This window comes from Nycticebus coucang, chromosome 13 (assembly GCF_027406575.1).
Source record: "Nycticebus coucang isolate mNycCou1 chromosome 13, mNycCou1.pri, whole genome shotgun sequence".
Lineage (NCBI taxonomy): Eukaryota > Metazoa > Chordata > Mammalia > Primates > Lorisidae > Nycticebus > Nycticebus coucang.
The window spans coordinates 1,236,406-1,308,494 of NC_069792.1; the positions used below are offsets into that span (position 1 = coordinate 1,236,406).

General features: G+C 42.7%; 1 protein-coding gene and 1 non-coding gene across 5 annotated transcripts; one reads left to right on the top strand and one right to left on the bottom strand.

Moving 5' to 3' along the window:
* Positions 1-11,979: 11,979 nt before the first annotated feature.
* CLXN (calaxin) lies at positions 11,980-21,609 on the bottom strand. Of its 4 annotated transcripts, none has more exons than XM_053559464.1 (6): positions 21,452-21,609; positions 17,318-17,419; positions 16,506-16,610; positions 15,733-15,884; positions 15,369-15,473; positions 11,980-12,444 (listed from the first exon to the last, which is right to left on the bottom strand). In XM_053559464.1, the coding sequence occupies exons 1-6, from the start codon at positions 21,516-21,518 to the stop codon at positions 12,385-12,387; spliced, it is 591 nt and encodes a 196-aa protein (XP_053415439.1). In that variant the 5' UTR covers positions 21,519-21,609; the 3' UTR covers positions 11,980-12,384. The 4 variants fall into 4 exon arrangements, 3 of the variants coding, with proteins under 3 accessions (XP_053415439.1, XP_053415438.1, XP_053415440.1); XM_053559463.1 differs by having other exon boundaries at positions 17,318-17,476; XR_008373928.1 differs by having other exon boundaries at positions 12,344-12,444; positions 15,369-15,550; positions 17,318-17,476.
* A 31,808-nt stretch (positions 21,610-53,417) lies between these two features.
* On the top strand, positions 53,418-53,524 carry LOC128564077 (U6 spliceosomal RNA). Its single transcript, XR_008373965.1, has one exon. It is a non-coding gene; the product is annotated as a U6 spliceosomal RNA (small nuclear RNA).
* The last annotated feature ends 18,565 nt before the right edge of the window (positions 53,525-72,089 follow it).

A 72,089-nucleotide genomic window follows, 5' to 3' on the forward strand; every position in this document is an offset into this window, starting at 1 on the left:
GCCCGGTGGGGTGGTGCACATGCCTGTGGTCCCAACTACTTGGGAGGCTGAGGGAGGATGATCGCGTGAGCCCAGGAGTCTGAAGTTGCTGTGAGGTACAATGTCGCAGCGCTCAACCCAGGCGAGAAAATGAGACTCTGTCTCAAAACAAAAACAACCAAAACAAAAACCAAAAACAAATAGAAGCTCTCTGTTTCTCTGTGTCTCTGAGCCCCTTGCAGCACGGGGAAGGATCTCACACTCTTGCACTGCTCCTCCCAAGTAACCGGCACCCATCAAGCGGATGGGGGGCCTGGGGGTGGGGTGTGAGAAGCCAAAGCCATGGCCCCAGAAAGCAGGGACTCACCTGGCATAATCTGGGCTTGCTCGCCTAGATGCAGCTGCTCCTGCCTCTCTGCCCCCTCTGCCAAGATGCTGAGTGCCACCGGAAGCTCCAGGCCTGTGTGTGTCTGGGGCGGGGGAGGGGAGGTGTCCCACCAGTGTGCAGGGCCTGCCTAGCAAGTGCTTGCAGGACATCTGCTCCAACCTAGCCACAAGCTTGGGTCCTGCCCCCTCTTGTCCTGTGGTTCCCCTCTCCTCCCCCACCCCTGCAGCCCCCCTCTATCCACCCTCCCGTTTTGTCCTCTCCAACTGCATACCCCACACTGCTCCTTCCATCACTATTTTCAAGGGACCAGCCTGTGCCTTGATATCTTCTCTCACTTTGATCTGGGGCCTTCCTCTAGCCCCAACACCCCCCACATCCTGTCTAGGTCAGCGTCGGGGTCAGCGTTCAGGTGGAGCAGAGCCTTTCCCTCCACCGCCCCCTTGTTCCTTTGCTGTCAGCCACAGCTGACTCATACTGAGTCAGCTCCAATAAGGCAAAATGCCCTCATAATTCCTACTGCCCAGAAATCCCCTCAAATCCCTGCGAGCCCTTTCTGAACGGGGTGGGGTTCCTCCACCAAGCATTCAGAGCTGGGACAAGGTACCCAGCATCCTCCTGTCCCAGCTAGATGCTGTATTGCTTATCTGCAAACTGCCTCTGATCACAGGTCGCAGGGCTGAGAGGTAATTTAGCAGAGAAGCACCAGGCCCCAGGAAGTGCTCCCAGCCATGCTGGCTCCTGGGATGTGCCCCAGGGTGGGAGTCAGGAAGAGAGTCCCAGGTGTCCAGAGACGTGGGCAAAGCCAGGTGGGGACATACATGTGGGCACCACCCTCCAGCCAGCAGGCTCCCTGTGTCACCACAACCTGGGGACAGGGGAGGGCAGAGCAGGGCACTTTCCTGGGCACGAAAGGTTGCCCTGGGCCTGGCAGGGGGAACCACTGCCACTTCTCCTCTGGCCCAGGCCCAGCCAGCCTGCTCCCCCTCTAACCACCCCTTCCGCCTCTAAGCAGCCCTCCCTGGGATGCCCCTGCTGCCCTCAAAGCCCCAGGACAGGAGACCCCACAGGCCACTCCCTCCCGGCGGCAGCCCCTCCCCTGCAAGCCATAACCTCACAGGTAGACAATGAGGGCAGGACAAGCATTCAGAAAAACGCGTGGCTTGGGAGGCTCAGGACATGTCCCGACGGCACCTGCAGGTTTTCCTTTCCTGGGGCCGCGGGCACTGGCGGTGCTGCACCTGCCGCGGGCCAGCGCCCTGCCTCTCAGCCACATACCTGGGCTCTGGGTGCAGGCCCCGGCCTGCTGCACATCCTGCCCTGCCGCAGGCCTGTCTCCCACCTCTCAGGTGGCTGTGTGCACCAGCCCGTGCCTCTCACAGCCGCCACTGCGTCCTCTAGATAGTCCTCAGTTCTCCATGTGCCTGTATTTTGTTCAAGAAAAATAAACAACAAACAAAAAATCATGGCATGAAAACCTTTTCCCTCACTTTTTCTTTTCCACTTCCTCGTCTCTCTTCTTCCCTGAGTTCCCAGTCTGTGTACTCCTTGAATGTAGGGACAGGGGTCCCTGTTGTTGCCGGGTATACAGTCTGTATGGGACACAGGGCCCTATCTATGCACATAGTGCATGAACCCTAACAGGAGAGGTTCAGGGGCCTCAGAAGTGAGGAGAGGATCCCCACTTTCTACTCAGAGACTGACTATAGTTCTTAAGGCTGCCGTGCTATTTTTGAGTTTACATGAATCAACATACAGGACAAAGTAATTGGGAATTCAACAAAGAAAGCAGCTTGCCTTGCACTAGCCAAATTTACACTGTCCAAATTAAGAACACAGCAAGGAGACTGCAGTATGGATATGACTAGTTGGGACTCAGCATAACTTGGATGCAAGTCCATGTTTACTCAATAGGATTTCAGACTTTTATACTTTCATTAAAATTATGCATACCATTAATTTCAGTTTAATATATGAGCACTTTAGAGCCTGTGGGACAAACACATTAAAATCTTGAATATGTTTAATCAGAAGAACAGTAGAGACTAGTAGTGGTATTTTGATGGGATGAGAGAGAAATTCAAGGAATTTGTGTCCATGAAATGTGATCAACTATTGAATATGCCTTTGTGATGAGGGAGATGGGGGCAGGCAGTTTCGGGAATGCTGACTTTGAGAGGCTAACATTCATAAAAATTTCAGTGATGTTTCCATGTGAGTTGCATTGCCATTTCATAGGATTCATTTTTCTAAATTAATTTAGATATTAAAGACATTTTGGAAATATCCTTCAACTTCCTTATACTGGCTAAAAGACTTAAGCAGTGACATGCATGTAGCTTGAGGCAGAACGCAGACACCAGAGTTTTCCATTTTCAGGCCATGCCCAAGCCTGCTGTCATGTGGAATACATATACCATTGTCCAATGTATACCTATAGTAATCTATGAAGTCGTAGCATACTCTACAGCTTACAATACAATCAATTGTATTGATTCATTCAATCTTTTGTTATAAAACCCCTGCAGGACACAGGTAGAGAGAGGGTGACCACACCTCCTGCTTTGCCTGGGACAACTCTAGCTTACCTTATCCTGATGTAACTATGAACATGTCCTTTCATTCTCCTTTTTTTTGAGACAGAGTCTCCCTTTGTTGCCCCTGGTAGAGTGCCATGGTGTCACAGCTCACAACCACCTTAAACTCTTGGGCTCAAGCAATTCTCTTGCCTCAGCCTCCTGAGTAGCTGGGACTACAGGCACCCGCCACAATGCCCAGCTATTTTTAGAGATGAGGTCTTGCTCTGGCTCAGGCTGGTGTCAAACCTGCAAGCTCAGGCAGTCCACCCTCCTCGGCCTCCCAGAGTGCTGGGATTACAGGCATGAGCCACTGTGCCTGGCCCTCATTTTCAATATCATTGCAGTTTGAATGATAAATACTATGGTCCCGACTGATCCAATTCTTCACTGTTCACTTATACGGGGCTGTCAAATTTGAACGCCACGTGGTTTCATGTGACTGTCAGTGGTAGTCACGGTTAGAACATGGCTAAGGGCTACAGATTCAGACCTTCTGCACATCCGAGCTCTTCAGGTACCAGTTGTATTTGGGCCAGTTATGGGCACCTGGTAAGTGCCGCATCCTAATGTCTTGTCTTTGCCTCTCATCATTAGCGCCTTCTTCAGATGGAAGGTTTTCCCTGAACTCCCAAGACGGCCCAAAAAACACTCCTTGTCCTTCTCCATTTGAGCAGCTTCTGCCGTTCTCCTCACCAGCCAGCAGCAGAGCCTTCTCCCTCTCTCCAGTCCGGTGACACTCCTGTCACTTGTGCCTCCCTTCACTTAGAACCACGAGAGTGTGGCAGCCTGGCCACCAGTCCACGCTCACCACATCTGGACTCCTGGGACAGGAGTAAGTCCCCAGCCTAACGCCCAGATTCCTGGTAGTACAAAACCTGAAACCTTTACAACCAAACTAGACACTTGGACTAAAGAAAGCAACCCTCAAGGTGCGTGCAGATGCGGACAGAGGAGGAGGGGGAGGGGTCGGTGACTTCACAATCAAGGTACGTTACACGGCAACCATCACCTGCAGCCTTGAGGATGACTGGAAGATTCTTCAGGAAGCCAGAGGCACTTCAGTCACGTCAAGGCTTGGGACATGGGGCAAGAAGAACAGATTTTGCTTGGATGGAAATCTTACTGTTAGAACTAGATAAGGTCTGAATCTTGGTTTTGCTTTTTAACCACTTTGGGATATGAAGTTTCATGACTCTCCTAAGCCCAATTTCCTCAATCTGTAGGATAAAAATAGTAAAGCTTATGTTTACCTCTTAGGATAGGTGAGAAATTAGTTGGATAATTAATACAAAATACTCAGCACAATACCTGGAACAAAAGTGCTCATTGGATTTTGGTACAATGTATTATTGAGATTATGGGAATTGTTTCATTCCATTTTCTGACTTTAACATATTTCCAAAGGATTCATTAAGGAAGACTTGACCAAATGGTTTTGATTAATCTTCTAGACTGCCCTGTGCAGGCTAATCCTGCCCACTCGGAGGAAATGATTCGAGTTCTAAATGTCACTCACAGAAAGGACATCTGAACTCCTCTGCTGCCCTCCACTCTGGTCCCTGCCTGCAGGGCCAGTGTTATGTGGCTCCGAGCTGGAGGGTGTCAGGGTCCCTTTCATCTACACATCACTTTGGAGATGTAGACAGGAGGTGGAAAGGTGTGCCTCAGAGTAAGGGGAGGACAATTGCACTATTTCACCCAATGTATTAAAATTTCCATTAAGCTGACAAGCTCTGACCCCAGGAAACTCTGTGAGCCTGGCAAGTGCCACATAATGGCCCAGTGTGGAGCAAAACAAGCAGGAGGGAGGTAAAGATAAACAGGAGGATGTGTGTTTTAGGGGGAGAAATATTTTCTTGATGGATTAGGGAGGAGGCGGGAGGTATACAGAAAGCCACAAATTACCAATGACAGAACTCTGAGCAGTTACCTGCTGCTCAGGGTAATGACACCCTGATTAAGACGTTTCGAATGCAGAAGCAAACCTGTCTTTGCTGAGCACATTTCACTTCTAGATTTCCTTCCTTTTTCACTCGCATGAAATCAAGAAAGTTTACTTGAGAAGCATCTATGAGAAGGGGGCTTTGATTTCCTTGATGTGTATTTGGGTTGGCTTGTCCTCTAAAGGAAACTTAGACTGGAAAACACTTCAAGATATCATCTGCTTGACCTTCTAATAGAGCGAGCAGTCACTAAATCAGAAAAAACAGATGTATTGCTTTGCTTCTTTTTGACATATTACCAAACCATCCTCAAAATTTATAAAACTGTAATTAATAGGTACATGGGTTAAATTTCTATTTTTATTATATGTCTTTTATAGTCTATGTCTAATGCAATTCCCAATGTTCTCTTGGCCACCCCTGAGAGAATTAACCACTGCTATGGGTGTCTGCACAAGCAATGGGGCTAACTCCACGGTGAGACAGAGCCTGGTTAGATAAACTGCAGGATCAGGAAAAATGGAGGCTCTACAGAGCAGCTCACAGGGACTTTCCCCAGATGGCTGTCTTCAGCATTTCAGAGTAATTCATTCCAATCCTCTCTCACAATCTTCTTTAACAAAAACAATGTAACTTTGTCGGAGAGAAGGGGAGGGGCAAGGGAGGGGTTGTCCCTATGAATCCAAGCAGTGACAGGTGGTTACACAAGCAGCATGCAGCCTAGAACTGCCATCTTACACCACTAGTGGGGTGAGGGCAGGGGCAACTGACTTTGGAAGGTATAAACCCTCACGGTGTTGCACAAAGTGGGAACTTAGCAAATGTTTTGGATGATTTTATGGTGCAAGCAATTGCAGGCCTGGTTTCCTACAAGTGCAGTCTTGTACACAGACATATTTGCAGGTTAAGAATGCAGGACTACCAGTTTTCAGTGGTGGTTTTAGAATCCTATAGTTAAAAAAGAATACTTGATTGTTTCCAAATAGAATCTCTCCATGCTGATTGTGGGGTGATGTGTTCCTCTCCTCAAAGGGCCCAGATTGGCTCTCTGCTGGTATAGCCAGAGCCCTGGGAGGAGAAGGGGAAGCCAATGTATTGAGGAGCTAGGGGGAAGAAGTCTGTCTTTCATCCTCCAAAGTACACCTGCTCCTCCATAATACTAGGCCGGCTGCCCCAAAGGCAGGCAAAGACCAGAATCAGTCAAGCTGGCTGCACTTAAAGAGGAGAAAGATCAGGCCATGCCTAGCAATAGGGAGGTGAGGACCCAGAGTGAGCAAGAAGGAAGGAGAGCTCTTCCTCAAACCTATTTCAATAGTACTTAGACTAGAAAACACTAGGTCATACAACTTGTGTTTGTATGACACACCACAAGAGAGGAGAAGGCTGCACAGAGAGAAGACCTCAGTGAGCTGCCAGGGTCCTTCTTGGATAGCCAATAAGGCACTGATCAGTGCGTGTGTGTGGCCAGGAAAGGAATCATCTGAAATGATAAGGGGAAATGGTGCCTGTTGCTCAGACAGGACTGGGAATAGTGACTTTTCTGTGATAAAATCATTTATGAATTGCTGCAGTAGTGGAATTAAGAGGACATACCAGTATATACATAGTAGCAGAAGGAAATGATTTGGGCAGACTGATGAGGAAGAGCAGAAGAAGTGTGTTCTACATACATGTACTGGGAAGCTCTTGAGCATAATTCATGAGTTCTGACAGTTGAGCACCAGCATCATCTTAAGTTGGGCTAAAATTATTTGGAGATTTTTGTTCATTTTTTTTTGGCCTCAATAATGTCAAGTAATGAAAGAGAGTGATTCATATGGAGGTCAATATATACCTGACCTACAGTAGGTACAGATAAAATTAGTTCTTAGAATGATTAATTAAAATCAAGCACAGGACAGCCCATGACACTGACAAGAGAATTGAAAGAAGGTATATTGTGGGGAAGAGGTGGCCTTCTCATATAGTGGACGTGGCCATTTGATTGGAATTCCTAATGGTAATCTGACAGTATGTGCCAGAAAACTCAGAATTATGCAGAGCCTCTGAACCAATGATTCTACTCTCATAAACTTACTCCAATCTGAAATTAAGCATTGATGCATGTGAAAAGATTTATCTATAGTAATGTTAACCTTTGAAACGTCAATGATAAGAAAGTGGTTTAATAAAGTCTGTCATGATGGAGTCTGAGGCAGCTATTATAAATCAGGCTACAGACAAATGTTGAAAGACCTGAAAAGAAATGCTCATGAGATAGTAGTACATTTAAAAAGCAGCTTGCTTTCAGTTTTATCATCTGAAAAATACAACATCTTCTTTGCAAGAATATATGTACTCTTACGAAGGCCTTAAAGACATTTGGAAGAATTTGTACCAGAATATTAATTAATATTTTATTTTTTAAAAATATTCTAAAATTCCCAATATTCATCGGTGAGCCTCAATTACTTTTTAATCAGGATATCAATCACCTACCCATAAGTGAAAGTCTTTCCCCACCAAAGCCAGTCCAAAAACTTTAAACGAAGCATCTGCTCCTTCAAATGCACAGACATCAATACAAGGGTACAAGAAACATGTAAAACCAAGAGAACATGACATTGTAAAAATAACACAATAAATTGGAGGAACCAACCCCAAAGAAATGAAGATCCTTGAATGGCCTGAGGAAAAAAACCTTCCAAAAGTATTGGTTTAAAGAAGCTCAGAAGGTAAAAGAAAAACACAGATGACTCAGTCTAATCAGGGGAAGAACACGTGAGCAAAACTAGAAGGTCAACAAAAAGAAGTCAGTCATAAAAAAGAACCAAACGGAATTTCTAGAGCTGCAGAATGGAAAATGTAATAGAGAGCTTCGACAGCAGACTCAATTAAGCAAAAGATGGAATCTGCTAACTTGAAAATAGGTCATTTGAGACAATCCAGGTGGAGGATAAAAGGGAAAAAAGAAAGTGAAGAAGCATGTAGTATTTATAGGACATTATCAAGTGAACCATTAAGTACATCATGGAAATACCATGAGGAGACAGAGAAAGGGGTAGAAAACTTATTTATATAAAAAATGGCTGAAAACTTCCAAAATCTTGGGAGAAAAATGGAGAGTCAGATTCATGAAGCTCAAAGGACCTAAAATAGGATCAACCCAAAAGAAAGGACAATAAGATCCATTATAACCAAATTATTAAAACTCAAGAACAAAGATAATTTTGGAAGCAGGAAGAGAGCAGCGACTTATCACCTACAAAGCAGCCTGGATAAGACTGTCAGTGAGGTTTTCAGCAGAAACCTTGCAGGCCAGGAGGGAATGGGATGATACAATTCAAAATATTGAAAGAAAAAAAAACAAAAACCCTACCACTTAAAAACACTGTTTCTGGTAAAATCATCCTTTAAAAATGAAGAGAAAACAGTTTTTCCATGTAACAAAAAACTGAGGGAATTCATCCATCATGCTGAGACCTGACTTATAAAAAACTATAAAGGAGAGTCTTCAAATTAAAACAAAAATGGTAAATAGCAATGTGAAAGCATAAATCTCATTGGTAAAGATGAATGATAGCAAATACAGAATAATGTCATGCTGAAATGGCAGTATAATGCTAACATAAATGTTATTAATAAAATAAAAATTTATTAAGAGACACACAATATGAAAAAGCAAACTCTGGGTACAACTATAATTTTCGTATGTGATTGAAAATATTATCAACTTAAAATAGACAAGATGTTTACAAACCCTCCCCATAATAAACATATATTCACACATACACACAATCAAAGCAAATCATTACAAACCAAATAACATACAAAGGCAGCAATAGGGGAAGAAAGGGGAAAACAATTGCAAAACAGGCAGAAAACAATGACTATAATGACAGCGTAAGTCCATTGACTGTGTTAAATGCAAATGAATTAAACCATTTGTGTTAAATGCAAATGAATTAAACCATTCCACCAAAAACCTATAGTTAATATCATACTGGAAATAGAAAACCTTCCCTCTAAGATCTGGTAGGCAAATTTTCTCATTATTGTCACTTCTATTCAACACAGTACTGAAGTTTCTGCCAGAGCAATTAGATAAGAAAAATAAACAAAAGTGTTCAAATGGCAGAGGAAGAAGGAAAACTATGTCTGTTTGCAAACAGCATCATTACATTTGTAGAAAACTCTAAAGAATCAACAGCAACAAAGACTTACTACTAGTAAGTGAATTTAGTAAAGCTGCAGAATGCAAAATCAACTTATGAAAATCCCATTTCTGCAAAAAAAAAAAAAAAAAACCCAGAAAAAACAAGCCCCCCCCCCCACACACAATAGGAGAGGCTCCTTAATGAATGGAGTTGGGGAAACTAGATAACTATTTACTCAGAAGAATGAAATTAAATGCTTATCTCGTACTATACAAAATATCAATCAAAATTGATTAAAGACATGGCTGAAATGATTCTAATATATTTACATTAGAATAAAACATAGGGCCGGGTGCAGTGGCTCACAAAGTGGGTGGGTTGTCTAAGCTCAGGAGTTTGAGACCAGCCTGAGCAAGAGTGATGAGACCCCATCTCTATTAAAAATAGAAAAACTAGCCAGCATTGTGGTGGGTACCTGTTGACCTGGCTACTTGGGAGGTGGAGGCAGGAGGATGGCTTGAGCCCAAGAGTTTGAGGCTGCTGGTGATCTGTGATGCCATAGCACTCTACTCAGGGTGATAGAGTGAGACTCTGTCTCAAATAAAACAAAACAAAACCCCAAAACAAACCCAGAATATAACAAAACAGAAGGGAAAAGCTCCATGACCTTGGTCTGGCAGTAGTTTTTTGGATATGATGTCAAAAGCAGAGACAACAAAAGTAAGGATAAACGGTCGCATTGAATCAAACTGGACAGCAGGAACAGAAAGCAAAGGAAATCACCAGTGAAGGGGCGACCGTCGGAGAAAATATGTGAAAGCCTGTGTCTGGTAAGAGGTTAATGCCTAAAATATGTAAGGAACTCACACAACTCAACAGGAAAAAAAGAAAAACCTGATTAAAAACAAGCACCACCTGTACTCACTATTAATCTCAGACTAATCAACCAATGCCCATGTGCACATTTGGTAGTAAAACTCAACGGAAAGCCAGCAGGTGGGAGGGGGTGGGAAGGGTAAATTCACACCTGACAGGCACAACGCACACTATTCAGACGAGGGGCACGCTAATAGCTTCGACTCAAACGGTACAAGAGCAATCCATGTTACCAAAACATGTGCACCTTCGTACTATTCAAAAATTAAAAAAAAAAAAATAGGCAAAGGACCAGACTACACATTTTTCAGAGATGATACCAACAGCCAACAGGTACACGAAAAGTGGTTGTTATCAATAATCACCAGGAAAATAAAATCAAAACCACAATAAGATAATAACCTCTTAGAACAGCTATTACCAAAAAGACAAAAGGTTGTGGAGAAAAGGGAACTCTGAACATTGCTGGTGGGAGTGCGAATGAGTGTGGCTAATATGGAAAACAGCGTAGACGTTCCTCAAAGTTAAAACCACAACTACCATAGGGTCCAGTAATCCCACTTCTGTAACAGGTACACATCTCGAGGAAATGCACCCCTGTGTTCATTTCAGCATTATTCCTAGTAGCCACGATAAGGAAATAACATGAACATCTGTGAATGGATGAGTGGGTAAAGCGTGTACTATACTATATACACACAGACGCACACATCTGTGTGTCTATGTGTAGATGTGCACAGTGGAATATTATTCAGCCTTTAAAAAGAGGAAAATCACGCCATTTCTGACAACATGGATGAAACTGGAGGATATTATGCTAAGTAGCATAAGCCAGACAGAAAAAACAATCCTGCATAATCTCACTCATGCGAGGGAATCCAAAATGGTGAAGCCTACAGCAATAGGGAGTAGAATGCTGGTTGTCAGGGAAAATTGGGAGAAGTTGGCAAAGTCAATGTTTCAGTCATTCAAGGTGAATAATTTCTGAAGATGTCAGGAACAGCAGTGTGACTATAATACTAATAAGGTAGATCACACTCATAAAAATGATAACTGCATAAAAATGATAATGCATGTGTTAATTGACTTGATTGTATTGATTATTTCACAGTATATATGTATATCAAAACATCAAGTCATACACCTTAAATGGGTACAAATTCAAGCTGTTAATTACTCGCTAATAAAGAGTAAAAAATTGAAGTCATTTTGTGTTGCATTATTTATACCTATTGCAGATAGAAAAATGGTGTCAAAGTCGACCTCTACAAGAATCTAAAGTTTTAAGGAGATACCTACACAGTAAAATATTTTTGTTTTATGGAATTATGTACTTCATTTTTTAGTAACGCTCCGTTTTTTACACAATGTACTCTTTTACTTAAATTTGACAGCACACATGTACTCTTCCTAGCAGCCTCTGAGCATGTTTATGTATGAATAGAATCAATATCGTAAACACTTCTCTCAGGCGTTTGCCTCGTATACTGAGCAGGCAGGCAGTAGTGCACGTAAGCCTAACTGGGCCCCAGCTTTCTCACGCTTCCTACGATGCCTGCAAGCATCTGCTGGGAGGTGGATACAGGCAGAAGCCAGGTCTGTCCTTCCTGACAAGGCCGTGTGCAAGGAGAATCCCCGTTGGGCACTGGAGGGAATGGTGGTGCATTCAGGGGCAGATGGAGGGACACAGGGAGCCAGGAGGGCTCTGCAATGCAGAGGGCCAGGACTGTCTGGATAGAATGGCTGCAGAGATGAGCTGAAAGCTAAAAAACAGAGCACAGCCTGCTTCCTTTGCTTGCCTGGCATCCATTTGTATTTATCCTGTGGTACTTGTCAGGTTTCGATCCAGTCCACAGTATGTATGGAGGGCCTGTTACATGCAGAATACTAACTGCTATGGCAGATGTGAAGGTGCCTGCAGGTAACACCCTGCTGACAGATGCTTACAACCTAGTAAGGTTGTTAAGGCAAAGACTCAAGCAATAACATACATCATATTAAAATCAGTTCCATGCATCTTTCACCTCTCTGTCTCTCTCTCAATGCCTAGCAGAAAGGTGTTTTGATGTTAAACACCAATATTCTTTTGGTGACATCATAATTATTTATTATTTCACAGAAATTTAGTAGTTTTGATGATTTTTCCATGTACACCCAGCTTCCTCTTGACATGAAGAACATTTGCCTTAATAATGCATGATTATATAATTCTTCCAATTACCTAACGACTGTGATGGGATCCAAGAGATAATCTATGGTAAAATATCTCTAACAATGTCTTGCCAAACCCAACATCTAATAAGGAACTTCTTGTCTTCCATCTGTTTTACCCACGCACTTTCCACTAGAGTTAATGAACATATGTAAGTGAATTTCACCCCTACCCAATGTATGCAATTCACCATCCTCTTTCAGGGCTAAATAGAAAAAATAAACAATAACATATGTGCCTCCTGTTTTCTTCACTTGAGACAATACAGACATGATCATATATCAGTGAATTCAGTTGGATCTTTGAATACTTGGGCTTCGAATTCCATTTGGCTCTGTAAAATAAAAGTGTTCAGTTTAGTATAGATTTCCACAAAAGGCAGAACAAAACAACATGTTCTCCTATTTCTTGAGTCTGTGCAGAGACAGGAAAACCAAGGGGGACAGGTGTGGAGAACTCCAGGTGCTCACGAGTTGCTCCGTTCACAGATCCTGCCAGTGCTGACAACATGCCAAGCACAGTGCTGCTTCTGGGGCTGCAAATGGACAAGACCCCTCAGCTCCACATGTTTTCCGCCTGGTGGTGGAGACCAGCCAGGAACTGGTGAGCATGAGTCAGGGTCCTGAGGGCTACAGCAGGGAAGACTCATGTGGACACAGAAACCTGGGGTGGGGGCGGTCAGGTCACAGCCAGGCCTTGGCAGGGGAGGACATGCTTCCCATAGCAGGAGAGGCCAGACTGAAATCCAGGGATGAGGAAGGCGTGTGGTCCAGGAAGACAGCTCGTGGGATTTATTAGCAAGGAAAGCAGGGTGACCTTGGCAATAGCAGATTCAAGCATGGACAGAAAGAATTGATGGCAGGGTAGGTTTTTAACCTGGATGATTCTTTCAAAAAATTCATCTATGAGAAGGAAAACCATTGGACAGGAGATACAAGTAGGGGTGGACCTTCTATGAAGCAAATATTACCACCCTGATCCCCAAACCAGGAAAGGACCCAACAAAGAAAGGAAACTATAGAGCACTATCACTAATGAATATTGATGCAAAAATATTCAATAAGATCCTAGCAAACAGAATTCAACAACACATCAAAAAAATTATACTCTGGTTTTTCTTCTGATTGGAGAAGTCTTTCATGGAGAGAAACAGATCTGAGTTTTAGACCAATGTTTGAAAGCCTTGTTTTGGTAAGGCTTAAAAAAGTTATACACCATGATCAAGTTGGTTTTATCCCAGGGTGTAACGAGGTTGGTTCAATATATGTAAATCTATAATACATCACATAAATAAAACAAAAAAAACAAAGGTGTGGAATTGAGGTCAGTTCTCTCCTTCTCTCTCTCTCCCTCCCTCCTTTCATTCTTTCCTTTCTTTTCTTCTTTCTTTCCCCTTCCCTGCCCTTCCCTCCTCTCTTTTCTCCTCCCTGCCCCTCCTTTCTTCCTTCCATTTTATTTTTCAGATGAAACCATTCTGAGACCCATCCCTCTATTTATCCTTCATCCATCAATCTTTTCTTCCTTCTCCACCCATCCATCTCCCTCCCTCCCTCCCTCCCTTCCTTCCCTCTAGCCATCCATCCACCATTTACTAGGCACCTACCATGCTCAGATGAGCTTACGTCTGTGTGGTAAGAAAGACAATAAGTAAATGAACACATATACTTTAGATAATAAAAAGATCTGCTAAGAAAAAAATAGCAGAGTTGAGGGAGAGAGGGGGAGACTAGTTAAGATGGTCGAGACGAGGGTCTGTGAGGAAATGGCACTTGAGCAGAGGGAGGTGAAGTGAGAAACTGAGGCACATGAAGGTCTGGGGAAAAGACCTCTGGACAGAGGCAACGGCGGGCACAGAGGCATGGGGTGGTCTGGCGGGGGGACTGCAGGCGGCTGCTGTGAGAAAGGCCGATGGTAGGCGGCATAGCTGCAGACAGAGGATGGGCCTGCTGCTCCAGCTTCAGAAGCCACAGGAGGCTGGGAGCAGGGAGAGGCATGGCAGAACTTGCATTTTACGTGTCCTGGATATGTAGAGAAAAGCCAGGAAGGGACAGCAGTGGATGCGAGAAAGCTCATGATCTAGGCTGGGTGAGCAATGATAGTGGCTTGATTTAGGGTGATGGCCAACAGATGTGCAGGGAAGAGGTTACATTCAAAGATACATTTTGGAGAAGCAGCTACAGGTGCTGCAACAGAGAAATGACAGACAGCTTCTAGCTTTTGACAGAACAACAATGTAAATATGGCTGCCATTTATTGAGACAGGGAAGAATGAGGTAGAGGCAAGTTTTGGGGGGAAAATCAAGAGTTTGTTGAGAACATCTGTGTGGACCTGTTGAGCAGGAAGCCAGAAACACAACTAGACCCTGGGGGAAAGGTAATATTTATATGTCCCATCACTGCACCTGCTCAGACCGTCCAGGGAAGTCTTGAGAGGAAACCCAGCTCAGAGCTGCAAGCACTTGGCCCTCCTGTGTGTCCACAGCTCATTTCCAGCCTCAGACCCCAATGAGGACTCTTCCAGGCCAACTCATTTGCACCTCTGGCCACATCTCTTTTTCTCTCCCTCTTTTTGTCTTTTGTACACATGTCATTCCTTTTGCTAGGATTATTTTTCCCAATCTGACCTGGCTATTTTGTCCTTTGATATCAAGTTCATCTGATAAGCTCAGATGCCCTTCAGCCTGACAACTATCGCTACACTCACCTCTGACGCAGGCACCAGGGCACTCAGGGCACTAATTACTGAGTGAACTTGGACGGGTTGCCTAAACTTTCCAAGCCCCAGTTTCCTCATCTTTAAAATGAAGATAATTACACTATCTACTTCATAGAGTTTACAGGAGAATTAAATGAGGCAATATAGGGCATAGTGCTTACAACATTGCCTGGCATAGATGAAGCACCATACAAGCCATTAAATATCATTATAATATCATACTCTTGTGTAATTATTTTCATGTTCATTTTCCCTAGAAAATATGAGCCCTTGAATGAAGCTATTGAGCTTTTCATCTGTGCTTCTGGCACACATGAAGCCCCATTAATTGCTCCTGACATGAATGAATGAGTTAATGAATGAAAACAGCATTGGGCTACAACAGATTCTTCTTCAGTGGGCTTTCTGTAATTAGAAGGGATTCCCTGTGAGTGAGCAGAGTTCATCTGATCCAACACTCATCAAATCAAGAAGTTCTGGGTCATTCACTTATACTAGGTTATTACATTTTTGTTATCATTCAGTAAAAGTCACATCAGTACCTTTGGATCAGGCAGACATGGCCCAAAAGCTTCCAGCAGAAGGGTCTCTTCTCTCACAGCTTGTTCATAGTCTGAAAAAGACAGCTTCCCGTCATGGTCACGGTCCTGCAGGTGGCCAGCAAGGTATCAGTCAGCACACAGAACACTGAAGGTAAATACAGGCTCTTCCATAGAAAAAAGTGCTACACAGCGAGAGATTAGATAGTGAGAGTGAAGAGAATTTTTAACATTACAATAAAGAGCACAATTGAAGTGTTTTATTTAGCCAAATAGGCCACTTAAATTATCATATTTTCCATTCTTATTTCTTGCCAATATTTGGCCTATAAACTTCAATATAAAACTCTAAACTGCTCATAATTACCATTTTCTTGAGGGTTATTTCAACCAAGTCTTTAATTCCTTCATCAGGGTCTTCTTCAGATGGCTGTTTGAGAAGGCTGTTCTTTAGCATGTGAAACATTTCCTCCTTTGAAATGAATCCATCACCATTCAAATCAAACACCTCAAAGCAATCTTTAAAAAAAAAATTATGAATTTGATCCTATCACTAAGGTAATACTTTCTCTCATGAAGTTTTCATGGCCAAGTTCTATCTTGTTGATATTCTGCTGACCCCAAAGGTCTTGGTGCAACTTGATTAGTAAATATTAATGTACACTGATTATGTTCAATGGTCTTTAATAAATGTTTCCTCCACTCAGATATAAAATAAGCATACCAAGGAACAATAACTTGCGTATATTCATCACGAACTCATGGAAAAATTACTGAAATATGACTCTTAAAGAGGGTTCATCAAAATTAACTGATAATTAAGAATCAGAAACATTATCCAGTTTTATGGTTACAATTCAAGTAATGAAATACGTAAAATAATCTGTAAGTGTACATGTATATAATTAGCATTCTTCTTTGGCATAAATTACTCTTCATTACCACTGGATTTTTGTTATTATTGACTGTCTTTCAGCCCTTATTGACTTGAAATTCACTTGATAAAGAAAGCTAACAGGAATTTGAACCAACCAACCAAGCAACCCACCTATCCACTTTGTTGATTGAGTTGGAAGACATTGACTTAAGTGCCCTAGGAAGTTAGTCATGATGTACAGATAGGATAACCTGAAATCTTACATTTCATTTTTTCTTCCAAAGATCCTCGAAGAAACAGTGATAATCCATTAATCCACTCTGTTACATTCACACATCCATCATTGTCTTTATCGAAACCTCGGAATACTAAAGAGAGGGGCACCATGTAATACTCGCGCTGCGTTACGATTCTCAGTGATGTATCTACACTGGAATTACTTGCTTTTAAAATTCAGAGAAAACTTCAGGATCATATAGTTCAATGTTCTCATTTGACAAAAGACAAACTAAGACATGGTAACATTAGGAAACTCTTTTATTCAAACACTCAAATTTTCTGTTCATGTTTTGTGGGAACAAAGTAAGTTCCAAATGTATAAATATATTCATGATTAGATAATTAATAATATATTGGTATAAATGTGCTAATTATATTTATTAGATATGTTAAATGTATTAATATGATATGTTATTTTATATTTTGTTACTCAAGAAAAGTAATGTTATTACATGGTAGATAGGATTATATCTTAATTTTTATTGATATATTTTCTTTGATGTAAGAACATTTAAATACACTTTGAAAACTATTTATTATTATGTGTGCTAAGTAGACATTGATACCTGTTGAGGTTTTCTGCTATACAGAGAAGGAAACCTAGTTACTCAACACAACTTTGTTCTCGTCTTACATACATAAAATAGAGAGGATGACCTTTGCAAATTAAATGTTCATATTAATGTGAGATTGGGAATGAAGACATTAAGCTTCCTACCAAGAGCATGTCCAAACTCCAGCCTTTTTTATCAGCTGTGGCTGGATTTGGCCGACTTGACTGCTGTGTGTCTCTTACCTCTGTCCATTACCATGTCGTCAGTCATTCCAAATGTCACGTGTAGGATGTTTCGAAATGCATTACGGTCTAGTCCCATGACTGTACCTTGCCGCTCTACACCTTCTCCCACCAAGTTATAAAAAAGCTTTATAAGACAATTCACTTCAAATTTATTAACTGTGAAAGAATAAAATTAAGATACAACAAAAATGCATTTTTTGGTCTTTAAGTCCCAACTTAAATGTTCCATTAATAAAGTTATAGACAAACAACATCAGACATCGACTATGGAGTTGTCAATAGAAAACATTTCTGTTTTAAGCTTCATGATGCTTAAGTGAGTAGAAGATGGCCATTGCTACATTAGCCACTAAAATAAAAGAAGTAGCCTTCCCTCCAGACAGAGTTGTCATGTTCAGAATTAGAGAAGATAAGATTAAGTAAGTTATCAGAATAATGATTGTAGTGTCAGACCCTAAACTGTACAAGGCCAGTCCGTTGAACAGTTTGATGAGAATATGTCAGATTGTATATGAAACCAGCACATTGTACTCCTTGATTGCACTAATGTACACAGCTGTGATTTAACAATAATAATAAAAAAAAAGAATGGTAAAGCTTAAGAATGGTAACTTTTTTTCAGCATTTTGAATCTAGGTATTTATTAGATTTACAATGTTCTTTTTCCTTGGAAATAAATACCAGGCTTGCAAAGACTAGGTAACAATTTTCATTGCACTTTAGCCTTAGTGAATTTGTTAGCCAGATTTTGGAAATCAGAATGACTTATTTTCCAGTATAGAAGCTTTTAAACATATTGTAACACTCAATATGGCTCCGTTTGAGAATTACATAAAAATTAACATGCAGTTTATTTGGAAGTAATTTGGAAACCTTTATTTAAAGGATATATACATACACGGATACTGGCCCATACACATAATTGCAGAAAGGATGGTAGTCATAAGCACGGAGTTAATGATTGGTGTTCCAATCTCCACTTGGTGTGTCAGTGAAAGGGTTGCTACTGGGTCTTGAGAACATAAAAGTGAGTTTAAGTATGGGCAGGAGATAAGGAAAATTCTGCTTCAAAACCAGACAAAATTATGGTTGACTATTTTTAAAATCATGAGGACAAAATCTGTGCGCATATAACAGAGGAAAGCTTGTCGGGATGGAGAAATCATACTTCATCCTGCAGATCAGGACACACTTGAGTGTGATTCTGGTTTTCAGAAACACATTTTAAGAGCAACATGTTGAGAAACCACATTTTGAAAACTATGGAAAAGCAAAGATTTAGTAAATAAATAGCAGAGAACAATGTAATGGTTATGATTTTTAAAACAGCTGTTAGTCACTGGAAAACCATATAGTGGTTCCTCAAAAACAAAACAAAAGCACATAATTACCATATGATCAGTAATTCTACTTTTGAGTATATACTCAAAAGAATTGAAACCAGGACTCTAATAGATACTTGTACACCAATCTTCATAGCAGCATTATTCACAATAGCCAAAAGCTAGATGCCATCCAAGAGTCCGTTGATGGGCGAATGGACAGACAAAATGTGGCATATTCCTACAATTCAATATTATTCAGCCTTAAAAAGAAAGAAAATTCTGGCACATACTATAACACGAATGAAAATTGATGGACATTATGCTGTGTGAAATAGACCAGACACAAAAGGACAAATTTGATTCCTCTCGTACAAGGTTCTTCATGTTGTCAAAATTATATAGAGAGGAAGTAGAGACAGAAAGTGGAAGAGTTACTGCCAGGGGCAGGGGAGGAGGAATAGGGATGGGGAATTGGTGTTTAATGGGCATAGGGCTTTGGTTTGGGAAGATGAAGATGTTCTGCAAGATGGATGGTGGAAATAGTCTACAACAATGGTTAAAATGGCAAATTGTATGGTGTATATATTTAACCGCACACACACCCCTCTAAAAATAAAGAGCTGTTAATAATTGCAGAAGAAAAGCCTATGCAAAGAATTGTATACTCTATGCAGGAAATGCTAGGAGATGGGACATTAATGAGCCATTTTACTATTTCACCTAAAATAATTAAAAAAATTAGTTTATTACCCACTATGTCAATGCTTAGTCATACATTTTTTTCTGCTAAATGTTTCTTAAATTCTAGAATAAAATACTAAATGGAATTAAGGAAAATTCAAGAATAGGTTTTTATCTTTTTGTAATACTCTAAATGTGTCCTGCAACTTGTATCTGGGGAATGGTGGATTAACTAGACTCTCTCCTAAAATGCTTTACTCTTCTCAGATTCTATAAAATCTGTCCATTTCATCCTAGTAGCATTATCATCTTGCAACTAAAAGAAATTTGACTTGAGGGGAAGTCAAATTTTATTTTATGATTGTTATTTTTTTGAGACAGAATCTCAAGCTGTCGCCCTGGGTAGTGTGCCTGTAGCTTGGCGCCTGTAGCTCAAGTGACTAAGGCGCTGGTGGGTTCGAATCCAGCTCGAGCCTGCCAAACAACAATGACAGCTATAACAAAAAAAAAAAAAAAAAGAATAGCTGGGTGTTGTGGTGGGCACCTGTAGTCCCAGCTACTTGGGAGGTTGAGCCAAGAGGATCGCTTAAGCCCAAGAGTTTGAGGTTACTGTGAGCTGTGATGTCACAGCACTCTACCCAGGGTGACAGCTTAAGATTCTGTCTCAAAAATAAATAAATAAAATTATTATAATGTCCACAACATAACTATTTTTCTAGAAATCAGTTAGCAATCATCGTTTATAAGGGTCACTTTAAAACTTTTATGTAAAGAGAAAAATCAAAGGAGTTGGCTGTGTCTCCTGGCATGGTACACTTAGATTTAAAATATACTCTTACCTTTTAATCATTCACAGAAGGGTTGTTTGCAATATAATCAAACTTATTGAACAGAGACAAAATTAAATTTAGTATTGTGTATAGGAGATACTGCATGGTGTATGAATATTTATCAAAAATGTTTACTAGATATTGAAACAGTATCTGGTCTTCTCCCAGAAATGAAGATGTTTTAAGCAAAACAATACTAGAGCAAAACGCTCATCAGATTAAAATAACCATAATAATACCTTAAATTACAGGATGCCTTTCTTCCCCTAAGAATTTTAAGATGTGGGTGGCACCTGTGGCTCAGTCGGTAAGGTGCCGGCCCCATATACTGAGGGTGGCGGGTTCAAACCCGGCCCCGGCCAAACTGCAACAACAAGAATTTTAAGATGCTTAGATACACCACAGTTTTGATTTATGTCACCAACTCACCAAGAGAGCATTTCTTACCGCTCATTATATCAAATATAAATGATGATTAGAAAGCAGTAGGTTCTGTAATCTCTAGAACTACATTAGAATATGTTTATTCCTCTTTCTTTGCACAATAGGGGTGTTTCTGGGATCGTAGCTTCTCCTGTTTATTCAAGTGGCACTAGATTTGCAATCAGCATTCAACTTCTAAGCTTGCTTACCAAACAATATTTTCCTCATTTAAACCATATTTATGATTTCCCTGCCCAAGCGCAGTTGTTTTCCAGTCTGAATATAATCCTAATTTTCCTTTCAAAATTCTAGGACCACCTTTTCAGATGTGAGATTGGAGAACAATGAACACTCATCTTTTAATGAACACTCATCTTTTTCTCCTGGCCACACCTCGGGGCCCTTTCAACATTGCCAGGCCGTGGAAAGTGGAAATCTAACGTTCCAAACGGATTCTTAACCATGCGTTTAGCAATGCTGAGTTCTGTGGTTTCCATACAAATTTCCCTGCTCTGGACACAGGGACCACGTCAGCTTATGCTGCTCAGGTGGCCATTCCCTCCTTGGATCGCTCTGGTTTAATTGCTCTAGAAAGAGCTAGACAGCGGGGTATATGTTGGCTGTTCTATTTTCCCGGGGTCTGCTGGTTTTAGTTTTTCTTTTACACTCGTCTGAGGCTAACACCAGATGTCTTGTGGCATCTACACCATGTTGCTATAATGTGAACGAAGAAGGTTTGAGAAGCAGGCGAGGAGGGTGCGGGCACAGAGGCCCAGGGGTGGGAAGCAGGCACCGCAGGGGACCTTAGCACCAGCGGGGACCGGGGCTGGGTCCAGCAGTCTTGGCCTGCCCGGAGCTCCAGTTTTACTTACAGTGCTTGCTATTTTTAGTTAAGGTGTCCGTCAACTTCTGCAGCTTCTTGCGGTTCATTCTGGACATTCAGGAGTGTGGCGGCGGGCGTGGGTGTCTCGGGCGCTGGGCGGCTGGACCCCGGCGAGCTCCGGCGCTGGGGCAACCCGGCGGGGTCTCAGCTACCCGGCGCGCCGCCCCAACAACCGGCGTTGTCACGGCAACGGCTCGCTCGGCCGCCGATTGGCTGCCGGGCTGGGGCGTGTCGGAGGCATCCCCGCCCAACACACAGCGTGGCCATGGCAACAGCCCTGCGGCCGCTGATTGGCTCCGCGGGGGGCACACGTGGCGCCGGGTGGATGCTCAGGGCGGCTGGGAGGGTATCAGCCAGGCACCTTGCAGACTGTGTTCTGACTGTTAACGTTTACGTTTTCATTTTTAGGGCACCTGTGTTTTGGATTGACAGCCCTGTGACTGCACCGCCAATCACCAAAGACTAAAAATAGGGTGTTGCAAGCCGTCTGAGGGATGTTTCGGGGGGTGAGTGTCACACCGCTAGGGAAGACTTAAGCTCTGGGAGACCTGGAGAAGAGTCACAGAGCAGCAGGCGTGCTATCCAAACGGTGCTTTCCAGGCCTCGTGCAGCAGGGTGTGAAGCTTACTGTCTGGGCGGGGCCTCTCTGTTGAGGTGGTCCTTGTGCTGCCGTGTCAGAGGGGAGTCCGTCCCTGGACAGCCCTATCTTCAGGTTTTTAACGTTTCTGAGAGCAAAGAAATTTGAGTGCAGTCACAGGTTGTCTAAGGAGGAGGATATGTTCTGGGAAATGTGTTATTAGGCAACTTTGTCCTTGTGCACACATCATAGAGTGTACTTACACAGAGGCTTGGAAGGGAGCCTCCCGTGCACCCAGGCTGCCTGCTGCCTCTCGCTCCTGGGCTACGGACCTGCTTGCAGCGTTGGAAGCAGTGTTGTCTTGGGTCACCCATTAAATACACAAACACCTATGAGAGCTGATAAGGAAAAACAAGGGTCCATGGTATCTTCATGATTTCCCCACCGCAGATAAGCCAAAAAGTCCTCACGTGGTATGAGTGCAGCTCACGGTACCGGATTCTCCTACGGGGGTGGGGGGTCTGAACAGAGAAAAGGTACAGTAAAAATACAGCACTATAATCTTAAGGGGCCACTGCTGCATATGTGGTACAAGGTTTATGGAAATGTGATTATGCATCACGTGACTGCCCTCATCTCATTCTTTGGAGGTGGAGTTTATCAGTAGAAGCTGGGAAGAACCACTGGCAATTTTTAAACTAGTTAAAGAGGCAGTCTCCCAAATAGAAACAAGCTGACAACTTCCAGTTAGGTGTGGGGTACATTGCGCCCTCGCTTTTATGGAAAATATCCCTGTACAATTTATCATTTTCTTATTTGAAAGACAGATTCTGTGCCTGCAAAGGATAGTACTTACACCTTTAGTGTGGGAGGACTTTCACTTTTCTTGCCCATGGTGGATTACCCTCTTGACTTAAGCTGGCCATGATATGGGCTAGCTCAGCCAGGAGCATGACACCTACAGTGTTCTCCGTGTGCCTATTTAGCTTCGGAGGGGAAAATGCCTCTGGAGTGCAAACTAATTTATTGTATCCATACTGTCATCTTTTTTTTGCAGTTTTTGGCCAGAGCTGGGTTTGAACCCACCACCTCAGGCATATGGGGCTGGCGCCCTACTCCTTTGAGCCACAGGGGCCGCCTGTCATCTTTAGACTGAAGGCAGAAAAATTCTGCCAACTATGAGCAACAATCCAGAGAGAAATAATTCCAAAATTGAGGCCTCTGGTCTTGAGTCATTGTTTCATTTGTCCATGGAACAGAGGAGCTGAAAAAGTGGCTGTCAGTAGCTAATGAGGAAAGCATGGTCCCCACTGATGCAGGCAGTTGTGTTAAGAACCACCTTCAGATGTGCTGAATGGTCACCCTGCTGGTGTGCCTTAGGGAGCAGGGCCCCACACAGTGCTCCCACATTATGGCATGTCTGGGAATCTTGGGCACCTGCTGGGCAGCACTGGTGGGTCAGTCAATCAGTTATTACTTCACAAGTTTCAGGCCTAGGGCCCATCAGCTATGTTCCCTTAAAGTGAAAAAAAAATGTAGGGATGACATCTCAAACTGTAGAGACCAAAATAGGCCAATCTGTTATGCCAAGCAAACATTCCTTTGTAAAGAATGTTCTCTCTCATTCATCCTCCCCAGTTACTTCTTCCATGGTATTCTTTTAGGGAAAAAAGTCCAAATGTATTATTGTGTGAAAATTCCCTTCCCTAAGTGGGCTGCAGAGTTGGCCTTAAGGTCTTGCAAATCTTTGGGAGGCGAAGTGCAGTATTCAATTGGGGTGTGTTTTGCCAATATGTGGGTAAACCAGAGCTCTCAATTCAGGCCTGTGAAGTCTGGGGACTGAATATTTTTAGACTGTACAAACAACTGTAGACCTGAAAGAATCAGCTAATCATATACATATAAATATCAAGGAAAACTGAGATTTCTATTTGCAGTTTTTTGTTGCTTGTGCTGAATAGACAAAGAACTTCTTTCCCCCGAGGGCTTTCTCAGAGTAAGACAATTAAGCCTGGGCGGTTACCTCATTTGAAATCAATCAATAATGGAATAATAAAAAGACTGTTTAATTCATATTGTACATAGATTTTACTATTCACGAAATGATCATAGAACTTTCTAAACTCCAAGCAACTTCAAGATGAATAACTTTTGTAAATACAAAAGTACATTAAAGTGACTATTTATGCTATAATATTTCCTTTAATTTTGTGTGCAAAACAATCTTCCCTTTGACTCACCATTCTCTGGCGTGTTGCCATGAAAAATAGCTTGGACCTTGGCTTGATGAAAGTGTTTTCCTTAATGTGGACCTTTTATGATGAGGGCCTTTGGAAGCTGTTTAGGAAATGATATCATAGAATTGATCTCCAAGTATGTCACAAATCTATTATGAAATTGTTTTAATAAAAGGAAAATTAAAAGGTTAGTTACATAATTTAAATTCAGTTTTATTAATTTTGTTTTGTGGAATTGGTGATAAAACATTCAGAGTTAAACGTGTCCAGGTTGAATCTGCACTGCTGCCCTCTACCATGGTCCCCTTTGTTGCAGTGCTGCAGACAAGCTGATCACAGTACTTGGAACTCACCAACTGCTGTCTCATTCAGGACTTCTGCATATTTTTTTGCCCCAACCCATTCTCAGTGGCAGCTCTTGGAAGGGTACTTTCCTCTTCCCTATGTAAAGCGAATCCTTCCTTACCAGACATGCTTTGCCTCAGGACTATTTTCTTTCTAGCTCTTGCTACTGTGTGGAATACCTTCATTCATTTTTTTCTAATCTCTCCTTCCCACTAGACTATAAATTACGTGATTCATTCTCTCTCCCCTCCTGCCCCTCCTGCGTTTAAGTCTAATTTAATCTCTGTATCTCTACATCTGTTTGTCATCTGTCTATACCTCTGAAGTTTAAGAGCACAGCCCATGTTTTATGGTGTGTATTAATGAAAAGTGGAGAAAGAATTACCAGAGTAGAGGTGAACCTCACGTCTCCCTGAAGCACCTCCAGAGGCTAGGCAGCAAAATAGAGCTTTCTTTTAAACTGACCTTTCTCCAAAAGTCACACTCAATATACACATTTCTAGCCTTTATTTTTTTTAACTGTAATTGAGTAACTGATGGGTTAGTCAATTGCCTATTGTTTCCTAAAGATAGGATTCTTGTATCTTACATGTAATTTACAAAAGTGTCAATTAAGATAAGATCTGTTGATGAGTATTTAGACGAAAGCAATGTCTTCAGGCTGAGTAAGGAAGCTGGCTCCTTCACTGACCAGGAAATCCAGCTGGATTTTCTGTGTTCTCTCCCACTGAGCAGAGGCCCTGAGCACCTGCAACCAGGGGCAGGGCAACTGCACTGTCTGCACAGCTAGCTATGGACAGAAACACCTGTCCCTTTATAGTTGAGCCCAGGGATCCCTGTTGATTCAGGGTTTCCCCCAAGGCTGGACAGGGGACTCTAGTTTTCCTAGGCTTGGGCAATTTCTTGAAGGGAATGTCCTGACATTTTGCCCTGAGCTGGAGGGACTCTATTCATTTGTTTGTTGCTAACACACATTAACATTGAAAATGTGTTTCTATTTGCCAAATCCTAGGCAAGCTTAATTCTCAAGAACTAATACCTCTAGATAAAGAGCCCAGGTAGAGACTCCCCACTTGGTCTTTCCCTTTGCCAGAAGCTCTGGTGCTTTTTACTTCTGTATTCTTTTCTAATAAAATCCTACCTTATCACTGATCTGTGGCCCATGGGTTCATTCCTATAATCTTTGAGATCAAGGACCTACTGAGGAGAGAAATTCCAGTAACATATTTTGGGGGCTTGTCCAGGATTGAAGATCTGTGGTAAGCAATGGGACCACTTACCTCTATCCTGTTTTTCTCTATAATCATAATAATGGAGAGTAATAATTAGGATGCTTTTTGCCCCTAAAAGCACATCGTGTGGCTGCTGACCTCCAGGTCATAGGTGAGAGGCTGTTGGGGAATGAACTTCCTAATTCCCCTTGGCTCCAAAAGAAAGGAGCAAGAGGGAATGTTAGAAGGCTTCTGAACCCATTCTGTATTCACTCCTTTTCTCTGGGTGAGAGCTGAGCAAAACAGAAGTAGCACCTAGAGGTCCTGGGGTCCTCAGCAGTTGTTCTGCCCCCAGGGCACTGGAGGGCCTTCTGAAAAAAGTGCTCTCCCAGCTCTTACTATCTGCTCTTATCTTCCATGGTCCCAAACTTCTTCTGTTTATTTCTACAGACTCCTGCTGCTTTCTTTCTTTCTCCTTGCAGTTTGCACGTGTTGTTTGAATGTCGATAAAGGATTGTTTTATATATTTAGTTAAGTTGGTACTGGCTCTTTTTGGTGTTTTTTGAATGTTGTAAGTGTGCTTCAGATATTGTAGATGTGTTGTAAGGTCCTGTTTATTGCCTTTCATTGCAAAATTAAATTCAATTGGCTTTTTGTGTTTTTGAGAAAAATCTGAACTGTACTAATGATTAGAGGCCAAGAAGCTGGCTCCAAACAAAGACAAAATAACTCCCCTATGCAGCTTCTCTGGGTGACCGGGAGACTACAAAGAGAAGCCTGGGACAAACCCTCCCCACCCCTCCCACCCCCACGACCCACCGCAAGAATGGCCCGAAACCCTAGGCCTCAGTTTAGTCTCTTCTTTAAAAGAAAAAAGGGAAAGAAAGAAAACCATTATAATGAAGAAAGGCAGAGAAAATGATCCTGGGTATTCGATTTTATTTTCCTGGTCTATTGGAGTAAATGGAAAGGTTCAAAATCATTCTGGGTTTCTCTAAGACTTTGCCTAGTTGTAGCTGGTTCTAATGCAAAAATTTTAGAGTGTCTATCAACCCTGAGTTTAATTATTGTTACCTTACTAATAGTTGGGGAAGAAAATAGAGTGGAAAACATAGCATTTAAGAAATGCCCATGACAGTAAGCCTATTTTCCTTTGTTACTGGGAATTTAGAAAAAGTTTGTAAAAATTATAAAGGGTTAAATGTGCAAGCACCACACAGCCGTTTCCTCCAGGGTGGGGCTCTCCACACTTTAACTGATACTCTGGGGCAGGCCCAGAAAGGGGCAGAACTTACATCACGTGGGACCAGGCTCCTTGATACCTGATTTCTCTGGCTGTGCAGCTGGCAATTAATAAGCACAGGAAAGCCAGCAGGTACATAGTTTTCTATCCCAGTAATTGTGGCTAAATCCAGACAAGTGTGGAAGCTAGGGAGGCTGTTCTCCTCAGGGATTCTTCCCCAAGCTTTGGAAGGAGACTTCCTTTTGTTTGTCTGGACGGCTTCCCGGGTTGGTCAGAGGACACTTTGACAACTCAGGAATACAGGGTGGGATTGATTAAGACACTGGATGTTTTCGTTCTTTCTCGCAGATGGGTAATATTCTCTCTCTAAGATAGTGATTCTCAACCTTCCTAATGCCGTGACCCTTTAATACAGTTTGTCATGTTGGGGTGACCCCCAACCATAAAATTATTTTCATTGCTACTTCATAACTATAATTTTGCTACTGTTATGAATCATAATGTAAATATCTGATATGCAGGATGTATTTTCACTGTTACAAAGAGGTTGCAACCCACAGGTTGAGAACCGCTCTCAAAGAGAATAACCAAGTAACATGTTCTCTCACCAAGAGAACTTTCATCAGGTGGGACCACTATGGCTCCTAGGTACCTGACATTTTGGCCTGCACTGCAGGAACACCCTGCTGGGCTGTGTTCTAAAGTGTTGGGACATGTTTGATCCCTGGACGCTGAAGAAGGACTGTACGGTTTTCTTCTGCACTGAGGCCTGGCCTTAGTGTGGACTCTCCAATGATGAACAATAACCACCAGAAGGTACTCTAAAATTATGGTAAATAAGAGGGGAAATGGTCTGAATTACCTATATGCAAGCTTTCTTTTTTCTCAGAGACAACCCCCAACTGTGTAAAACCTGATAGATAGATCCAGCTCTCCTGGCTGTAGTAACTTCCCCAAATGTCTAGGGATCCCTGAGAAAGATACTGTCACCACCTAGTTCAAACCTACTATCTACTTCTCCAGCATCTTCCTCTGTGCTTTCAGAAAACTCCAAGAAAGAATCTATTTCAAGAGTTTCTTCTGGCCCTTTTGGGTCCCCCAGAAAGCAACTCTATCCTTCTTTGTGTCCCTTAGTGAAAAACATGGGTGGTTAGAGGGGAAATGCATGGGTATTCATTCCATTTTTTCTGGCAGATTTAAAACAAATAAAGACTAATGTAGGAAAATGTTCTGATGACCCAGATAGGTATACAGATATTCTTCAAGGGTTAGGACAAAGCTTTGGCCTCTCTTGGAGAGAGGTAATGCTACTATTAGATTTAACTTTCAGTGAGAAAAACGAAGTCTTTGATGAAGCTAGAAAGTGGGGTGATTTATAGTTCATGTCCAATACGGATGGCAGTATGTCTTCTGAGGACAGGGACAGATTCCCCATGGGAAGACAGGCAGTTCCCTTTGAGGATTCTGAATGGGACCCTGAGAAACAAGGTGACTGGTGGTGTAAACAGTTTCTAACATGTATCCTGAAAGGTTTAAATTGATCCAAGAAAAAGCCTATGAATTATTCTAAGTTGTCTATTATTTACCAGGAGCAAAATGAAAGTCCCTCAGCCTTTCTTGAGTGGCATAGAGAGATGATGAGAAAAAAACACTCAGTTGACACCTGATTCTTTAAAGGCCCAAATTATTTTAAAATATATTTATCATTCAGGCAGCCCCAGACATTTGAATAAAACTCCAGAAATTGGCTCTAGGCCCAGATCATAACCTGGAGAATCTTCTTAAAATGGCCACAAAAGTGTTTTGCATTCAAGATCAGGAGGAAGAGGAGAAACAAGAGAGAAGGGATTAAAAAAAAAAATGACAGCTCTAGTGATGGCACTCTGACAAATGGGCATCATTCAGGAGCAGAGGGAAGCCAGAGGAGCTAAGGACAAGTGCTTCCAATGTGGTCACACTGGCCACTTCAGGAGAGATTCCTCCCGCTACACACAGCACCACCTGTTGGGCAAGCCACTGGGCTAATGTCTAGAATGCAAGGGTGACCACTGGTGGACAGCCTGTCCCCAGAGGTGAAAGTCTCCTGAGACAGTGACCCCATCAGCCTCCGAACTGGAATGAAGGTGCCTGGGGCAGATTCTCATGGCTCCAGCTTGTGTCATCACCCATCAAGAGCCTAGGGTCTGCCTCATAGTGGAGGGCCAGGAGACAGAATTTCTTCTGGATACTGGAGCAACCTTTTCTGTACTCCTCTCTAACGCTGGTCTTTTATATCCCCCTCCCCCCAAATCTGTAACTATACAGGGGGTGTCTGGAAAGCTGGTTACCAAATTCTACAATTGGGGTGACTGGCTGTTCTCTTAAGCCTTCTTAATCATGCCTGAAAGTCCTGCTCCCATTTTTGGGAGGGACATACTAACTAAAGCATACCATGCCTTCCCTTATTAGAGACAGAAATTAACACAGAAGTGTGGGCTACGGAGGCACAGGTGGGAAGGCCAAGATATGCTCAACCAGTCCAAATAAAGTTAAAAAATCCCACCGTCTATCCCAATCAAAAACAATATCCTCAAAACAGAAGCTAAGGATGGGCTAATACCCATGATACAGAATCTGGAGCAACAGAAATGATTAATACCTTGCAATAGTCCATGTAACACTCCTATTCTGGGAGTGCCAAAAACCAAATGGAACTGGGAGACTACTCTAAGACCTCCGCATTATAACGAAGCAGTCATTGCTCTCCACCCTGTAGTTCCTAATCTGTATACTTTATTATCTCAAATCCCCCCCAAAGCTGCCTGTTTCATAGTCCTCAACTTAAAAGATGCCTTTTTCTGCATTTCTCTTCATAAGAATTCTCAATACCTTTTTGCTTTTGAAGACCCCTCTGACTCCAACTCCCAGCTCCCATGGACTGTGTTACCTCAGGGATTTGGGGACAGCCCTCACTTGTTTGGACAAGCCTTAGACCAAGACCTGAGTTGTTTCTCATATTCCACAGCAACTCTTATTGAGTATGTAGATGACATTCTTTTGGGAGCACCAGATACAGAGGACTGCCACAAAGCTACCTAAGCTTTCTAGCTGATTGTGGGTACAAAGTTTCCAAGGCTAAAGCCCAATTATGTGTGCCCGAAGTGCACTATTTAGGTCTCCAACTTTCACAGTGGGGAAAGAACTTTGGGCAAAGAAAGAATAGAACCAATATTGGTTCACCCTAAACCTTGAACTCTCAGACAGCTTTGAGGCTTCTTAGGAATTACAAGCTTTTGCAGACTCTGGATTCCTGGATATAGTGAATAGCTAGACCACTCTATTCCTTAATTGAAAATGCTCAAAAGGAGTGTATAATAAGTCTAGAATGGGAACCATAAAACAGATAGTAAGGACTTGTGAGGTATATCAGAGAAACTGACAGGTATTCAAAAACAAGGTAGATATCCAGGTGAAGATTGGCAAATGGATTTCACTCATCTCCCTAAGGCACATGGTGTACAACATTTGCTAGTATTTGTGGATACTTTTACTAATTGAGTTGAAGCATTGCCTTGCAGAACAGAAAAGACCCAGGAAGTTGTAAAGGCTTTAGTAGGTGAGATTATCCCCAGGTTTTGATTCCCTTGGTGTTTGCAAAGTGATATTGGACCAACCTTCAAAGCATCTATTACACAAGGAGTATCTAAAGTCCTGGGCATAAAACATCATCTGCACTGCTCTTGGAAGCCACAATCCTCTGGGAAGGTAGAAAAAATGATGATAAAATCAAAGAACTGTTATGACCGCTAACTCAAGAGACTCATCTCCCTTGGACTAAATTAATTTCTATCGTTCTCCATAGAATAAGAAATTTGCCTCAACAACTCGGTTGTAGCCCATTTGAGTTATTATATGCAAGGCCCCTTTTAACTAATGATTTATTATTAGATCAAGAAACTACAGACTTAGTATTAGTAAAACATATTACTTCTTTAGCTAAATACCAACAAATCCTTAAGAACCTCCCAATTACATTTTCACATTCAACACTAAAAGCGCTTTTCTCTCCTGGAGATCTAATTGTGGTCAAAACTCTTCCCTCCAATTTACCTTCCCTAACCCCAATTGGGAAGGCCCCTTTTCTGTTATCTTGTCTTCTTCTACAACTGTTAAAGTTGTGGGAATAGATTCCTGGATACATCATTCACGAGTAAAATCCTGGAACCCACCACCCACTATAGAAGCAGACCAGGAAGAGGATTAACCACAGTCCACCTGCACTTGTGAGCCTAAAGAAAATTTTAAGTTATTGTTTAGAAACCAGCAAGGAAAGTGTTAATGTAGTTTTCTTTTGAAATCACTGACTTTATTATTTCCAACCTGACACCAATAAAACTGTAATTAACCCCTTCCACTTGCTCTTTTATTCATGCCTATTAATATACTAACCAGATTTGTGTCCTCAAGAGATGATGATGTCATCAAGCCACACCCAGTAAAGATGGTTCTCGTCCAAGACCTGATTGGATCACGAGCCCCTGGATGGGCCTCCCTCCTGAGAAACCCTAACTGTCCCCTGCTATCATCACTCGGTCCAGCAGGAAGCAAGTCTTTGTCTTTTTTCCGTAACAGCAGTTAGAATTTCTACTCAGAGAGGGAGAATTGATAGAGGGTTCCCTCACTCAAGGCTGGACAGGGGACCCCAGTTGTCCTAGGCCTGGCCAATTTCATGAGGGGAATGCCCTGACCTTTGGCCCTGAGTTGAAGGGACTGTATTCATTGGTTTGTTGACAACACTCATTAATGTTGAAGACGTGTTTTATTTGCCAAGTCCTGGTCAAGTGTAATTCTTAAGACCTAATAACCCTAGTTAAAGAGCCCAGGTAGAGACTTCCCACTTGGTCTTTCCCTCTGCCAGAGCTCTGGTGCTTTTTACTTCTTCTGTATTCCTTTCTAATAAACTCCTATCTTACCACTGATCTGTGGTCCATGGGTTCATTCCTGTAATCCTTGAGACCAAGGACCAACTCAGGAGAGAAATTCCAGTAACACCGTGATATTCTGGCACTAATCAGGGGGTTCTGTGGAACCCCACACTTCGTCTTCAGAGCAGACTGCACTGCCTGGCCCTCTGAGCAGTGCTAACCAGAAAATAGCCTGGACCAGCTCTAATGTTTGCAATGGGGTCCTTCAAATCACCTGCTCCAACTCCATAGTTCTTGGGCACTCAAGAAAAAGAAGGTCTCAGAATTGCATATCCACAGACAATTTTGCCCCTCGATTTTCGTCTAGCCCCTCTAATCCTTTCCCTTGTATTCAACAACATGTATCCTCATTTGAGAGCAGTCACCTAACATGCTGCACTTCACTTCTGTACATATATCCTCTGTACCCGCGACTCCCCTGAAAATGTTGCTGTTTCTGCAGATGCTCTCCAGAAAAGGCCACTCCTTTCCTCACACCTGCTCACTCCCTCCAGACCTGGCATCGCTTTCCCAGTACCAGAGTGTAGACCTGGTGACTCTATCCCCTGCTGCATCTCTACTCCATCCACCCCTGTACCCTGCCTGCTTCCTGCACCAGCCTGCTATCTTCCCTCTGTGCTTCTCCAAACCATCTTCTGAGTTGCCAGAGTAACCCAACCCAGTCTTCCTCCTGCTTAAAATTTAAATGACTCTCAGTGCCCTCAAGGTAAAAGCCAAGCCCTACAGCACGGTTTCATAGTTCTCTAAGATCTGGCCTCTCCCAGACTTGAAAGTGTCTTTTCTGACCAGTCCCTGAATGTGGAAGGGCTGGAGCTCCAGCAGCTGTATTAGACTGTGAGGCATGGGAGCTAGAAGGGGCTGTGTCTCTCAGCTGCGGGGTCTCCTCTGCAGGAGTGTGAAATTAGCTTCTATTTCATTTATCCCGCAGATATTTGGGGGGTTTCCAAATACTTTCATTTATGCCTAATCCTACAAATGGAAACTGTAAAATGAGAAAGCTGTACCTCATTGTCTTTAAAGGTCCTTCTAGTTTTATAACTCTTTAAAAGAGAACAGAAGTTGATACTCATATGTTCTCACTGTCCCTTCACTAGGTTGAACTTTATGAAAATGTCAGCGTTTTAGTCTTCAAAACCCCCAATTTTATGCCAACCTAATGCATGATTGCCTCCTTTCACATGTGCTCAAGATTTCACATTGTCTACTGAAATCCAAGATTTTATCTGCAAATTTAAAGAAGCTACCAGCCATTTAAATTCCTGGTGCTTCCCATTCTAGATTTATCATGTGCTATAGAAAGGAGCTGGGAGATTTTTTTCCCCCAACTTGTTACCTGTGTGGGTGGGAAATATGGAATGGCTGACCAGGGGCAGACAACCCTCTGCTCTCACTGCCCTGGGGGCTGCCAGCTCACTCTGGGGGGCTCCTGGCAGAGAAGCCTTGGTGAATGTAGGTGTGTGTATATATATGTATGATGTCTTTTCATTAAAATTAATGTTGCCAACTAAGCCACTCAGAGCATACTTTGTCTAGCACTTCAGAAATGCAACTGTGTTTAAAGAAAACCCTTTTCATGCTCTGCTGTACAGTTTTGTTTTGTTCTGAGACAGAGTCTCACTCTGCTGCCCAAGCCAGAGTGCCATGGCCTAGCTTAGCAATCCCAAATTCCTGGTCTCAAGCAATCCTCCTGCCTCAGCCTCCCCAGCTGGGACTACAGGCGTATACCACAACACCCAGATAATTTTTCTATTTTTAATAAAAAGGGGTCTTTCTCCCGCACTTGCTCAGGCCTTGGTCTTCAATTCCTAAGCTCAAGCAATCCTCCCACCTTGGCCTCCCAGAGTGCTAGGATTATAGGCGTGACCCACTACACTTAGTGGCCCTGATGTAATCTTTAATGTGGTGTTACATGTAGGGGGAGTCAAAGGGGAAATTTTTTTTGTAGTACTAGAAACACTGGTCAATTAAGCAGGGTAATTTCATATCCATAACTGTAGAAAGAATTTGGTCATCATTGTTGTCTTTGTGTATTTATGAATACATACTCAATCTTATTTCTGGGAAGACTTTTGTTTTGGTCTGGTCTGGATGGAGTGAGCAGGTATAAGGAAATGAGTGACCTTTTCTGGAGAGCATCTGCAGAAACAGCAAGGCTTTTTTTTTTTTTTTTTAACACACATCCCAGGATCAAGTTCTGTGAAAGGGACACTTGTTGCGTCCCTCCATTCATTTAAATACTTGTTTTGAGTTCACACTGTGAGCAGAGGTGTCACTTTAGGTATTCATGAATTACACCCAGTTCCCACCCTTTATGTTGGAATGTGGGTGAAGAGGTGTGTCTCCACGTCTGGGAAGACTGCGGTCTGTGGTGTGTGGTTGGGACACGGGATATGCCAGTACAAGCATCACTTCCTAAAATCAATTTCCCTAACAAAAACCCACAAAGAGTTTCCTGTGTTTTTTACATGGTTTATAGTTTTATCATTTACGTTTAACTCTCTGGTCCATTCAGTTAATTTGTGTATATGCATAAGGTGAGGGGTGATTTTCATTACTTTTTATATGATGAGCCAATATATATATGTAAGACTACCCATTTCCACTGAGTTACCTTGGCAGTTTTGTCAAGCAACTATGTAAGTGTGAGTTTAGTTTTGAGCTCTCTGTTCTGTTCTATCGATCACTGTGACTATCCTTATGCCAATCTCACATTATCTTGATTTCTGTAGTTTTATTGTAAGTCTTTAAATCAGATAGTGTAAATTCTTCAAGGTAGTTATATTTTAAAATTTTTTGACTTTTTTAAAAATTAAATCATAGCTGTGTACATTAATGCAATCATGGGGTACAATGTGCTGGTTTTACATACAATTTGAAATGCTTTCATCAAACTGATCAACATAGCCTTCGTGGCATTTTCTTAGTTATTGTGTTAAGACATTTATATTCTACACCTAGTAAATTTCACATGTACCCTTGTAAGATGCACCGCAGGTGTGGTCCCACCCATCACCCTCCCTCCATCCATTCTCCCTCCTCCCCTCCCCTCCCTCTCCCCTTTCCCCTTCTTCTTGGGCTATAATTGGGTTATAGCTTTCTTATGAAAGCTATATAAATTGATTTCATAGTAAAACTGAGTACATTGGATACTTTTTCTTCCATTCTTGAGATATTTTGCTAAGAAGAATATGTTCCGGCTCCATCCATGTAAACAGGTAAGAGGTAAAGTCTCCATCTTTCTTTAAGGCAGCATAATATTCCAGGGAATAAAATTGTCTTGACTAATCAACAGCCTTTTCATTTTATATGAATTTAGAAATCAGTTTGTTAATTTCTACAAAAATTCTGCTGAGATTTTGATTTGCATTGCAATATATCTGTATAGCAATTTAAGTAGAATTTATGTCTTAACAATACTGATTTTTCTGATCCATGGGCACACAGTCTCTCCATTTATTTAAGTCTTCATTAGTTTCCTTCAGCACTGTTTTGAAGTTTTAGGTGTATAGTTCTGCACATCTTTTGTTACATGTATCTATAGTATTTTTGATACTCATATAAATATGAAGCTTAATATAACTTTTGTTGTTCTTGAGAGAGTGGCATAATCGATATTCATATATTAATCATATATCCTGAGACTATGCCAAACTCCTATTACCACTATTAGATTTTTTTGCAGGTTACTTAAGATTTTCTACATTGAAGATCATGTTGTCTACAAATAAAGGCAGTTGTACTTCTTTATTTCCAATCTGTATGATTTTACATTTATCTTCCTTCTTTGGCCTGCTGAAACCTGTGGTTTAATTTGAAACACAAGTGATGACAGTGGTCATCCTTCTCGTCTCCTCATCTTCAGGGGAAAGGAAGTTTTTGTTTTTCTCCATAAGTTTGATGGTAGCTGTACGTTTTTCATAATTCTCTTCCCAAAGATGAAGACGTTCCCGTCTACTATTATTTTATTAATACATTTACTTTTTATTATGAATGGATAGTGAATTTTGCCAAATAATTTTCTGTATCTATAGAGATGATCACAGGTTGTTTTTTTCTTTAGTCTATCAACACATTTTGCATTTTTAAACTAAACCGTTGGTTGTAATGTATTATCCTGTTTACATATTCTTGAATTCATTTGCTGGTGTTTTGTTAATGAGTTTTTCATCCATCTTCAGGAACATGGGTCCTGTAGTTTTGTTTTCCTGTAATAGGATGGGTTTTGGTATAAGAATAATGGTAACCTCATATAATAAATTTGGAGCTGTTGCTTTCTCTTCTATTTACTGTAAATATTTGTGTAACATTTTAAAATTTCTTCCTTAAATTATTAGTAAAATTAATCAATGAATTTTAACTGTCCTGGAGTTTTCTTCTAGGGAAGATTTTTTTTTTTTTGAGACAAAGAGTCTCACTTTGGCACCATCCATAGAGTGCTGTAGCATCATAGCTCACAGCATCCTCAAACTCTTGGGCTCAAGTGATCCTCTTGTCTTAGCCTCCCGAGAAGCTGGGACTACAGGTACCCACCACAACACCTGGCTAGTTTTAGAGATGGGGTCTCTTGCTCAGGCTGGTCTCGAACTCTGAGTTCAGGTAATCCATCTGCCTCTGCCTCCCAGAATGCTAGGATTATGTAACTAACATTTTGATTTTTTTGTTTTATTGAGATAAAGTCTCACTCTCTTGCCCAAGCTAGAGTGCCATTGCATCAGATCTCACAGCAACCTCAAACTTTTGGGTTCAGGAGATCCTCTGGCCTCAGCCTCCTAAGTAGCTGGGACTACAGGGGTCCACCACAATGGCCAGCTAATTTGGTCTGCCACAACAGCCAGCTAACTTGTCCATTTTTAGTAGAGACAGGATCTTGCTCTTGTTCAGGCTGGTCTTCAACTCCTGAGTTCAAGCAATCCATCCACCCCAGCCTCTGAGAGTGCTGGGATTACATGCTTAAACCACTGCACCTGGCCCTAAAGCTTTAATTTTTAACAAATTAATGTATAATAATTCAGATTATTGATTTCATCTTCAGTGAACTTTGGTAGTATTAGCCTCTTAAAGAATTTGTCCTTTTCATTAAATTTATTGGATAAAGTTGTCATTTTACTTTTAATGAATGTAGGCTATATAGTGATATCTGTGCTTTAATTTTTATTATTAGTAACCTCTGTTTTCTTTCTTTCTTTGTGGTCAGTCTGGATAGAGTTTATCAATTCTATTAACCTTTTCCAAGAACTAGGTTTGGTTTTACTAATTTCCTTGATTGTCTTTCTACTTTCTGTTTTATTAATTACTATTCTCATCTTCATTATTTCCTTCCTTCTGCTCAGTAAGGATTTACTTTACTCTTCTTATTCTAGTTTTCCTGATGGAAGCTTATATATTAACCTATTTTTTCTCTTCTAATAGAAATACTTAATGTTACACATTTTCCTCTATGTAAAAATTAAGTTTTCATCCCACAAAACTGAGAGGTTGTGTTTTTATTTTTATTCCTGGTACATCTGAATAGATGCTGAACATCGTGAATCTTGTATTATTTGTTTTTGGCTTTTGCTTTTTTAAATGAGACTGGATTGTATTCTAGCTCCAAGTTCTGTTACTTGTGATCAGTCGGATTCTTTGAGGCTTTCTTTCAAACTTGGTTATGATGAGTCTAGAGCAGCCTTCTTGTAAAGCTAATAGAGTCCACTACAGGGGTGACACTACTCTGAGAATTCTATCTGATGTTACCATTAAAGTCTCTTCAATCAGCCTTGTGAGACCATGGACTATTTCCAGCTCCCTGAGAGCTCTAGCCATGAGTTTGCCTTCTCTTTTTTTGCTATTTGTTTCCCCAGGTCATGTATAATTTCCTCTCATGGTTGCACAGATCAGTACTCGGTCAAAAATCACGATGACCCCTCTGCCATGCAGTTCCCCACTTCTAGCCATCTTAGCCTCCATGAACCTCCATCTGTCCCAACTCAGTGTGTCTGTCCTAGTACGGACTGCGCCACCTCCGGGGAGTAAGCTGCCATCACTGGCCCCTGAGTCCCTGGTTTCTCTTCTCCCTGGGGCCCTGATCCTCTGCTGCTGTTAGTCCAAAGTTTGAACCATTTTGTCTTTTTCCAGTGGTTTAAGTTAGGAGAGTACATCCGATTCTTGTTAGTTCATTTGGGCTAAAAGTAAAAGTCTCATCATATTTTTTCAAAAAGAAAATTGTGTGTTCAGACCTTGAAGCCTAAGATTCTTGAAAGTTGTAAAGAATAACAACAGTTCTTTAATTTTATAATATCTTTATCAAAAGCTGCCTTTGTATACGTCTCATCGTCTAAAACTGTTCTGGCCTCCACACTTTTATGGTTTCATAACATCCCTCTGAGAAAAAAAAATGTGTGTATATTTCTAAATTTATATTTGTTTAGATCCTTACGTATTATGTACATTTATGCATTGTAAAGTATACACACGGAAATATGAGAGGGTGAGACGTAAACGTTTAAAATGTTATTTTGGTCTTTTGGTTTCCCCAAAAGTATTGCCTGGTGCTTTGCATTTCAACATCAATTTTAAAATCAACTTGCCAGTTTTTTTTTTTTTTTTACTTTTTGTAGAGACAGAGTCTATGTGACATGCCTGCTGGGGTTATAATTGGAACAGCATCAAGTGTATGGATTAATCTTGAGGGAACCGAGACGGTAATTCTGAACCTTCCTGTGTGTGTGTATAAGACGGTGCTTTTATTTCAGAGTTCTTTAGTTCTCTCAGCAGTGTTTTGTAAAGACTGTAATAGTTGTAAACAATGTATTCCTAAGTGCCTCATGTTTTTGATGCTATTATATACGTAATTCTTTTAAAAAATTCATCTCCAATTATTTATCGCTGGTACATGCATATAGAAGCACGATTTGTTTTGTGTGTTGACTTTGTATTCTGCAAACTTGCTCCCTGTTGTTCACTTACTAGTTCTCGTAGCTGTTTTGTAAATTCCTTAGAGAATTTACTTTCATGGAGGCGACCTTGCCGTTCATGAATAGTGACAATTTTACTTCTTCCTTTCCAAGTGTGATGCTTTTGTTTCTTCTTCCGGTTCTAGTGAACTGTTGAGAACCCTGGGTGCAATGGTGAAGAGGGATTGTAAAAGTAGAGATCCTAGCTTTGTTCCTTCTGTCGCAGGGAATGTGCCCACTATTTCACCATTAAATATGATGTGAGCTGCAGATTTTCCCCAGTTTCCGAGGAGTGTTTATCATCAGTGAGCCACTGCTCAAGTGAACAGGTGAGTATCCACAGGCCGTAGTTACGTACCATACCGAGTAGCCACAGATCCTAATCTTTGTCTCTCGGTAAAAAAAATGATGCACAACTTACTCTTTACGGCAGGTTTTTTCCACTCTGCCATGCTGTGATCAGCAAACATCCATGTGGCACAAAATAGACACATCATCACTTCCCCTCTCATAAATCATCAGTGAGATTTCGCTTCATTTTAAAGCTCTTGTTTTTATTAAATTGCCTGACTTTGTTTACGTTGGATTTAATTTCCTTACCGAAGTAATTTGCCTATGAATTCTGCAGTATATTCATTTAATAACCTTACCCAGTGGTTTTTGCTTTATTTTATGATTATTCTGATTAAAGCATCACTTTTTCAGTAAAATGTTTTTATCTATGACTTCCTTTTGTGTTAGAATATACGTACTTTGACATATTTGTCCTTTAGTGGTCCACAAAATTTCCTTTCTAAAACAAAATTGATCAAAAGTCCTAAGATTAGACATTTTGGAAATCTGTGGGGACCGTTGAAAGCATGTCTTTGATTTTCCTCTGATTCCTGTGGGAGACCACATTTCTAAGGCCCTTTGCACCAAGATGGGACAATATAACCTGGGTTCAGACGAACAGAACGTGAGCAGAACGTGCGCCCAGCCCGGCCACACGATGTTGATTGACTCTCTTGCTCTCCTCTCTGTGCTGAGGGCAGCAGGGGCTACCGCGGGGTGGGGCACAGGATATTGGGAGCGTGGGTTCGCAGTTCTTCCTCAGAGGACACTCAGGACAGCTGTGGTCAGAGCGTCCTCAGTGGACATCCAGTAAGTAAGAAATATATATTTATTCCTTCACAGCATTGGGGTTTGTTACAGATGTTGATCTTGGGTAGTACATATATGTAAAGCAAAATAGTGTAAAACATCTTCCACTTGGGTGACAGAATTTACTACTTCCTCTTTTAAGGCTTCCAATAAACGTACTTATTTTATATTCCTCTCTTAGTAGTACTTGCTGGCAAACTGTGATGATTAATTTTAGGTGTCGGCTTGACTAGACTGAAAAATCTCTCGAGAATGCCAACAGCATTACTGCAGGGTGTGTCTGTGAAGCTGTTTCCGGAAGAAACTGGCATGTGAGGGGAGACTGAGTGGGGAAGGTCCTCCCTCACTGGGGCAGGCACCATCCAATCCATCTGCCGAGAGGCCAGGCGTTCAATCTCATTCTCCTCTGTGCTCTCTGTCCTTCCTTCTATCTTGGGATGACACAGCAAGGCCCTCACCACATGCCTCGAAGATACAGGAGCCAAGCCTTGGACTTCCCAGCCCCCAGCACTGAGAGCCAAATGAATTTATCTATACATTTCCCAGTCTGTAGCATCTTTTTATAGCAACACACAATGGACTAAAACACAAACAAATGATTTGTAGAGTGTTGACATATTTATTTCTATATTATTTCAACCAGTTTGTGGCAATAGGAAGAAGTGTTTTCATAAAGCTACTTGGAATTTTCTTTTTTGCTTTTAAGTCAGACATACAAACATGTATCACGAAGATAAAAAATAATTACAATTTTTACAAATCGTGCAATGTTAAGTATTAAGGATTTAAATATTTTTTACAAACTATAATGACTTTGTATTTTGGATATTTTTATCTCACTAATCATCCTACCATTAGTGTATTTATTTATTTATTATTGTTTGGGATTCATTGAGGGTACAAAGAACCTGGTTACATTGATTGCATTTGTTAGACAAAGACCCTCTTATAATTGTGTCCCAAACCCAAAAGGTGCACCGCACACTGTGACCCCCCACCCCCACCGTGTACTAGGTCAGTAATTGTCCTCATATCAGAATTGAGTACATGGGATTCTTGCTTCTCCATTCTCGTGATGCTTTAGTAAGAATAATGTGTTCCACCTCCATCCAAGTTAATACAAAAGATGCAAAGTCTCCATCTTTTTTAGTGGCTGAACAGTATTCCATGGTATTCCAGATACCACAGCTTGTTAATCCATGTGGAAACAGCCTAAATTAGTTTATATTTTAAATCACAGTGCCCCCTTGGTTCAAGTTTCCTCTTCAATCATACATTTGTAATCCCACAAATCAAATGGTATTTCTATTAAATCTGTGTGTCTTGATGCCAGCATCTTGCAGGACTGGCTAGATCATCTCTGGTTTTACTGCACATGTTCGCGGCTAGCTTTGCTGAGAGAGAAAAGGGGCAGAGGCCGCCATTCTCTTATTGATGACTGGTGCTTTATGTGTTAGTAATACCCACTACTCAGGGTTTCTGCAAAGGAATAAATTTAAACTACTTGTCCTTTTTGTCAGTGTTGGTTTAGTTAAAACCAGATAATTGAATATATAAAAGACCTTACCCAGGCTCATAGTAACTGCAAGATCCATGATATTCTGAAAGCAAATAAACAAATGAAGGCACTACAGTCACCTCCTCCAGTCCCCCTGACACTTGTCATAGCCACCAGTATGGCCTGCATGAATGTGTCTCCAAAATGTACATGTTGAAATCCTGACCCTCAATGCAATAGTGTGGGGGTTGGAGCTATGGAAGGTAATTAGGTAACGAGGGTAGAGACCCCATAAACAGGATTGGTGGCCCTATAAAAGGGACTCTGGGGAGCTCCTGCATCCCTTCTGTTATGTGAGGGCACCGTGAAAAGAATGTAAAGCAGGAAAAAGACCCTCAGGAGACACCAAATGTTCCCAGCCCCAGACCTGTGAGTAACAAATCTTGGTTGTTTGAGCTGCCCAGTCTGTGATGTTTTGTTAGAGTCATCTGAGTAGAATAGACAGCTAGGATTATTCACACATCAGTGGGTATTATTTTGAGATTCTGACTTAGAATATACCCCAGAGCTTAACACAAAATGAAATAACATACCACACTCATTCTAATCTAATAACTTGTTGCCAGGAAATTCTTCCTCTCGGCGCTCTGTGAGGAGTGTTGTGGCATCTCTTTGTTACTCACAACACTCCACAGGTGTCATGTCCCTCCACACAGAGCCTCTCCTCCTACCGCAAACAGGAAATAGAGATCACCCTACGAGAAACCTCTACATCATTACTCCTTTTCCTTCTGTCCTGAGCAATCGCATCTACGTTCCCTCCTGTGTTAGGAAAAGAAACGTTCGTTCTCCCTCTGACCAAGAGAGTCATTTTAATGTTCCCAAGAAGCATATCAAATTCTCTTCAGTTTTTAAAGTGATAGTCAAGTGTGTTTTGGAATGATGTCCTTGATACTTTGGAAATCAGTATTATTTTTTTCCTCATTTCTATTGTTTTCGAGCATCTGCCTACTTTGAACTGCATTGTATTCTGTGAGGTGATATCACGTCCTGTACTAAAGATATATCAAGTTAAACAATAAAAGTTCCAGCTAGAGCTTTAGTTATAATGACATCATTGGACGTGTGAAAGTTGAGTTTGAATCTGTAGATTATTAGTTTCCTACAATTTTCTGGCTATCCATGGTCCAGGTCTTTAAGCCTCATTGGTGATGTAGCCTCAAGATCATTGAGACCTTCCCTTTCTCTCTGACATTTCACCCTGAATTTACCACGAGTAGAACCACACTATTCATCTTCTGATTCCTTATACCTATCTGCACAGTTTAGCTAAACTGAAGAGTTAGGGCCAAGAGATTCTTTACTTTAATAAAAACTGACTTTTACAGGGGACACACAATGATCTTAATTTGTTTAGGGAGAGATTAGGAGGAATCAAATGTATTTTTCTTCTTCATTCATCCTGGGTGTAATCAGTTCCTGATTGAGGTCAATTTTTTAGCTCGGTTGATCTAAAAGTCTGATTAAAACTCTGGCAGAGAATGTGACTGTTCGAGAGTCTCGGTGGGCAACACTTCATGGACAAAGGCTGAAGTTGTTTCTGGTTTTTTCCCCCAAAGTATTCAGCATGTGGAAAATGTGTATCAACTGACTCTGTATCAACAAAATCTCACAATTTTACCAATTTTACTTTTTTACCATTCAATTCAGACCCATGGCTATACAAAACAGAGTGTGACCAATGGTGACTTCAGAGGGCATAGTTAACAAGGCAACTACTGTAGGTGATTTAGGGGAGAAAGACTACATCACCCATTAAACAGAGTTGTTTTATAATCACTATGATATTAGCTGATTTTCTGTAGCTGGCTGTGATACATTGAGAAGTAGGCTGTGGAGGCTAAAGTGTGAGTATTGATAGATTTAGAACCAAGAGGGGACCAGTAAATCTTGGTAGAAAGAGAATAATTTAATTTAATGTCTACTTGGGAGCCATCAAAAGCTCCTTGTTAGAAAGATTCTCAGAGATTGCTCTATGCTGCAGCAAGCTGATTGGGACTCCTGTGACTTCACATTCAGCCCAAAAATGTAAAAGTTGTCTTCTTTTCGTGGCTGGTGGTCTTTAAACAAAAACTGAAGCTGTGTTGTAAAGGCTTTTCTGTTGATTAAGTCATACAGTGTTTCCTGGTCTGGATTTCAAGTTTTTATTTATAATTTTTTTTTTGTATAAATGTAAGCGGCACAAGTGCAATTTTGTTACATGGATTTGTGGGGTAGGGGTGAAAGCTGGGCTTTCAGTGTATTCATCACCCAAGTCGTGTACCTTGTACCCATCAAGTAATTTTTCATTATTCACTGCCCAGTTTCAAGTTTTTATTTATTCATTTATTTTGTAGAGACAGAGTCTCACTTTATCGTCCCGGGTAGAGTGCCGTGGCATCACACAGCTCACAGCAACCTCCAACTCCTAGGCTTAGGCGATTCTCTTGCCTCAGCCTCCTGAGTAGCTGGGACTACAGGCACCCGCCACAATGCCCGGCTATATTTTTTTGTTGCAGTTTGGCTGGGGCCGGGTTTGAACCCACCACCCTTGGTATATGGGGCTGGCGCCCTACTTGCTGAGCCACAGGCATTAAATGTCTTTGTTTCAAAGTCTTTTGTTTGAATTGTTGACGTCTACACATATTAAAACTTATTTTTACCATTGTGTGTGTGTGTATCAACATAACCAGGTAACAATTAACCAAGTCATGATTTAGATTAACGATTGGTTTATTTCAATGTTTCCTTTTGACTAGCAAACCTCTGGAGAGTGGTGTCACACAATGCCAAGGAGTCCACAGTTAAAACACTCTAATTCTCAGGAGGCACCTGTGGCTCAAAGGAGTAGAGCACCAGCCCCATATACTGGAGGTGGTGGGATCAAACCCGGCCCCGGTCAAAAACTGCAAAAAACCCGCCAAACAAACAAAACAAAAGAAAACACTCTAATCCTCTACCGTGGGCTTTGCGGTAAGATCTTCTGTGAGGTTTTGCTTGAAAGTAATGCAGGTAGTGGTAAAATTGTTGAGTTTCTTATAAACAAATACATTTTAAAGCACTTTGTGAATTATTCTCTTAACAGTGGCTAAGAAATTGTTACTTAATCTGAGCCACAGTATCTCCACAGTGGAACCTCTGCTCAGTGGACTCAGGAGAGGCTGTCGCCACTTCCTTTTTGCAACAGGACTGGGAGTTTATTTCAAGGTAGACAATGGGTTTGGTGTGGCCAGTATTCCTTCCTGTGTCACCTTGGATTGCTGGGGCATCTTTTGGACAGAATTGTTTGAATGTATTCCCTATTTCTTGCATTAAATAAATGTAGTGCCTGTGTTTACGCTTAGAGCTGCATTTAAAAAAATAATAAACTATAGAATAATCGAAGTGTTACCTTTGTGATGGTCACAGAATACCCTACATTTGCTTTTCTTCTCAACACCATATAGTAACAGGTATGAATGTCATATCAGAAGAAAATTTGCTATTTCAGAGGATGCCCATTTCCCATGGAGCACACATGTCCTAAACCAGTTGGCCAGTGCCTTCTTGCGTGGGTCTGGATGGCATCCGACATCCCGCTGCCCTCTGGACTCCAGTCTGCTGTCATTAGTCATCACGTAATTTCATCCTCAACGACACCCTCTGAAGGAACTTCCTGGTTTGCTAGAGAAAGAAACCAATGATCGGAATGGTTAATTGATCAGTTGTCAAGCCAGCTCGTCAGTGGTGGGTTTGGGCTCGCACTTGAACCGCGGCTCCACAGCTGCTCACACTCCCTGGGACGGGGTTGTCCCTGTCCTCCTGATCTGCCTCATGTGAGAGTCGACTCTTGTGTTCCCCCTTCTGACCTTGGCTCCCACCAGATAATCCATCACGTCTCTCAACTAAAGCTGAGAAACCTCAGAAAAAGTTGCAGGCCTATCGATAATCTCTCCTTTTCATTATAAATTCCAAAGTTAATTTTTTCTGTTTTTTCTGCAGTAGCAATTCCTGGGAAAACTCAACTTCTGGTGGACTTGCGGTCAGGTCTACTGCTGATACCCAGAGGCTCTTCTCTGTCCCAAGCCCTGGGCCTACAGTGAGGCACACAGGGGCCAGCCGGACCCTGGCCTCAGCCTGCCTTGTGGTGGTGGGGGGGGGGATATCCACAGGAGCTGAAGGGATTTGGGCCACCTCGGGGCCTGGGATAGATCCAACCAGGTTCACTTTCCCCTTCTCTAGAACTGAGACAAAGAGGTTTCCAGTCTCCTAGACTCAGCCAAGGAAGGGGTGCTGGAGAATTTAGATGGAGGAACTCAAGTCCTCTAAGAATCTCATGGAGCAGAGCCATCTGCCAGCCCAGAAAGCTCACCTTGGATCTATCAGAAGTAACTACTTATCTGTTTTGAGCCAGGAGATGGTTGTTGGATTTCTTTGTTACAGTAGCCAAGGTTTCCCCAGTTAACATAGCTCCTGGGGCCAGGGACTGTTCTGAGACCCAGCCAGTGAAAATCGCCCTCTCAGAGTCCTGTGTGAGACCAACAGCAGGCAACTGTGCTAGAACATGTGCCGTGCCTGGTGGTGGTAAGGGCAGTGCTAAAGGTGGTGAGGAAGGAAGAGAGAGTGTCAGGGGAAGTGGCACAGAAGGCCTCAATGGGACAGAGACTTGGGAATACTCCAGAGCTAAGTATGCAAGAGACATCTGGGCTGCAGCAGCGGAGGGAGGGAAGAGGGTCCAGGGCCAATGCCCCAGTTAGGGCCAAGCCTGGTGTGCTGGAGGGGCTGCCAAGAGACCATCACGCTGAGACACAGGGCCTCCAGTTATCTATTTCTATAAAACAATTTACCCAAAATAATGGCTTGAGACCATTGCCAGGAATTAGTGTTCTGTTCTACAGCTGGCCCTGGGGCTCAGCGAGCTGGCCAGTCCTCCCCTCCTGGTCTCAGGCTCCACAGAAGCCTGGTGACCCACGATGGCCCTGCACAGGCCTGTCCTGCCTGTTGTTGGCCCCAGTCTCTCTATCCTAGAGACCCCACACTCTGCAGGTCACCAGGACAACCAGGCTCCAGGGGCACCCCTTGTTGGAGCAGTGGCTACAGTGGAGGAGATGGAGATGCTGGTGAGATGCTCTGTGACCAGGGCATTAGTATGTGGGTCTTGTGGGTCCCAGTGAGCCTTGGTCAAGACACTGTGTCACAGGGCCCTTGTGCATGGCTGCTGTAGCCACCTGAACACACAGCCTGCTTTCACCCTCACAGCACGGACGCTGGGTAGGGCCTCCATCCATTATGGCTGCACTTCAGGGTGGCCAGGGTGGGGAACGGCCACATGGCTTACGTGCCGGACTGGGGTTTCTATCCCATTGGTCAAACAGACAGGTTCTGTACCCCCACTGAGACTGTCTTCAATCTCCAGCTCCTATCAGGGCTCAGGCCTTCCCGCAGGCATGAGGTCAGAGGTGTCACTCTGGGAATACTCTCCACAGAGAGAAAGGAACTCCTAAAAATAACCAGGAGAGAGCCCAGAGGAAGAACGGGAGCAGGAGGTAGTCCTCCAGGCTGTACTAATAAGGACTTTCTTGGTCTCCAGGAAGTACTTTGTTTCAAAACAGCTGGTGCTTTTCCAGGAGGAGACTTGGCACTGTCGGCCCCTGCACCCGCCTGGGACACAGCGCCTCCCGGCAGCGGCTCCGGAAATGCCAGCACCAGGGCCTCATTCCTCCTGGTGCCCAGATATTCATGCCCAGGGCAAAGGGGCCAAGCAGAGCAGCAGGAAGTGGGGGGAGTTTCCCTCTTCTCTTCCTCAAGTTAAAATTGTTTGTGTGGAATGAGCCTCTGAAAACACAAGTGAGGTCACTGGACAAGTCAATAGATGAAGATTTGCCCTAAGAGCAAATTCTGAGCTGCCTTATTGGAATTCACCAGCATTTTATCATCATGGATACTTGTTTTAACAGGCAAAATGTTGGAGATAGAGACCAGATGGCAGAAAGGTGGCAAGGAACCATTCGCAGTCTGCGTTTAGAGCAAGCTGACACTTAGTAAGGGCTCACGGTCCGCCCAGCCTGCCCTCAGCATTTTGCATGTATTAAAGTACCAGCTCTCAGGACTTGGGAAGTAGCTTCTGTTATTTTCTCTGTTCTACGTTTGAGGAAACAGAAGCTTGGAGAAGTTAATAAGTTGCTCTGCGTTGTAAGGGAGAGAAGCATGGACTCACCTTCAGAGAGGCTATGGTTTCCTTCCCAAAAGGGCGAGGGTGGCTTCTTCACATGTGTGTCATGAGCGTCTGTGCACGTTTGCACTGTGGGTGACTGTGTGCTCGAGATGGCTCTGGTAGACATGCATTCACCTGCACAGCTTCCACTCAGTCTGCCCTGGCTCTCCCATCCTCAAGGTGCCATTGTCCTTTGACACATGTGTTTCATTTATCACTGGCCATTTCTTATCAGCCGGTAGTCCCGGGAAAGCCATTTCCCTTGCAAGATGGATGCGGACAGGCCTTTCTGGGCAAAGAGCATGTTCTATTCCCACATACCCCCTGCAGAGTGTGTGTGGCAGGTGTGCATGGCATGTGCTGTGGGTCAGCACCAATCTTGCCCGGAGTCTGGTTGGTAGACTGCCTTATTTTTTGGCTTAGGTGCAGATTTAATTTTTTTTTCTCTTTTTTTTTTTTAGAGACCGAGTTTCACTTTATGGCCCTAGGTAGAGTACCATGGCATCACACAGCTCACAGCAACCTCCAACTCCTGGGCTTAAGCGATTCTCTTGCCTCAGCCTCCCTAGTAGCTGGGACTACAGGCGCCTGCCACAACGCCCGGCTATTTTTTTGTTGCAGTTTGGCCGGGGCCGGGTTTGAACCCACCACCCTCAGTATATGGGTCCGACACCCTACCGACTGAGCCACAGATGCAGATTTAATTTTTATGATAGGTTTATAAGGTAGGCTTCTTTCTACGAAATGAAGTTAAAGGTGAACAGTAGAATCTAAGTATCTGAAAAATAACCACGTGTTTTTGCTAGTGAGAGTCTGCGAGCACAGTTGTTTACTTTGAAATTTTGATTCCATTTAATATCACATTGAGATTTGACCTTACTTGGTAGCAAAAAATCAAAAAGTCATTAGTGTTTATGGCAGAACCACATCGAGTCAGAGTCCAGGTAGCTTAGTTTGACTACTGTTTACATTTGTATATACATGAAAAGATTATTTGCTTAACGTTCATAATACAAGGAGGGGTTGAAGTTTACATAGACCATATTAAAATGACATTTCTAAGTTCTTCAGTATGTGGGTCACTATGAAAGTTTTGAGACAAATCTTTGTGGTCTATTATTGCACTTCCAAGAAGAAGCCAACAGTGTCCCTTCTGATTCACCTGTGCAGGGTTGAACTTGCTCAGCTCATCCGTCTTGATGAGTGGGCTTACGGTATATAACTTAGGTTGAAATAAATATCATTAATTGCAGCATAGAACTGGTTACTCCTTAATTTGTCAGCTTTTTAGTAGTTCAAATTACAAGATGTGCAATTACTCAAAAGAACTGACAATAAAGCTGTTTAAAGTTCATTGTCATCTAGAAGGTTTGTTGCTCTACCTGAATCTCTCCATGTTCCCGTCCGTATCACCCATACATTCACTTTGAACTGCTCATCTGACTCTATTTTAATTCCAGATCCTCCCCAGCTTCCATTGGGGTGACACCCCCCAAAACCCATCATTAACCAAAAATATTGTAAGTCAAAATGCATTTAACACCCCCATAAACTCATTGTAAAGTTGAAAAGTCGAGCCATTGTAAGTTCTTTATCTTGTTTCAAGTTTTTATTTTTATTTGGTGAATAATAATTGTATGCATTTATTATCTGTCCTTCTTAACCAACACTCCTGAAATGTGAGGCCCAGAGGGGCCTGTGTCTTCCCGGATCCCAAGGATGTTTGCTCAGACTTTGCCAGTCCCTCTGCCTGAGGTGACTTGATACTTCTATTTTCTAGAAGAGATTGTATACAGTTGGTGTTAATTGTTATTTATGGGTTTGATAACATTCTGTATGGAAATAGTCTGTGCTAAGAAGTTACCTTTTGGGGGATGTTTTTAGTTTATAAACAGAACCTCCTTAATAGTTATAGAGCCATTCAAATTACATGTAGGGTTTCCATAAAGTTCGTGTGCCATTTATAATAAATATCATTTATTGCAGCATAGAACTGGATTTATAATGGCACACGAACTTTATGGAAACCTTCTATTTAAATGGATGAGGTGTGGTAGTTTTTGCTTTTCAAGGAATTTACTGTTTTATGTAAGTTTTTAAATTTGTGCATGTATTTGTTCATTTTGCACCTTTATCATCTTGCTATCTGCAGGGCCTACCTCGTTCCGTGCCTGGTAATTGGTAATTTGTGTCCTTTCTTTTTCTCTGTAAATCTTGCTAGAGGTTTGGCGATTTTGTCAATCTTTTTAAACGAAAAGGGTCTTTTTTGTTTTGTTTTGTTTCCTTTGTTTTCTCTGTCTTCTTTCTGTTTTTAATCTCATTGTCTTCTGTTCTGTTGTTTTCCATCCCTCTGCTTTTTCTGACATTGGGGGTCTTGAGATAAGAGCTACAATTATGGACATGAAACTTTTTCTTTTTTTTAATATAAAGATTTAGTGCTATAAATTTCCCTCCCAGGGCTGCTTTTGCCATGCCTCATGAATTCTGGTATGTTGTATTTCGAGGTTCACTTAGTTCAATGTATTTTTTATTTCTTCTTTGACACATGGAATATTTAAAACTATGGTCATTACTTTTCAAGTGTTTGGTGATTATTTTTCCATTACTGATTTCTATTTTCCTTGTATTGTGAGCAGTGAGCACCGTCTGCGTGAGGTCTGACCCAGGACAGGGTCTCCTGGCTGTGGTGATGGGATCTTGCAGGCTCGTGGGGCTGGCTTCTGCTTCCTCAGTGGTTCTCTGCCTGGTTGGGAGGAGAGTGTTGAAATTCCCTGCTACAACTGTGGGTTTGCTGTTTGTTTCTTCAGTTCTATCAGATTTTGCTTCATATAAGATGTATCTCCGTTGCTTGTTGCATACACTCGAGGTCAGACAATTAAGTTAGAGAACTCAGCCTAGAGAAAGCACCTTATACAATGACAGCTCTGAGGGTCATCCCAGAAAATGAATCCAAAAATTTCTTTGAAGGGTGAACTAGGTGCTGGCATCAGTGCACAGCTTCTCAAGGGTTGTACTTCAAAGGTGACCATAGTGATATTCAACAACAACGTATACAGCCCTGTTTCTAGGATGAGTTCACAAACTTAACTGTCCAACCCTCATATTAAGAATTGCTTGTTATATCTTCTTAGTCATTTGACACTTTTGTCATTGAGTAGTATTCTTTTCTGTAACTGGTAGTTTCTTTGCTCTTAAGTTCACCTTATCTAATATTAATATAACTATTCCCCTTAATTTTGGTAATATTTGTGACATGTCCTTTTCCATCCTATTCGTTCTGTTTATACATATCATTATATTTGAAGTGAGCTTCTTAGATCATGTTTTTGTAACCCACTTTGCCAATCTCATTGTTCGTAAAATTTCCAGTTAATATGTGGGCATATACAATTAGGTTACATTTATATTTGTAGGATAAAGTCCAAAGTCTGTGTTGTAGCTGAGTTCTTTACCCAGGGACTGTGCCTCATGGGGTAGGTGAGAGCTTTCTGAGGGTGCTATTCCCGCTTCTTCAATTTAATCTTCTTTCTTTTCTTTTTTTTTGAGACAGAGTCACACTATGTCACCCTTGGTAGAGTGCTGTGACGTCACAGCTCACAGCAACCTCCAACTCTTGGGCTTAAGCAATTCTCCAGCCTCAGTCTCCCAAGTAGGTGGGACTACAGGTGCCTGCCACAATGCCCAGCTATTTCTTGTTGCAGTTGACCTTGTTGTCTACCTATCCTAGGCTGAGTTTGAACCTGCCACCCTCGGTGTATGTGGCTGGCACCATAACCACTGTGCTATGGGTACTGAGCCAATTTAATCATGTTTTTCTCTGGTACTGTGGGCTGTAGTTGTTACCTACTATTTTCAGATTAGTACTGAGTATGCAGGATACCTGTTTTTCCATTCTTGAGATACTTAGGAAAATGTCTTCCAAATCCATTCTTATAAATACTAAAGATGGACAGTCTCCATCTTTTTATATGGCTGAATAGTATTTTACAGTAAACTGTATTTAGATCATTTAATGAAATCATTGAATTAGTAAGGCTTAAATTTCCATTTCCATTTTCTTTCTGTTTATTCTTTTTTTTTTTTAATTTGTATCTTTTCTTTTTTTTTTCTGGCTTACCATGGGTTAATTGAACTGAGACACCAGCAAACCAATTTTGGAACTCCTGTGATCAAGAGAATTAGAAATATTTTACCCCCAAAATAAATTAGTTTGACATACTTTGAGGTGGCTTCCGTCAGTCTCATAGATAGAAGGAATAATGCAAGGCTGCCTTTTGCTGGGAATGCAGCCGGGTCCATCTTTGCCATATAGAGAAGATTAACTGCGAGTCTGACACCTTTTCAGGTCTGAAAAGAAACATTCCGTACAGCTTTTCTCTTGTCAATCTACTTTGTTGTGAGCTGATTTTTCAGAAAACCTTCTGAGAGGGAGGGTTAGTTCCCCTTTGCCCCACCGTGTCATGGAGCATAAGAAGGTGCAGTTGTTTGCCAGGGCCGCCATGACAAAGTGCCCAGACCAGGTGGATCAAACCACAGAAGTTCATTTTCTCACAGTTCCGCAGGCTGAGGGGTCTCAGGGCTGGAGCCTCTGTGGTCCTGTCCCTTGCCTCGCAGAGCCATCTTCTCCCTGTGTCCTCGTGTGGACTTCCCCTACGGGTCTGTCTCCTAATCTTCTCATAAAGACACCAGCCACATTGGATCGGGACCCATGGTAATGACCTCATTCTGCCTAAATTATCTTTTATAGACTCTATCTCCAAATATAGTGCATCATGAGGGGCTGGGGGACTGCAACATACAGTGTTTAGGGAACAAATTTTAGCCCATAAGTGAAGCCTGAGGCATCATCCCTGCCCTCCGTGAGCTCACAGTGCTGAAGGTAGATGGAGCAGGCCATACTAGTGTGGCACCCAGCCTGCCTCTCTGCTGCTCCCGAATTCAGAGGAGGGCGGCCAGGTGTGCACTGAGGCCAGCTGACAGAGAGGAAATTAGTCTGCGTGTGAAAGGAAGGCTGGGCCAACCTGGGCAAGGGACAGCTCCTAAGACAACTCCTAGCACCTCTCACTCTCATGCTCAGTTTCCTGCTTGAAGCAAAGAATGTATTTTCATGTCACAAAAATGGAGATTGAGGCTCTGGGTTGTCTGTCAATGTGTGCTGGGGTAGCTACAGGCTTTTTAGAGCCCATGATTATCCAATGGCTCCTGTGCTCACAAGGATATTATGTAATTTTAAAAACAATTGTTGGGATTTTTCTGATTCTTATATTTTAATAAAATAGCAAACAATGTAGGCTGGGCAAGGTGGCTCATGCCTGTAATCCCAGCACTCTGGGCAGCCAAGGGAGGAGGATCGCTTGAGCTCAGGAGTTGGAGACCAGCCTGAGTAAGAGCAAGACCCTCTCTCCAAAAAATAGTCAGGTGTCGTGGCAGATGCCCGTAGTCCCAGCCACTTGAGAAGCTGAGGCAAGAGGTCCATGTGAGCCCAAGAGTTTGAGGTTGCTGTGAGCTGTGATGCCACAGCACTCTACCCAGGGTGACAGAGTCAAACTCTGTCTCAAAAAAAAAAAAAAAAAGTGCTCGCTTCGGCAGCATGTATACTAAAATTGGAACGATACAGAGAAGATTAGTACGGCCCCTGCGCAAGGATGACATGCAAATTAGTGAAGCGTTCCATATTTTTAGTAATAGTTGGATGTTAAAAAAAAAAGGAAGAAAGAAGTAGCCAGCAATGTCTACCTTGCAGTGGATCCTTTCATTAAGAATTATACGTCTAGAGAATAGGTTTTTGGTTTTTTAAACATTTGTTTGATTTTTACACTTGATATACCATCTACACATAGATTTAGCAATCGGATTTTCTTTGACCTCAAAAAGCCATGTAACCAAAGCTCCAAGTACAAACTGCTTTTTTTTTTTTTTTCCTTTCTTTTTATTCCTCCCACTTCTAACACATACACATTTTCTGCTGGATTCGAAAAGCTCTAGGAAAGGATCTGAGCAGCAGTTGGTAGGGAAAAAAAATAGCAGCATGCAGCCTCCTTCCAGCCATGTTTAGCAAATGCTTTCTCATTTTAATCTCTGATTATGATTTATGGAAGCTCTCAGTGTCTGTCCAGGCAACCCAGCCCAGCAGCCCCAGCCTGTGGAGACAAATGTCCTCAGTGACTCTTAGCCTGTTGGACCATCTATTCATGGCTCATTTTTTACCGTGCCCTCAGGAAATAAGAGCACTGTATATTCTAGGGAAGAAAAACACTCCTTTCAAACATCTCTTCTTTCCGCGCCTCTGTGTGTGCCCTGAGAGCGGTCCTTGGTGGCAAGGAACACAGTGGCTTTCTGTGGAGCCGCCGCCCCCAACTCGGCCGCCCGACTCAGTGTCTGTGAGCAGAATTCCTGTTTCTGGCCCAAACCCACAGGCCTTGCTCGGGAAGTCCTCGCGCACACTCTCTTTTTCTGACTTGGACGAGGATCTGTACTCTGGGGACTCTTCCATGGAACCCAGAAAGGAAAAAAAAAAAAAAAAAAAAAAAAGGAGAGAAAAGCTTTCACTCACATCCCTGGCTGCAAAATTCAGCTAGGTCTTTGGGAAGCAGATTTCTTCCTGATCTTGCTGTTCGGCAGCAGACGCAGATAAAAATCACCCAGCTGCTGGGCTCTGCATGGCTGCAGCCTGCGCTGGCTGTGGAAGACACAGTCCCCACTCCTGCCAGGCCTCCACCCATACCTGCCTCCCACCTCTCCTCATCCAGGGGCTTGACTGAGTGGCCAGTGAGTTGCCCTGCTGTCAAAGCTCACCAAGGCTCTGTCTCAAAGGACTTCTTCACATCTGATGTAACCCACCCAGGAAACTTGTGACAGTTTCCACAGCTGGGGCCCAGTGTCGCCACACAGCTTAGGCTGCTGGTGGAAGCCGAGGCCTTTGGGGAGAGCTGTGTGCTCACTGCTCTCGCTGTGGAGGCTTCTGAGAGGGCTCTGGCTGCTCTGAGCTGGATGAGGTGGGAGGGAAAGGAGGCCTGGGAGTCTGCAGGAAGTTCCTGCTTGTAGATTCTGTCTGAAAAATAAAGGAATCAGGGGAGACCTGTGCTCTCTACACTTACCCCGGCTCATTAAAATCACAGTCGAAGCTTTTGAAAAGCAAAGACTCCTAAATCCTGCCCCAGGAGAGTCTGACTCACAAATGTGTGTGGCAAGTGTCCCCAGGGTGTGGATTTCTTAAAAGCTCCAGATGTGATTGTGGCTTCAGTGAGATTCCCGAACCATTTATTTTGATGAATTCTGATGCCCTATGTGACTGTGAGAAGGAGTGGACTGGGAAGGAAAGATCGGGGAGAGGGGTTCTCCCGAGTCCCCCCACCCTCACCGTTTATGACAACCCTGGCAGTGTCATGGAAGGTAAAGAGCTGGAGTATCACAGAACTGACATTTCTGATGGGACCAACTGAACAGAGGGGCCCAGGAGCAAGGTGGAGAGGGAAGTTCTTTCTGAGAAGAACGGTGAGCACTTCCCTTAGTCCAGGGTGGTGCTGGGGACACCCCCACTCAGTAAACGTATCCTTCTGTCCCTGGGACACTCCGTCTTGATGACCTCAGGTATACATCAGTTCTTACATGTATTTGGAAAATTATCCTCTGTAGAACCTTGAGAATCAAAAACCTCCTTGTCAGGTTGGATTCTTTTTTGGATCTTGTTCGGCAATACTTGGCAGTGGGGCCATCACCTCTGTGGGGACATGCTAATGCCAAATGTGCCGGAATAGGTCTCTCCCTTCCACACTGGGCCAGCTTCACAGTATGAGAATGACTTCTTCCCTTGCCGTAATCATATAAACTATTTACTGGTCATGGTTTAGTGAATAATAAACTAGTTTTGTACAAGCATCTGAAATGCTTAGATAGAAATAAAAAGAAGCAACGAAGGTGGTGTGGGGCTGGGCTCGTTAGCTGTGTACTAATAGGCAGTGTGGACGGCCTGAGATCTAGGGCAGCTTGTCTGCATATTAATTAACTTACCTGCTTGCTGATTCTACTTCTGTACTTTTTGTGAAACTTATTGTTTAGGGTAGCTAGACTGAATTATTAATTAGTTAATTAATCAAAGTTATTAATTCAGGATAGCCTAGTTGAATTAACTTACTCATTTAGTGGCTCTGCATCACTCAGGATATTGGGAATTCACTTTAAGTCTCTACTTCTTAAATGCCATAATCCTTTTTTAAAAATGAAACACCATAGGGCTGGGGCAGTGCCTGTGGCTCAAAGGAGTAAGGTGCTGGCCCCATATGCTGGAGGTGGTGGGTTCAAACCCAGCCCCAGCCAAAAACTGCAAAAAAAAAAAAAAAAAAAGAGAAAGAAACACCAAACCAGTCAATCCAAAAGCAAAACTAGAAAGGGCTCCTGGTGGGACAGGGGGAGCAGTGTGGGTGGATGGGGCAGCTACTACAGAAAACTGTGCTCTGCCAGTGGCTTCGGGTCCCTCCTTTGGCTTAAGGTTTTGGGGAAGAGAATGTCTCCTGTTTTCAGGCCTAGTGTGGCTGCAGCAAGGCTGAGACACTGAAGTGCCACTTCAGCACCCTGGAAAATGTGTTTATCCTGTCTCTCTCACATCGTGTGACCAGATGCAATGGACCATCGTACATGCAATACACAGAAAGGACTCTGAAAGTCACAGTGAGGAAGGCAGACTGGGAAGGGGCCTCAGGACCCGAGGGAACTGCACTGAGTTCTGGGATGCCGTGTTCTGAATGCTGTGCCCTTCCAATTTACGTGTTGAAACCTAATCCCCCAAGGAGGTGGGGCCGTTGGGAAGTGATCAGGTGGTGATGGTGGGGCCCTTGTGATGGATTAGTGCCCTGATGAAGGAGGCCCCAGAGAGCCCCTTGCACCCTGTAGAATACAGAGAGAAGATACCAGTTCTGAACCAGGACGGGCCCTCACCACATGCAGAATCTTCCTGTGCCTTGATCTTGGACTTTCCAACCTCCAGAGCGATTCAGTATCTCTTGTGTATAAGCCACATGGTTGACAGTGTTTTATTGCAGCAGGCTGAATAAATTCAGACACAATTTGTTCTGAGAAGTAGGGCTGCTGCTGTAACTAGGCCCCTAAAACATGGAGCTTAGGATCTGGATAAGGGGTGCAGCTGGAAGAGTTTGGAGGTTCATGCTAGAAAGAGCCTACTCTGCAGGTCAACATAACGAGGGAGTAAAATTAACAATTCTATACACATTTGAACAAAGTGGACAAATTCCTTGGAAAAAAATTACCACAATTCACCAAATATAAAATATGCAATTTGAATAGCCCTATAATTATTAAGGCAATTCGATTTATAATTATAAGCCTCCTCCCTCCAAAAAAATTCTCTAGGCACAGATGGTTTCCATGGAAAATGCTACTAACTTTGAAAGGAGAATTCACACAAACTTTATACTCTTTAGTCCAGAAAGCAGGAGAGGAAAAGACCGTGCCCTGTTCATCACTCTGAAATAAAAACCAGGAGAAATAGGACAAGAAAACTTACAGACTAATAACCCCCCCTTAAGTACTGATTCAAAAATCCTTATTAAAATACTAACAACTAGAAATCAGAAATGTGTAAAAGGAATTATATACCATGACCTAGTGTGGAGGCAAAGGTAATGCTATATTCAAAAGCCAGTCAAGGTTGTATACCATACTAACAGACTAGGAAGAAAAACCACACAATTGTATCAGTAGACGGAGAAAAAGCATTTAATCAAATTTACAATTTACAGGCTACAATCATCAGCAAAATAGGAACATAGGGAAACTGCTCTGATGTCACATATAGAGCACTATAGCTAACCTACCCTGGGGGAGGAAGACAGCTTGCTCTGCTTGGGACTAGGAATAAGTTTAACACAGCACGGGAAGGTCTAGTTGCTAAAAGAAGACAAGAAAAGGCACACAGATCAGAAAGGAAAAGATGAAATTATCTCTTTTACAGATGGCATGATTGCCTATTTAGAAAGTCTCAAGAAATCTACAAAAACTCAGAACTAAGTCATTTCAGCAAATTTACAGGATATAAAATTTTATCAATTGTACATTGTTTATACTAACAATGACCACAAGGACAGCAAATTAAAAATACAAAATTATTTATTAAAAAAGCATGAACTGGGATGGTGGCTCATGCCTTTAATTCCAGCACTGTGAGAGGCCGAGGTGGGTAGACTGCTTGAGCTCAGGACTGCAAGACCAGCCTGAGTCAGAGCAAGACCTACCCCATCTCTACTAAAAATAGAAAAACTAGCCAGGCATAGTGGTAGATGCCTGTAGTCCCAACTACTTGGGAGGCTGAGGCAAGAGGATCACTTGAGCCCAAGAGTTTAGGTTTAGTTTAGGCTGTGACCTATAAGGATGCCCAGGCACTCTATTCAGGGTGACAGACTGAGACTGTCCTCCCTCCCCCCCCAAAAAAAGCGTGAATTGAATACTGATATCTACAAATCATTGATGAAAGAAATGAAAGAAAATCTAAATAAGAGATGTACCACATTTGTGAATTGGAACACTCGATAATGGCATAGGTACCAATTCTACCTAACCTGTCATACACATTTATGATAATTTCTGTCAAAATTCCAGTAAGATTTTTTTTGTAGATACAGAAATGTATACAGAAAGGAAATACATACAGAAAAGAAATGTATACAGAAAGGAAAAATACATACAATTGTATGTATTTTTGGGAGGCTGAGGCAAGAGGATCACTTGAGCCCAAGAGTTTGAGGTTGCTGGGAGCTATAAGGATGCCAAGGCATCCTTTTGGAGGGAGGAGGCCTATAATTATAAATCAAATTGCCTGAATAAGTATAGGGCTATTCAAATTACATATTTTATATTTGGTGAATTGTGGTAATTTTTTTCCAAGGAATTGGTCCACTTTATTCAAATGTAAAGTGACACATCTACTCTTGCAAACAGTTGGGCAGTTTCTTAAAAATCTAAGCATATGCTGAGTGAATTAAAAGGTCCTCCCCGAAGGTGCGCACTGTGTGATTCCATTTATTCAACATTATTGGAAGGACAAAATCACAGTGATAAGCGCAATGCAGCACTTGCCAGGGCTGAGGATGGGAGCAGGGGAGGATGGCTCTCCTAGAAACGTAGCCTCTTTGAAGAAACTTTGGAGAATCCTGAAGGAATTCAAAATAGACCTCCCATTTCATGCTGCAATCCCATTACTAGGGATCTACCCAGAAGAAAAAAATAATCACCAAGATGTGGAACCAACCAAAGGCCCATCAACTCCAGAATGGATTAAGAAACTGTGGTATATGTATACCGTGGAATACTAAGAAAAGATGGAGACTTTACATCTTTTGCAGGAACCTGGATGGAGTTGAAACAAATTCTTCTGAGTACTAAGTATCACAAGAATGGAAAAGCAAATACCCAATGTACTCAATACTGACATAAAGCTAGTAGATGAACTCATTAATACACGCTACACAAGAGAAACACTCAATTCAAGACGGGGAGGTGGAGGGGTGGAGGGAAGGGCGGGGGAGCAAGGAGGGAGGGGCGGGTGCAACCACGGGCACAGCGTAGAGGTGCAGGGCACACCTCCTGGGTGTGGGACACAACACCTGGCACCTGCGAACATTATAACCTAATAGTTTGTATCCTCGTGTTAATCTGAAATTAAAGAAAAGAGAGAGAATCACGATGGGGTGGTTGTGGGGACGCGAACGCTCTGAGTCTCGCGGTGCTGATGTTGCACTGCGGCTCTGTAGCAGGTTAGCAGTGGGGGACTGTGCAAAGGAGCGTGAGACCTCTCTGTGCTATTTCTTGCGACTGAATGTGAACTTACATTTGCTACGAAATAAATATTTTCATTTAATTTAAAAGTGATTTTCTGACCAGGTGCAAATCCTCCAAACCCTGCTTTACAGGCAATGCCTGGAACTCACCTCCAGGCTCTGCGGGGCCCTTTGCTGACGACAACTGTCACTTGAAGTGGGACATGTAGACTCCTGCTCCATGCTCCTGATGTATCATCATCAGTCTAAGTGTCCTCAACAACATCAGAACTCTGTGAGTGAGGGGCTCTCTGTTCTGTTAGCGTTGGCCAGGGCCGCAGGGCAGGGAGGGCAGCTGCGGGCAGACTCTGCGCTCGCTCTCTCTGAGCAGACTCCACGCTGTCAGACGACGCATTTACAGTTCCCTGAACAGTTCTGTCTGTCTTACTTCCACATCCCCTCCCCACACCCAGTTAAGTGCTTTTTGAATCATTCAGGGCACTTTTTCCTGCAAGTTAACGGACGCCTGCTCCATGCCAGCGTGGAGACTACACTGAGTACGCATGGCCCTGGTCTCGCCCGGCGTGGGGACTGCACTGAGCACGCGCAGGCCTCCTCCAGCCCTCCATGGAGACTGTACTGAGCATGCGCACGGGCCGCTCCAGCCCTGCGTGGAGACTGCACTGAGCACGCAGGCCTCCTCCAGCCCTCCGTGGAGACTGTACTGAGCATGCGCGCGGGCGCTCCAGCCCTGCGTGGAGACTGCACTGAGCAAGCACAGGCCTCCTCCAGCCCTCCGTGGAGACTGTACTGAGCATGCGCGCGGGCGCTCCAGCCCTGCGTGGAGACTGCACTGAGCAAGCACAGGCCTCCTCCAGCCCTCCGTGGAGACTGTACTGAGCATGCGCGCGGGCGCTCCAGCCCTGCGTGGAGACTGCACTGAGCAAGCACAGGCCTCCTCCAGCCCTTCGTGGAGACTGTACTGAGCATGCGCGCAGGCGCTCCAGCCCTGCGTGAAGACTGCACTGAGCAAGCACAGGCCTCCTCCAGCCCTCCGTGGAGACTGTACTGAGCATGCGCGCGGGCGCTCCAGCCCTCCGTGGAGACTGTACTGAGCATGCGCGCAGGCGCTCCAGCCCTGCGTGAAGACTGCACTGAGCATGCGCGGGAGTGAGCCACGCCGCGCCCACTGTTCTGACACGTGGTCGGGACTCAGGTCCTCTCTTCCCCTCTGCGTGTCATTCTTAGTATTCGTGGACAAGGCCTATCCTCTGCTGACAAATCCAGACACAGCTCCCAGGGGAGCAGAGGGACGAGCATCTTCTCTTTGTCTCTCTTCTGTACCCAGAAGCTGACTCTGGGAAACTCAGTGTGCAAACGTGGGTCACTAGCCCATTGCTGAGTAGACCAACTTCCCTGAGGCAGGTGGACGTCTGCCATGTGCCCTGTGAGGAAGGACCCAGGAGGTGCTCCCCTCTGCCACACGTCCCTGCTGCACCGGTGGGTGTCAGTTGCTTTACGCTGGGTCCCACAACAGCGGCACTAAGTAGGTCAAGTGTCCAGGGTTGAGGGGAGAGTGACGTTCACCTCATCCATGTCACTAAGCCAATAAGGGACAGGGCTGGACTCTGAGAAGGCTTGAAAAACAGAAGTACCTTCATTTTCCGTAAATGCCTTGCTCTGGGGGTCTGGATAGGGGTTGTTTTGTGGATTTTCACTGTCTAGATAACTTTTTTATTATGTTCATTGATTCATTTGTTTGTCAATTATTTTTTGAGGAGAGGTAAGACTTTCAGTCAGTGGATGTGGGCTGGTGGAGTTCACATAGCCAGCGGAGTCTCGGGACTGTCAGCCACTTTCAAGTCAGGAGTTCATCCTTTTGATCGTGTGCAGGCAGAACTGCCCTGGCTAGAGTTACCCATTGGAGCAAATGCCACGCTGACTCTCCATGTCCCTCCTGAATGCCTCACGAGCATGATTGTCACCTCTGTCCTTTGGTCACTAACTGTCATTGAGGTTTGTAGATGGGATTACTGACCATCCATGGATTCTTTTTTTTTTTTTTTTTTTGAGACAGAGTCTTACTATGTCACCCTGGGTAGAGTGTCACAGCATCACAGCTCACAGCAACCTCCAACCCTTGGACTTAAGCAATTCTTTTGCCTCAGCATCCCAAGTAGCTGGGACTACAGATGCCCGCCGCGACACCCGGCTTGTCGTTGTTTAGCAGGCCAGGGCCAGGTTTGAACCCTCCAGCCCCAGCGTATGGGTGTATGTGGCTGGCCGCCTGACCACTGAGCTATGGGTGCCAACCCTATCCATGGACTCTTATTGAAGAGTTGCTGGGTAGGTAAAGAGCTGATTATTTATAATCGTGATGAAAGGTGTTCTAACAATTACGCCAAGTCACAAGACCCCTTTCTGTAAGAGAATAAGAAAACTTGAAGATACAGAGACATGGAAAAATCTCCCTCCTTATTTAGGTATTTTAATGGAAGCAAAATATCCTATTTTGTTGCAAGCAGAATTTTCAGCGTTGCCTCTTTGAGAGCCGCCAGGTAGGGGCCGGTTGTTGTGTTGGTCTGGGGCATGTGGTAGGCACTTGGCAGGGCATGCTGGCTGCCCAGCGACTGCTGGCTCTGGGCTTCTCCTGCAGGGCCGAGCTGTTACAGGATTCAGAAGCGCAGATACTGAGATTAATGATTACTTAGCAGCAGCAAACCCAAAATTAAGCCATTTTTTTTTTCATTGTGCTCTTCAAAGTGGTTTTGGTTTGGCTTCACGTCTATTATGGGACTGGGTCTGGCTGAAGTTGTCTTTTATCCTTTCTTGCCCTAGGTCTGTGGCAGTGCCTCCCGTCCCTGTGGGTGTTTCTGCCAACCTGGGTTCAATGGTGCCCATTATATGTGTACAAATGAGGAGAAGCAGGAGAGAGACTTATCTTCTCATCAATATTTAAATACATTTAAGTTTTTTTAAAAGTAAACATCATGTGTGTTAAAGACCCACCTTAGCTAAATGAAGTCAGCACACACGTGTGTGCATGCTCATGTGTGCATGTTCATGTGTGCACACTCATGTGAGTGCATGCTTGTGTGTTCATGCTTACGTGCATGTGTGCTCGTGTGTGCTGCTCATGTGTGCATGTTCATGTGTGCACACTCATGTGACTGCATGCTTGTGTGTTCATGCTCATGTGCTTGTGTGCTCATGTGTGTGCACACTCTGGTGTGTGCATGCTTGTGTGCTCGTGAGTGTGCACACTCGTGTGTGTTCGTGCATGCACACTTGTGAGTGCATGCTTGTGAGTGCACACTTGTGAGTGCATGCTCGTGTGTGTGTGCTCGTGTGTGCATGCTTACGTGCATGTGTCTGTGAGTATTCTTGTGTGTGTGCATGCTCATGTGTGTGCACATGCTTTGTGCCTACATGTGAGGAGGTGGAGAAGGGGATGGCCAGGGAGACTATAACTGGTTTCTGTCACTATTTTGGGTGACTCTTCATTAAATGAAAATATCATAGCACCACCCACAGGGTGAATACCTCCATAAACTTCCCATTCCTCCTGAAAAGTTCATACAAGGAAAAGTTGTTTAAAGCTAAGCCAGGTTGCTCACCAATACTGTGCGTTTACTTAATTTAGTTTTTATTTCATAGCTCCTGGTACCTTCAGCATTTGGACTAATTCCTAAGAAGGCTCACTGTCTTTCATTGAAGTTAATTTTATGGTGGGAGAATACTTTCAATAAGTTATGGACCCTGTGACACGTGTATGTTTTTGAATGACACTGGATTGTATTTTCCTGACTTACCAGTCATTTCACAACACTGATCAGCTGCACCGCCCTCCCAGTCTTCCCCTCTTCCCTGAGCAAGGCACGGCCGCCTTTTGTCCTTTGCTCTATTCTTTTCCAGCAACACCCACTTACTTAGCTAATACTCTGCAGTATTATCAGCAAGGGACTTGATGGAGGATAATTCTCAGGGCATAATAAAGACAGTGCAGAGTAAACATTTCAGAATGGTGCCTGAAGCTAATTTTATATGAAGAAACTTTCCTATTCAAATAACAGAACTGAGTAATCAGAAGAGGAGGGAGAGAGACAGAGAGAGGGACAGAGTATTTATATGTATATGGAAGAGAAAAGTAAAGCATAGGAGATGTGGGAAAATCTATTTTCTTATGTTTTATTATATGTATCTATTTTCAAAGATGCTTGTAGAACTCATTATGTTTGTGAGTATTTTTAAGATTTGAAAAATAACTTTTTATTCTTCTGAAAATTAGAGTGACTCCATTTTATAAATAAGAAAATACAATCAGTGTGCTATTATGTAACTTATAAGGGCACAATGAAATTAGTGCTTTATCCTGCGCGGGACTCTATCTATAAGTCTTATTATCATTATCATTATTAGTATTAAACTTCTTCATAGCTTCCACTCCTAGGTTCATGAATTCTTTACGTTGGTTTCCTGCTGTGTTAAACAGTAGTTTGTTTATTTTGTCCTAAAAGAGTTGTCATTTCTACTGTGCCTGTGTTTAATGAACGGGTCCACACTGACTCAACAGAGGAAACTCAGAGCTGAGTCACCTGTGTGTTGGATGCTGTCAAAGCCCGGTCACCCTGGAGGAGCTTACGTGTTCATTCTCTGTGGCACCAGGTGTCTGTCCTGGGACTCAGTCTGATGGGTTTTCCGTGTGTGACTTCTGTATCTGGATCATGCCTGCTGACCAGCCAGCTTTAGCCTTGCGCCCTTTTTCTCCACTCAGGAAGGCACCCTGGAACTCACACAGGGGCATGGCCTTTACTGTGGGGAATGTGGCGTACTGTCCACTTCACAGACCGTGGTGATACGCTGCTGGGGAGCAGATACCATTTAGCACTTCCCACAGATGAGGGGACGGGCACTGACCCCTGCTTTCTCTGCTCCAGCTCATGGGATGGAGTTTGGGGGTCCTCCCTGCTCCCTCCTGGCTCTGCTGCCATCAAAGCCTCAGTTTGCTCATCTGTAAAGAGAAAATTCTGATAACTTGCACCTCACCAGACTCTTGTGATTATTCAATGAAATAACCGGTGTGAAGCACTTGGCAAGGCGCCTGGCACAGAGTGAATAACCAGTCCATATACCTGGCATTCCTGCCATCATCTCAACTGACCAGCTCACCTTCCCCAGGAAGTGCTTTCCGTGAGCCACACCGTATCAGGACACCAGGAAACCTCAAGTTCTCAATGTTGTCAAACTCCTTACCAGCAGGATGCCCTTTACTGACAAACAGGATCATTACAAAATCGAAAATGTGAAATTCAAAGACCATAGCTATAGTAAAAAGGAGAGTTTGTTTGTCATTATTTATGATTATAGCATTTTGAAAAGTGCCATCATTCTGTATACAGAGAAATTGTTTGCCCCTGGAGGATACATTCATGTTCTTTTGAATTTTAAGATGTCACATAATCTTAAACTTCAAAGTAATCCAATTTATAACTATTTTAGTGTTTCTTCCTACTAGAGCTTTCAGATCACTAGCACATGACATTTTGTTAACTTATTGATGATGTCTTGAAAATTAGCATCAATCCCTACAATTACTTCTTCTGCTGTATCCAAGTGAAAAGGTTAAGCCAGGGGTGGTGATTCACACCTGTAGTTCCAGCGACTTGGGAGGTTGTGGTGGGAGGATCACTTGAGCCTGGGAATTGGAGGCTGCAGTGAGCTATGACTGTGCCCTAGCCTTCCATCTGGGTGACAGAGTGAGGTCCTGTTTCTAAAATAAAAAAAGGTTAGTAAAATAGTACACATTCATGTTTCTTCATGTTTGTCTACATTTGTATAAAAATGCTAGAAATAAGAAAGTTATATATTCATACTCTTTTGAATTTTAAGGTGTCACATAATCTCTAACTTCAAACTAATTCAACAAGTATTATAATTTTTTAGATTATTCCTCTACTATCAGAAAATGACTATAATTGTATTTACACAGTAGTCTGATCAGCTATCATACTTATTAAAATGCCCAAGTAGAGTTTTTGATACTTTCAAAAACTGACCCATTTCTTCCTTAAGGGTTATGCAAATTACTTTGAACAACTCAATCAACTTATTTTAACAAAGTTTGAATTTTTCATATATTTTCAATAATTCTAAGCTGTTCATTCTTTGCATACACACACACACAAAATATTTTCTTGTCCTCGATGTACTTTACTTCAAGATGCCCCAGGCAGAGCCCCTAGAACTATCTGATAGAAGTTCATTGTAGAAATTGCTCTGGGGTCTTAGGTATTTTGTCTTCCATACTTGGGTGTGTTTGCCCATCTCTCCTTGTCACTGGCTCGGCTTGAAGGGCGCCATCCACCATGTCTCATTTTGCATATTGTCACCACAGCTCACAGCAATCATCTAATACAATATAGTTAATTCCATATAAAGCTAATCAATAGCATTGTATTTATTGTTATAATTTCTCTTGTGTATCTTGTTTTTAACCAAGAATTTATTACTAGTTTTAACAAGAATTGTTTTGCACTGTGCGGTTTCCCACCGAAGGAAAAGATACACAGTCTGAAAATTCTAACTTTACCATATCAATTTGATCTAACAGTCAACTGAGAAAGGGAACTGGTTCTATTGGAATAAGCCCCGGCTCAGATGTAGACTCAAATCCTGGGTCTAATGCTTCTAAGTAGGATGTGATGTTTATATTATTCTAATGCAGTTTTAGTTGGAGGATTGAATTTACCAGCCCATCCCAAGTTTACAGGGTTTGGAATATCAAATAAAGGCTGACTGTCTAAAAAAATACATAAAGTTGGAGTGGTTTATTATTAGTAAATAGAGCTTTTTATTTTCTGAATCATAAAAAGTCTTCTAATTGCTTTTTGTAGATGTTTTATCTTAAAAAAGATTTGTGGGTTATTTCCTTTCCATTTGAAAACTTGATTTTAAACATGAAAAGGGGAATAAAAATCCAGTATTGAGAATCTTTGGAGAACTGATATTCTAGGCGAAATCAGCCAAAATGTAAAGGCATCTCTTCTAGATATCCTAAGAATTGTCATCTTTATTACGTTTTGTCTTTTCTTGGGAAACTTTGTCCTCCACAGACATGAGGGGACGCAGAGTAGGGCTGGCAACGCTGGCCTGAGGACGGCTCGCCGAGACCCCTCTCCTCGGAAAGGACATTTGTGTTCTCTGCCACTTCTTCCTCGTTTTTAATCCTATGTCCTTCTTCAGTTCAACTTGTTCCCACTATTTACCACCTTCTGCGCTGCTTTCTCTTTCACCTTTGCCTCTAGGACTTTGTAACAAGAGTATAGAAAATATCAGAAAGAGCAAGATGGGTTATTTCACCATCTTTAATTAAAAAACAAGCAAGCAAACCAACAGCTTAGAACTAATCTACTCTGCTGTCACCTTCAGGGACTTTTTGTTTGAGTCAGTTAAAATAATTGAATTGGTCTAATTTAATTAATAGATTGATTTTTCAAAAACTTGTTCCTTTTTGATGGCACATGTGGTTATGGGAGATTGCTAGAGAAAACAGCTACAGTTTATCTTTAAAATATTATGTAAAGTTCTTTTGGTAACAGCTATGTAATTGCCACTGGGCATGGAATCCTTTGGTGGTGTTTGAATGCTTGTACACTCAGATATACATTTTCTACTCTGAAGCAAAAGAAATATTGGAAAACACACGTTTAGTTGGGGGAGAGGGGTATGAAATGGAAATTATGTTTAACAGTTCGTCTTATTCAACCACAAAGGGTGTGGGTTACTATTTCGTCACAGTCTGTTGGGCCCAGAATACAGCCTCCTTCCACTATGGGATTCAATGTGTTGATTATTTGTACAAATTGGAGTGCTTACATCCTACTAATTAATGGTCTATGTACAAATGACTTTTTTAAAAAAGAAAAAGAATACAGCCTCCTGTAAGGGAAACATAAAATGATAGCCATCATGCATAATCGTAGAGTGAAGATGTTTATTTTTGTATAAGGCAATCGGTTCAATAAAAATTTTGAACCATTTAGTAAAATGTGACCACTATTTACCACTCCACTGTGTTTAGGGGCTGTTTTGTAGCCAGCTGGTGGTTTTATTCACTGAAAGACTTAGGCAATTTGTCACATGTCTTCATTGAAAGACTCTCCTAGGTCATGCAGACCTTTTAAAGTTTACTCTCATCATGCAAGCTTTGTGTATGCGGCTGCCCCTGCGGGCTGCAGATGCTCTCCATGGCAGTGGGATGCCCTGTGCCCTTGCCATCTCTCCCAGACCAGTTTCTCCTGTACCAGGAAGGGGCTTTCTGGGGACAACAACAATCCTGTGATAGATGTTTACGAACATGCTGTGGTCACTGCTGTTTGTCCTTAACCCTCAGCCTGCTGCTGCCTCCTCTGAAATCCCTCCTGACCGTTCGGGCCCTCAGCAGGCTCAGCTGCCCATGACCACTCTGCCCTGGGCAGCGGCAGGACCATGTCATTGCCCTGTGGATGAGCGTCCCGCAGCCAAAGGCTCTGCTAGAGTGTGTGTTCTCTTGTGAAGCTGCTGGTGTTCCCAGCACATGGAGACATGGGGGTGTCCCACAGGCTACCTGAGCAGGTGGTTGTTTTTTTGGCCTGTTCGCTTCATTCCTTAAAGTGCAAACGCCCCTTTGGGAAACTCAGAGAGCATGCTTTCTCGCTGGAATTGGATGCAGGAAGGTGATGGCTCTCAACGTAACATTCTGATTTCTGAGGGTAGGTTGTTTCAGGAGCTGCAGAGCCTGTGTGGTCCGGAAGCGAGAGACTCAGCATTGGCAGTTACAAAGGCCGAGGGCCCATGGGTGCAAGGAAGGGGCAGGGACAGAGAGCAGAACATCGCTGAGATGTCTCTGAAGATAAACAGGTGACTTGGGGATTTTCATTCAGGTCTTGGTGGTGGCCACTGTAGGGTCTTATGCTTGACCTCCAGGCCACCCATCTCCCCACGCTTCACCTACCTGTGGATTAAGCCCATGGGACACAGTAAGAGCTCAGGGGATGTCTGCTGTTGTGGACTGGATTGAGCTTGATCCTTTCCTAAGCCACAGAAGTTTCTCCTCACAGGCTGAATAGCAAAGGGGACCTGTGGCATGAATAGCCACAGCTCTGAGGGGACTGTGGGCTCTGAAGGATTTGTGAACACGAGGGGAGCAGATTTAAGCTGGCTGGGAGATGCATGATTAGAACTTTGCCTTTGAGTTCTGTCATAGTGGGAACATTTATTTCATGCTCATGATTTCTCATTTTCTTATGCACAGGTTCCATGTGCACTGATATGATGTAATCACAGTGACATGTGCTTAGGGTGTCAGGGCCTGCTGTGAATTCACACAGGGAAGTACATGTTGACTTACTGCACTGAGCCCAGAGTTCTCATCTGACAAGCTTCCACTTACAAAAAGACTATTCTTTTGCCCAAAAGGCCGAGTGATCTCTGAAATGTTCTCTACTGAAATCAGAGGCTATTGGTCAATAGGAAGATGCAAAAGAAATGGATGGCATTGATTTCTGTACCAGACAAGGGCAACACAGTCAGGGCTCACGGCATGCAAAGTCTCGTCCTCTCGGCAGCTCTGCTTACATCTTAATCTCCATAAACCCTGCGTCATGTTTCTTGGCTTTTTTCTATGTCACTGTTGCTTCTGACCATCCATGCTGTTTCATATTTCCCTTCTAGTTTTACAGCAGCATCACTTTGAACACAGGCCCTGGAAATGTAAGCGGTGAAGGAAACATGTGGAGGCGATACAGCCGATGTGGGCTCGCTCAGCACAGCAGCACAGTCCTCCCAGGCAGCGTCCAGCCTAAAACTGCAGAGTGGACAGACACCCTCGGATTAAAAATGTAAGCTGCATCTTTTGAGTCTCATAGTTAAAGCTCTGCCTGAATTTTAACTCTCCACCAATGGGTTAAGGACAGAGGCTCGAGTCCAGCATTGTCAGGGCATCAGCCTGTATCTCAAGAAGCAGTTGTAAATACATGTGTCCCACTTGTAGGCAGCCTCGAATGGCATTTTTTCCTGATGTAGATGAACAAAAAAGATGCTCCTCCTCATCACAGAAAGACACTGCCAGCATTTGACTTTTGGGGCTAGGGCCTGGTGTAATTAATAGAAATAAAAATGAATGGGACTGAAAGCTTATTCTGGCCTTAGTACCACCTGAGCAATTAAAATGAATTTTTTTTTATAAAGTAGTTAACAATAATCACTAACTTCCCAGAAGTTCAATCACTCACAGGCTTTATGGTGATGTAAGAGAAAAAAGCTCATCGTATTCCTTCCCCAGTGTCATCTCATTTCCAGAGTCTTGTTTTCCCTTTGTGACTCCAGAGTGACCCCCCCGCCATGGTGTTCGTGTGACTGCATGGTGTGAAGTCTGCTTCCCAGCTCGGAGGCCCCTGGTGCATTGCACCTCATCTTCAAAAACAATACATTACAATTTTCCACTAATTCAAATTTTGTAAACTTTTTCTGGTCTGACCCTGATAGTTCCAGCATTTCACAGATGGATACTCTTAGGGGAAAAAAGGCGTGTGCGTAAACACATCTCATCTAAAGACCCTGTGTTATGTTCCTACCAAAATGAAGCTGGGTATCCACTGGAACATTTTCTATTTTTCTTTCTTGCATACAGAAAATCTGAAAAACTACAAATGTGAATAAAATTGGCCAGGAAACAAGGGACTATGTTAGAGTCTTCAGTAAAAATACTTTAGTGAAGAGTGTCGCAAAGCTCTTTCTACCTTGTTCAGAGATCCACTTCAAGTCACGAAGGCAAACTTTGTTCAAAGATGCTCATGCTTTTTATGGACAATAAAGTCATGTTAATCCCACTGAAAGGAAACTCATGTGCAAGACTCTGACTTGGACTCTGGGTATTTGGGGGAGCCCAGAAGGGAAGCCCAGTTCATGTGACGTGGTCCCTTTATCCACCTGCCCAGTGGCCATCTGTGTGCTTGTGCTGTTCCTTAGCTAATCTATGACTTCATGCTCCAGGAAGTCTGTAGGAGGGCTTGCCGCACACAGTGGCACAGCAAGGACAGAAGTCCTGGCCAGCTGGCTGCCCACGTCCAGCTACACTAACTACTGCTGCTTGCAAGTTACAGGACTGGACTCTCGGCAGAAGTCACAAAAAGGATGCAAGCATAATGACACGGGGATGATGACTGAGAAAGTGAGGCCACGCCCTGGCATCTGTCAGTGCCCCCTGTAGAAATGGAACTTAGAGTTGACTTTTAGGCCCACCATCATTTTCCATTCACAGAACCATTGAACTCAGGTCGCAGGGACACTGTGGTCAGATAGCTATTTTGCTTTTTCCCCCAATGGTTTTACTTCTCTTTTAACCTTGTGGATTTAATTCAGGGGAAGCATACAGTATTTAAACATTTCATGAGGTAAAATGAAAGCCCATCACCAAAAGGATAAAACAAATCTTATTTTTTAATTTTTTTTTATAGTTTATTTTGGCTGGGGCTGGGTTTGAACCCGCTACCTCCGGCATATGGGGCCGTTGCCCTACTCCTTTGAGCCACAGGCACCACTTGATCTTATTTTTTTCTTTTGTTAAAGTTCTTGCATGCCCTATCCACTAAAAGCTCTATGCAGTATAGTAGCTAATTCCTTGTTTAAATCAACAACTAATGCATCTGTAACTATACAGTTATATGTGTGTATAAATGTGTATGAAGCATATATAGTTAATACACACATGTAATTATGAAGAAGAAAAAGTTTCCCATCACATTTGTAACCTGAAGGCAATAAAAAGAAAAGCATGTGGCTCAGATGCCAAAGAGGGACTGGCTGACAGTATGGAGCCCACTTAAGACGTATTTATTGAATGAATAAATACAGTCTTTGGTGGGGATGAGGCTAAGCATAAGCATTTCTGTTCTCAATTGAAATTATTCTATGGTGTTTATTTGATAACTTAGGAAAGCCTTTATGCTAGCATAAACATGTAAGGAGTATATTTGAAGAAAGAAGAAAACATTCTACATATTAAAGTGATTTTCAAGGGTCTGGAATTTCACAGACTCTCTCATAGGATAAAAAATACAGAGACTATCTATTACTCAAGAGATATGCTATGCGCCCAACAATCTCTAAGTTACACATTTGCTGAACAGCTTCTTTTTGATGTTAAAACAAAACAAAACCAAAAGCACAAAGCCCTTCCAAAAGAAGAAAGCCAGGAAAGCAAGCAAACAAAAAACAGATCTATTGCTTCAGAAATTGGTTCTGTGTGTTCACTTGAGCACCCTCCCTTGGAGATTTGTCTGCATATGACAAAAAAAAATTAGAAATAGGCAATTTTAGTGTCTTCCTGGAGTAATTTTTTACAAATGGCTTACTTTTATTGGAATCTAAAGATTTTGCATAAATAACAATTTAAAATGTGAGTAAAAAGAGGCTTGATATTGAAGACATGTTTGGAAA

Coding starts and splice junctions, on each gene's coding strand:
- CLXN (XM_053559463.1), bottom strand. CDS start 21,518: ATGTCCAGAATGAACCGCAAGAAGCTGCAGAAGTTGACGGACACCTTA. Junction 15,474..15,732: donor AAATAACCCTCAAGAAAATG/GTAATTATGAGC, acceptor GGCCACCTGCAG/GACCGTGACCATGACGGGAA. Junction 12,445..15,368: donor CATGTCTGCCTGATCCAAAG/GTACTGATGTGA, acceptor TTTATTTTACAG/AGCCAAATGGAATTCGAAGC.